Source organism: Mytilus galloprovincialis, chromosome 14 (assembly GCF_965363235.1).
Source record: "Mytilus galloprovincialis chromosome 14, xbMytGall1.hap1.1, whole genome shotgun sequence".
NCBI lineage: Eukaryota > Metazoa > Mollusca > Bivalvia > Mytilida > Mytilidae > Mytilus > Mytilus galloprovincialis.
Genome location: NC_134851.1, coordinates 2,701,160 through 2,773,248, shown reverse-complemented (window position 1 = coordinate 2,773,248; position 72,089 = coordinate 2,701,160). Strand labels below are relative to the sequence as shown.

The window sequence follows — 72,089 nt, the reverse complement described above, 5'->3', positions numbered from 1 at the left end:
AAGCCTTACAGTCGTAAAATATTTGGAGAACGATTTCGTATTCAAATTCAAAAATCAAAAAACGAAAATGCGGGTTTGCTGTTTTGAACACAATTAAGTATTCTCCATATTGAGTGTAGTCCTGACGGAAATCAACAGGATAAAATCTCTGCTTGAAAGTTCAACTTGTTACACTCATAGCAAACAAAAGACTTCATCTGAACAAAACCTTATATATGAGTGTGTATGGGGGATTACAGAATAGAGAATCATGGGTAAATAATATACAATAAAGAGTAAAATTGAGCAAAAATAAAATAAAAGAGAATGATGAGATGCTAAGATATAAAGGCAACAGTAGTATACCGCTGTTCGAAACTCATAAATCGATAGAGAGAAAAAAAAAATCCATGTTACAAACTTAAACTGAGGGAAACGCATTAAATATAATTGATTGATTGTTGGTTGCTTAACGTCCAGTGGCAAATATTTCATGCATATTCAGGACGAGAACAAGTTCACAATAAATACAATAGGTAGGTCTTGTCACAATAGAGGTCATTGGGGATGATGGTCGGGGAAATTTGGACTGCCACTGAAAAATGAGGGTATATTGGATAGGGACAGAAATTTTGCCTTGCAACAGGCCACCTACGGGCCCTTAAAGAGTTGTTGCAAAGGTTCTTAACGTACAAAGATCGTGGCAAGTCTCCCTTCTGACCGGACTTGACTGCGAACTTGATACATCCCGCACAGCCAAACGGACGCCCAACTTCGGCAAGCGTTTAACTGCCGGTCGGGAGAAGACCAAGTGACCATATTTCTATACCCCAGTCACCCTTGGGGTCATTAGATATAAGAGGAGAACAATGACAAAACATCAAAATGTAACACATATAGAAATGAACTAAGCATTAGACAAAATCCGATGAGAATAACAAATATAACATCAAAACTAAATACTTGCATTTGGGATAGAAAAATACCGTAACACGTCTTATAGTTATGTGAATTCAAACTCAAATATATTAAGAAGAAACAAACGACACAACAGAAATACAACGTTAAAATGTAACACACACAGACACGAACTATAATAGCAAAAGAGAATAAAGGGCAAAACGTATAAAGAATAGAGAAAATAATCATACACCATTAAAAAAAAAACAGTCAGACCCTCATATATTTCAGAATATTGATCAATTGGTGATTGATTCCTTGCAACGAACGTAAAACTTGTTTTTAATTATTGCACAAAAGATTAAGCATTGGACAGACTCTCAATATATGCTCGGAATCCACTTTTTGTCTGTCAAGAGATGTTTCTTATCTAATTGATTGCTTTTTATAATTTTTCCCATTGCCTGCAGTATTAATATTATAAATATTATTAGTGAAGTGCTCTTATACTTAAAAAATATCAATGTCATACAATATCTAAGGTCATAATGACTTATGGTTGTATCAGTCAATATGATATAGCACAAATCCAAATTCATTGCATTCTAAATTGTTTTACAGTCTCAGATTGCATACGTTAATGCACAATAAAAGTGTAATCAATATGTAGTAAATGGAAAATAATTTCTTTTATAAGGGGTTTATTGTGACTGCAATGGTTGCCATAATATCTCGATAGATTGACCTGAAAATAAGACTCAATAAATATACTGAGTGGAAACTATGTATTATTGAGAAAAGCTCACAAAATGATGCCCTGACTCTTTCCATTAGTTTGATGTGTTTTAGCGTTTTAATTTAGCCATTTGTTAAGGGACTTTCCGCTTGAATTTTCCTTCAGTTTGGTTTTATTTTTAAAAAAATGTTCTAAGAGAATCTAGACATCAATTATGACTAATGAAGCTAAATAGTAGGTGCGCTATAATATGCTGATATAATTAAGTTGATGTAAATGATAACCCCAAAACATCTTTCAGAGGATGAAAAATAAAGATGTAAAATGAGAAGATATCGTTTCAGTAAGATTATGTTCAAGTAAGAAAATAAATAAATAAAAAAACAGAAAAAAATACTTCGGCATGCGGCTCAAGAGAAGTTGTGGATACAAAATTATGATACTGAAAAAAATAAACAACGGATGGACGGACTTCTCGTAATCACTATATCCTTCATCTGCAAATAATTTTATAAAGCTAAAGTGCTAAGAATCATCTAGAACCTGCAGTCAGACTTAAGTCTTTACTCCTTGTTGGTTTCATAGACCTGAGCTCTGTCCTGTTTGGGCTTACATACTCAGCGTAACATTTGGTCTAACATACTCAACGTTACGTTTGGTCTGTATAAAAAAGAAGATGCGATATGATTGCCAATGAGACAACTCTCCACAAGAGACCAAAATGACACAGAAATAACAACTATAGGTCACCGTACGGCCTTCAACACAGCAAAGCCCATACTGCATAGTCAGCTATTAAAGGCCCCGAAATGACAATGTAAAACAATTCAAAAGAGAAAACTAACGGCCTTATTTATATATAAAAAGGAACGAAAAACAAAGATACTCAACTAACGGGAGGGATTGTACTTGATATTCATATGATGAAGACATAACCTTTCAATCAGTTTAATTGAGGCCTACAGCTGTTGTGTCAGAAACTGCTAGCAGTCCTTTGTGAATTAATGTATCATTGTCATTTTGTGTAGTTTCTTTTGTTACATATTCTGACATCGGATTCGGACTTCTTTTGAACTGAGTCTCACTGTGCATATTGTAGTGTGTTTGTTTTTTTCTACATTGGCTAGATGTAAAGGCGGAGGTTTGAGATCTCACAAAACATTTTTAGCCTTGCTTCATTTTTGCGCCTGTCCAAATTTATGAGTCTCTGGCCTTTGTTAGACTTGTATCATTTTTAATTTTAGTTTCTTGTGTATATTTCGGAGTTCAGTATGACGTCCACACTAACTGAACTAGTATACAATTTCGTTTAGGGGCAAGCTGAAGCACGCGTTCGGGTGCGGGAGTTTCTTGCTGCAATGAAAAACCATTGGTGGTCTTCGGCTGTTGTCTGCTCTTTGGTCGAGTTGTAGTCTCTTTGACACATTTACCATTTTTATTCCCAATTTTATCAAATACCCATATGCTACAAAGAAGATAACCAGCTTACGTGTTGAATACTTCTACTTTGACTTAAAGGTGAAGAACAGTAATACAGAAAATGTTCCTTTACTTTTGGAATTTGTCAATGCCCACAAAAATTACACGTCTTTTCGTATTTATGAGGATTATCCATACTAGTATCACGCAGAGATTTACTTTTGATAAGAAGGAAAACGTGTATTTTATTTTATTTTCAGTGGTTTTTATTTTATCGACATATCTATATTTATTTTCGTTGATTATTTTGTCTTGTTTTCTTGATTATGGACTCTCCTTTTTGAATTTTCCTCGGAGTTCAGTATTTTTGTGATTTTACTTTTTTCTATGATTTATATGTTGTCATAATGGGACCGTTTACATATATTCTGTATGGAGTTTGATCATTGTTGAAGGCTCTACGGTGACAACAAGTTACTAACATCTACGAAGGAATGGTCTTTGGTGAACAGTTTATCTATACCACTTTTTCATATTTATTATAATACATGTTTTGAAATTTCACCGCTTGGAACACCTGGTTTAACAGCTTCCTTCAATATCTATATCCACAAATATTTGAGTCTGATTGATGTAATGGGAACGCTATTTTTGCAAATTATTCATTTTGGTTTTCCTAATGACTCTTATGCTATGTACTCCTTCTAGCTGTTATGACTTTTTGTGAATTATAAATTTTTAATTGATCGTTTGCCTGAGCAACATGGAACTCATGTTCAAAATCTTTAATTTCCAGGGTATGATCTAACAGATGTTTTTGTCATTCCCTTTTGGTCAGAGTTTTGACTGTTTACATAAAGAGAATGTTTCAAATGTAAATAGCCATGAGAAAACTTTTCCGACAGTCACACTGCGCAGGACCTAATACATACAGTCATTGAATCTGGTTCCTTACTTGGAAGAAGAAGAAAATGAGTGTTGTTTTACATTCTTCAAATTTTAATTTTTGATAGTCACCTAATATCTAACATTTATTATTTGTATTTGTTTATATTTGTGCAACACCCCCACTTGTTAACTGTTTTTAGAATTCATTATGATGTTGTGTTGATGATTTCATTTGTAAAATAAACATCCACGTCCACTTGTATTTTTGTCCATCTGATGAGTTAAGCCTTTTTCAACTGATTTGTATAGTTCGTTCTTATGTTGCACTGTTAAACCACTGTCCCAGGTTAGGGGGAGGGTTGGGATTCCGCAACATGTTTAACCCCGCCACATTATTTATGTATGTGCCTGTCCCAAGTCAGGAGCCTGTAATTCAGTGGTTGTCGTTTGTTTATGTGTTACATATTTGTTTTTGGTTCATTTTTTTTTTGCATAAATAAGGCCGTTAGTTTTCTCGTTTGAATTGTTTTACATTGTCTTATCGGGGGGTTTTATAGCTGACTATGCGGTATGGGCTTTGCTCATTGTTGAAGGCCGTACGGTGACCTATAGTTGTTAATGTCTGTGTCATTTTGGTCTTTTGTGGATAGTTGTCTCATTGGCAATCATACTACATCTTCTTTTTTTATATTCATAAATGTACGAATTGATGGAAAATATGGATACTTTCAATGATTGTTAATTCATGTAAATGCAGAAAACAAATATGAAATACATCTGTGTATCCGTTAAAACAACACAAATTAAACAATAATGTTTTGTTAAGTTAAAATAAACACTCCTTACTAGTTTTGCAATATATTGCAACACAAATGTTTTTAGCTGATCAGGCAGAGTTTAAATTGATACATCAACCATTAAATAAGCCAATATAGTAACAAATAGATTAGAAAAGTCGATTGAAGACTTTTCTTGGAATCGGTGTAATCTTAATCTATTGTCTATTGTATTTAAGTTCGTATTGTATTTCCGTTTGGGATTAGTATACTAAGAATCAAGGTGTAGAACTATTTTGTATATCTGATATTCAGTTTCGTGCTTGGAAATTACTGCTGATCAAATAAGAACGTTCAAAATACAGTAACAACCATCTAAGCATCACCATTTCTGAATCTAATTTTTCTATTTTGGAAATAAAACAATGCTTTTTTATGTGTTTAACATATATTGTTTTTGAAATTACAGTTCCAGAATTGTTGATTGCTATCTTGTCAATTTCAGGAAACGAGTTCACAATGAACAAATGACAGCAACAGCAACAATAGAAATGAAAAAATCAAAAAACAAATCAAGAAATCATAAACCCGTAAATAGAAAATGTCTTTAGTTCCTATAAGGAAAGTATGAACAGTATTTTCTAAGAAACTTCCATAATATTAAGAAATTTACTGGAGTTCATTTGAAAAGGTATTTTACATCTAATACTTACACTGTGGCTAGCACATAACATTAAAAAAAGGAATCGTATTCTGTCATTCCTTCTTTGGTAGTCGCATTAATTTTTGCACCTTTTTGTCGTGTTTATCATTGTTTATATATTTTACTTGTAAGTTCTGATATGTAGTAGCATTTAAGAGGGCCCTCATGGGGTTTTTGATTATGTGATTACTTGGCCGTTTTTTTAATGATTATTTGATTATTAAGCCAAATATTTCATGATTATTTGATTACCTAGGACTGTATTTTTAGTTTATGATTATTTGATTACTAAAGATAAGCAAATATTTAATGATTATGTGATTATATTGGCAAAAAAATGGTGATTATGTGATTACTAGGACCCCCCCCCCCATGAGGGGCCTCATTTAAATGAATGCAAATAACACTTTATAAACTCTTGGTTTGAAGTGCTTTAAAGACAGCTGTTTCAAATAAAGCAAGAGTAGTATACCGCTGTTCGAAACTTATAAATCGATTGAGAAAAAAATAAATCCGGGTTACAAACTAAAAGTGAGGGAAACATTTCAAATATAAGAGGAGAACAACGACACAACAGAAACATGACATTAAAATGTTACACACACAGAAACGACCTATAATATTTCTGAATCAACAATGATTTTAAAAGTGATCTGATTGAAACAGTATACTTTGCAATATAAGTTTTCTAAATTTTAATTTTTAATCTTTCAGTTATTTAAATCAAATGTTATATATTTTAAAATATCTATTTATGAACACGTTTCATCCCATTCTACGTCCAACTTTAAACGATATATCATCGATATTTTAGTTTTTGTCTGTATCATAAGTGTCATTAATATTCACAATAGTTGGATAGGTACTTAGACACACTATGTCCATTACGGGAACATTGAGCAACTTCTATATTTGTTGAAATGGTATAGGAGAACATGTTTAAAATATGGAATTTGATATTGATTGTACGAAGTAGTTTGCTGTAAAAGAGAGATGAATGATACCAAAGGGACGGTCGAACTCATAAAAAAATTAAACTGACAACGTCATGGCTAAAAATAAATAAGGCAAACAGACAAACAATAGTACACATGACATAACATAGAAAACTAAAGAATAAGCAACACGAACCCAACCAAAAACTAGGGGTGATCTCAGATTGCTGTTAGTGAGCCTTATCAATAGCACTGATAAAAAACGCATATGATATTGAAACCTACTCAAATAGTTTTTGTCATTAAAACGACTAGGACAACTAGTCTGACTGTGGATTTGCTTCGCGGATGATGCATGCATAGCAAAAGACTCTCATCCAGTCGATACACTTAATTCAACATACTAGTATTTATAGGTAACGCGATAAACTCTGATGATTTTTTATTGTATCTTTTGTATTAATTTATGACTCTTTAACATCGGTACTGGTATGTCTAATTTATTATGTTTTAAATGGTTAAAATGACTATTTGAGAAAATGTGTAAAGCACATGCAAATAAAATAGAATACAGTTAGGCTTAAGATGTATAATATAATAGAAATGAACTGAATTTGCCAAAGAACCCCACAGTACAAAAAAAAAAAAAAAAAAACAAAACCCACATCAACCATCGACTCCCGACCCTTTCAAATATATGTTAACATCCAAAAAATGCAAAGACGAACTACAACAAACAACATCGATCAATATAAACTGAATTGACAATTTGATTGTGTTGAAGCAGTTTTACCTGCTACCAACCAATCCCTTTTGATTATAAAAAGAAAAACAAAGGATATGGGGAGGGGGGTATTCATCCACTACAAAAAATCAGTACATGCGCAAACCATTTCAGGTAAAGCAAGACGACCACTAATTATAGATAACACATGAAGAAAGCACATTGTTTTTGGACCCTGGTTTAAAAAAGAGGGGCGAAAGATATCAGAGAGACATTCAAACTCATAGATAGAAAATAAACTTATAACGACATGGCTAAATAAAACAGTTACAGACAAATCATAGTTCACACTATACAACATAGAACACTAAAGACTAATCAACATGAACCCCACAAAAACCATATATAAATGGCCATTAATAGAAGAGCTAACCTTTCAACAATACTTCTGTTCTGCTACAAAAGCTTAAAAACAACCCATATTCATCGATACGAAATTGAATTAAAGTGCATATGAAGTTTATCACTTCGAGGAAAACGTTGAATCCCACTTGCTTCCTATTAACCTAGTCTAACAACGAAGTTTCATATCTAACGTATTGGTATTGTCTGATACATTTCCGGCATCATGTGTTTATCCTAGAGAGTATAATAAATTATAAGAGATCTTCATAGCCGAGGAAATGTTTTACTCTGTTGTATCTATTTCTATGACATATGGTCGACTCTTTCCAACCACAGAATATGCACAGTGCTGCACTTTATAAAATTTTGAAATGCGACTAATAATGTTATGTGTAGACCGATCAAAGTTCATATTGTTTTTGTGGGTTTCGTGTTGCTTAGTCTTTAGTATTCTATGTTGTGTCTTCTATACTATTATTTGTCTGTTTGTCATAAGGAAATTGTGTATCAAATCAGGAATATGACAAAATCATTCCTATCGCTTGATGTGTTTGAGCTTTTGATGTTGCCGTTTGATAATGAATTTTCTGACTCGTATTTTCCTGTGATATTTTTTGGTATTTTACTTTTAACACTGTTAAGAATTTCTCTCTTGTTTAGATTCTTTCAGTTTTATTTCTTTTACCATAATTTTTATAAATCTACGAGATTTAAAATTTAGTTAATAACTTTCGTTTTATTAATAAAATACATGATACGCATTACATCATCGTGCGTGACCGATTGGATTGAATGAACAAAAAAAGTCTAACATTGCAGGCAAATGAGAAAAAATGCATGTCTTGTGTTTTCAAATGTAAAAGTGACTAAACAACCTTATTAAACATGTACACGTACACGTGTGATATATATATTAATGATTTATTTACACTTATTCAGACATTAATAGAAAGCATTGAAGCTTGCTCCCTTTACATACAACAATCCAGTACACTAATGTCAATGGATCAAGTTTTAAAGTATTATTCTAGTCATTCAAAGATTTACCACTTTGCCTTCTTACCTAGACAAGGTATGAAGGAAAATAAAATAAACTACCATTTGGTATGGCGTTTATTATCACTAAGCTAGTGTATGTGTTTGTTTGGGGCCAGCTGAAGAACGCCTCCGGGTGCGGGAATTACTCTCTGCATTGAACACCTATTGGTGACCTTCTGCTTGTCAGGTTGTTGCCTCTTTGACACATTCCCCATTTTATTTTTACCATGTATATCTGTAATTAAATAAAAAAAAAAAAATCCACCAAAGGACAAACACACATTATAGATAAACAAAGACCATTGACGAAACACCATACTTAAGAGAGACGAACAAATCCGTGATAAGGTACAATAAGGTAATCTGCACTCAAACATTCCTATGATCTCGACCAGTAGAACACCAAGGTACAAAAAAAGCACTAAAAGATCCAGTCGATTATTTCGTTAAACAGATAACATAATTGATAAATACCAACCTACGTACTATCAAATTGTTTTGGCATATACATGTACTAATAATAAACTGAAAGTACTAAATCTCCGTTATAAAATTGTAAAATTGTCGATGTACTTTAAATAGGTACCAAACAGGATATTTAATATATAATTAACAGTGCACGAATCAATGTCATACGCAATGTTCATAGTTAGTTAAGAAATGCACTTTTGAAAGTTATTGATATTGAGGTGAAAGTATTTTATCTTTTGAATGAATTTAGTTTCTGATACGGATGTATACACTGGCGTACTACCAAACCGCAATGTTAATAATAGTGCATGCAACAGTATCATGTACAATAGTTATCAAGGGTACCAGGATTATAATTTAATACGCCAGACGCGCGTTTCGTCTACATAAGACTCATCAGTGACGCTCAGATGTAAATAGTTATAAAGCCAAACACGTACAAAGTTGAAGAGCATTGAGGACCCAAAAATTCCAAAAATGTTGTGCCATGTCCATACTTAATTTTAACTATCTGTTATAATATATAAATGATTTTAATTATTGTATGTATATCTTTGATTTGGGTTTTGATTAAAATCCTTTTTGTTATTTGATCAAATGATTAATTAAGAACAATGCCCGACTGTGATCTTATAACTTGGTTAATAAAAACTTGGATCACATCTGATGTTCTGAATATGATCCCCAATTTACGGTATATCTTATATATTGTCATTGTAATAAAGTTATGTAGATTTATTGACTTTTTATAACTATAATTATGTGTCATGTCTGAGAAAGGATTAAGTGCAATAGTTGTAAAACATACCGTCTACGCATACGTCTACGCATTATTCAAATAATGTCATTAATCCTTTCGAAGTCGAAAATACTGTACGGTATATAAAAAGCAATTTCCTTATCTTTAAATCATCACATATATACATTTTAGACGAGTATCTTATTTAGCCAATAAACAATTGACATGACGAAGATGCCAATCTCAAATTTCTATAAAGAAAAACATACAAACAGCGAATAAGGGTAACAGCAAAATTCAATTTACGGAATGCTTGTAATACTGTTTCAGAAACTGTCTATGAAGAAATACCATAATACACTGAATAACCTGCTTAGCTGATCATTCAAAAGTGTGCACTACATTTTGAGGTTATTTAGGATAGATAGAAAAACAACATTACAGTCATTCTTTATAAATAAATTATTTATTCCATCCTTAATGACTGGATGATGAAAATAGTTGATGACGTCACGGTTACATGTCAAAATTCTGTGTATTAGAGTATATACAAGAAACTTACAGCCAAATAGAAGACGTGTTATTTACGAATAGCTGAATTCAATTAAATGTTTTAACTGCTTTCATTTTAAGATCAAAAGTTCAATATTGAAATTTATGTGCTATATATTTTTTCCATTAATAGTAAGTAAAATTCACTTCCCTCAATTATACATGTTAACGAGAGCCAAGAATATGCACAACTAATTGAAATATATTAATTTTGTGTTATGAATTATAAAAACATTTAGAAAAGGATATATTCATGTTATTACATAAAAAAGTAAAATACAAAAAAATACCGAACTGACAGTTTTCTACGGCATCTTTGAGATTGATGTTCCGTTCTGTAGTAAATTAAAACATTAAATTAACTAAAACATAAAAAGTAAGTGTAAAAACAAATTGAAAGATATATTTGCAGATGACTGATTATGCAAGATACGCTGGTAATGTGTGCAATGTCCTTTAATCCAAGATTGAAAATTAGTTTGTTTCATACGTCAAAATGGTGGATTTTAATGTTTACATTTTTTTCATCTGTTTATAAGCCGACAAGATTTTGTATCCAATCATTTATTAGCAATTTTATTATTGATCTTTAAAAATCATCCAATTACATTAACCGTTAGAAAGTGGCTACACGTTACCAGCCATCGTTACAAAGCAGCCATGTGTTTTGTGGGGATACCCCGGGAATGTTGTGTATTCAAAATTTACGGTAAAAAATCAATGTTATCTTCGTTATATTTCCATGCATACACAAGTCATTACAGAAAATGCATTCTTTATAGAACTTATAAGATAACCAGAATATTTAACTGTATGCTTTAGCAAAAATTCGTGATAATAAGGCTGATGGGTCGTTTTGAGACAAACATGTGAACCGTGGGATTGTTGATGTTTCTTTACCTTAATTGCACATTGTTGTTACTAAATACTTAGCAATTACCATTATCGTGTTGTACTTTCAAGAGTTATTTAATACACTTGCCTAAGAAATACGTCTAGGTAGGTCCAGGAACTTCCTTTACTAGGCCTTTAAAAAAATGAGGCTGTAATGAGGTTCACAAATTACCATATTTACATTACAGCATTTTTTTTTGCATGTGGTATATTTCACATTTACAATGTATGTACATACAGAAGAATATAGAGTAAATGAACATACATGGGTTTAATTCCCACCCTAAGTATTAATTTTATAATACTCATAGGTTGGAACAAATAAGGCAGCTTGCAATATTTATTGACCATAATGTATATATATAGTCATAATAGTGTCTAAAAATTAATGCTGATTGATGGGCCAAGTCCTCAACATCATTTTTTCTAAGTATACAGCAGCTCCTCTAAGGATTAGTAAGGGAATACTTTACATATAGTCCAGTGGATAAGTCCTGTCTTTTTGGTCTAAGTTATTTTCTGATTTATATTATTATTTCTTATATTCTTTTGTACATGTAATGAGACAAAAGCTAGCTAGTATTACTCTTTTTTCCTGATTTGCTTGAAAACAATGAATTTGAAATGTATTCATTGTTGATGTCTGTAAGGTGACGTATAATTTAACTACTAACAGACACTTGGACTCTTGTGGATAGTTTCTAGACTGTTATCTCATTGGCAATTATACCATATTTAAATTCAGTGTCCCCTTTATAACGTTTTGAGAAAAGAATTTTATGATAATATATTAATAGGTTGTAAAAATTTTGAAAAGGTAAAACAAAGTGCTAAATTTTATCGGCTTTTCATTCAAGAAAACCTATAGGTATTGAAAAGTGTTGCAATTTATATTAATAAAACTTTAACAATGATAAATGTTTTGAACTGAGCAAAATATCAGTAAAGTACAGATATTGTTTTATCTAAGATGTTGAGAATATTTGCCTGTTAATAATATATTTGATTGTTATGCCTTTAATTTTTCTACTATATATGGGGCTTTGATCTGGCTGTGGTTTAAAATCTTAGAATTGAGATGGTCATAGTCATATTAATATGACTTATCTCAAAACTATTGTGTCAATTATAAAAAATCATTGTAACAAATTACTTTGCTCTTTAATTGGAATAAAAATATCTTATCTTATCTCATCATACAACATATCTCTTTATTTTAGTTCTAACAGGTTAACTTAAGTATTCAAAGTAAGTGAGATGTTGACAAACTTAGTCATGACTGTAAATTAAGATAGTATCATGAGGTTTTAATTAAAGTAAATAACGCAATTAAATTGATTATCTCAATAAAAAGAATTTGCATTCTGATTTGATACAATGAGATTATTTCTGATATCAGAATAATTAAAATTTCATTGTTGTCCATTCTTCCAAAAATTTCTGAACATACTGTATTTAAGTCAGTTTTGTTTTTGTCAGATACTTCTATAACATGGGAAGTGACCAATCTCTTTGTTATACATTGTAGTATTCTCAGGTTTTTAATTTTGTAGTTTATGCATTTTAGATGAGGTAAATATGTATTTGGATTAAATTTGAAGTTGATTCAGTATATTTTATGACTTGATGCCACTCTTTAATTTCAACAAATCATTTTCAGACTTTATATACTGATCAGCTTTAATAGCTTATTATTCAATCAATAATCTAATTGAAAGGACTCAACAGCTGTTTGCATGACTTTTGAATTCAATTATAAGAAAAAAAGAAGTAAAGCTAATCTAGAAATAATACATATAATAGGAATTATGAAACTGCAAGATATAAGTTTGCAATACAGCTTTTTGTTCAGTTATCTTTGTGTTAATTTTTATGTTTTAAACCCAATTCTGGATCTTTGGATGTTCAGATTTTTTCTCTTTATTAAGGCGAGCAACATAACTTGTACATCTTACTCTACAGTTTCTTATCTCGGTATGGATCCAGACAATTTTAAACAGGGGTGGGGGAATTCTCAACCAAAAATAAAAGGGGGTAGGGTTCCAACTGTATGCTTCCATTCAAATGCATTAATCTTCTATAAAAAGAAGGGATTCCAATCCCCAGACAACTTGGCACCCCTACTGTATCTTAAAACAGGAATATATAACAAATATTATACACGTACTTCTGCTCACTGCAAATTGACTTGTTTTCACACAATGTTGATGTTCACAATTTTGAAGCATGCAATGACTACATCTACTTTTTACCATATTTTTATTTTAATGTTATGAAAAGTTTAATTCTATTGTAACACGATTCTGCTGACAAATAGCTGATAAACCCCTCTTGTATCCTTTTATTTACCAAATGGGTGTTTGAGAACTTACAATAAATCCAAGTTTCAGAGAAAAGTCAGATAAAATTATAATTTTCTTCTTTGGAAGTTTTCAAAATCCTGTAAGTACTTGACAAGTTTTCAAGTTTTCAAGTTTTTTATTTCTCAAAGACCCCAACAGGGGTATGTGAACAATAACATAATATAACAAAATAACAAAGTATTAAAGTAATCCAGTGGACATTATAATCATTCATTAACATATATACATTTATTTGAAAAAGTAATGCATGTAAAGGAAGACAGTAAACTTCAAATGGACATATGGTTGAAACAATAATAGTTTAATTAACGACAGCTAGTACAATTTTACAAAGTTTGCAATTTTAAGAACAACATTGTAAGAGTCAGAATTAAATAACTCATAAAATTTGTCAGTATTATGGTTGGTAATAAGATTACAAGGTAATCAAGATTTCCTTTCATTATTGAAAAAAGTACAATTAAATAAGTAATGATATTCATCCCCTAGTTGGTTTTTGTTACATATGTCACAAATTCTGTCATCACGTTCTATACCCCAAAAGCGACCCCTTTCAATTGGAGTCGATGATTTAGACATCTAAAATTGCATAAGGCTTTTTTTCAAATCATCTGGTAAATTAAGTAAATAATATTCTAAACCATGATTATATTTAAAAAGACATTTTTAATCATTCAAGATATTTTCAATATATGTTATCCACTTAGAATGGAATAAAATCTTTCGTATGCATATTAAACAACAATTTGTACAACATAGCAGATATCTTGTCTTGTTTATTACATATGAGCCTTTTCCACATACCTATCATTCTGCTCTTTATAAATATGTCAGTAGGATATCTACCTAGTTCTCCATATAAAATAAAATTGGGAGTAGATTTTTTAACACCAAGTATAGATGACAAACATGTCATTTTAAACCATTCCATGACTATTTTAATGTTAAAGCAGTAGAGGAACATGAAACATTGAAAAGTTATTCAAGAAAGTGTCGAAATATAACTTCAATCAATAATTTTTCTCGAATTTACTGTTGTTAACTTGCAGTATCCTAAGATGCATGTACCGAGTTCTCTCCCTTTGATCTCCGCTTCGGAACGAAAAAGCTGACACAATTGCGTATCCGGGGTTTTTGAGATCTGAAAGGGTCCAATAAGAGCCCCAAAAATGGTTTTACTTCATATTTTATACCCCTCAACACGTTACCATATCTATTTAAGGAATTATTAGGGATTTTCCGTGGACCTCCTCAAATTTTCAAAAAAAAGGTTTCACTTCACTTATGAATTTTTAACACTTGAACATCACTTTGTAATAATAATTATATAAAATGAGAAAGCTTAATCAATCTAAAATTGAACACTTTGATTTTTAATTGTACGAGTACAAATAAGACTATACCAGTCCAAAAACCACGAGGCATGCACACTAACCAAAATATCGTAAACTCTCACCTTTTATCACGTGACCAATGTCTTGACCTTAGAAGCCATTAAATCGTTTGCAGTCCAACTGTGACACGAAAATTCAGAACGAAGAGTCCCTAATCCACCATTTTCTACATTTGATAATGCCTGTACCAAGTCAGGAATATGACAGTTCTTGTCCATTCGTTTTTGATGCGTTTTGTTATTTGAAATTGCCATGTGATTATGGACTTTCCAAATTGATTTTCCTCTAAGTTTTTGAGATTTTACTTGTTATGGCAATACAAAAAGGACAAACACATCAAACGAATGAAAAAAATATGTCTATTATATTTTTGTCTGGCCAGTATCTCTGATTTCTTCTTTATTTCTTTTTATATCGTTATTACGCGGTTTAGGTTGCACTTTGTAAATACAGCTGTTTCTCAAAACACGCCTCTTTTGGGGAGTAATTGAATATTCATAGAAAATTCATTTTGTTTACATACTGGTTCCCAGTTATGCTCTCTGTGTTCCATATCGCAGAGACAGAACTTGGGAATGTTACCAGTAAATAAACACGTGCATATTGTTTACATTGAAATCTGTGGTAACCTTTCATTCGAGGTAGGGGTAGTTAAGAAAATTAGTGTAAGTTTAAACTCTGAGAAGTTCAGGGGATATAAACGTTGAAAATATGCCGCACAGCCCTATATTTTGACCTTTGAAAAAAATTGTGGTGCATATGAACTTTCAATTCTAGGATAAGATTTTTTTCAAAACTTCATAGTAAAAGTGGTACAGTTTTAGCCGTAAAAGGAGTTCCTATGGGAAATTGCATTGTCAATATTTACAGAAATGCAACCTTTAGATCTGTTCTATAAGTTATCTGTTTGGCTTTGAGCGTTCGTGATGAAGGTAAATCCCGAAAAGCGCTTCGGACGCACGAAATTATTAAACGTGTTGTTTTCAATTTTTTTATATTCAAAGAAGCTATCAACTAAGAGTGTCAAGTGATGAAGATGAAATCACTCCTTTGCAAACATTACAGACGCCATCATGAGTTGGCTGACTATTTCTAAATATCTGTTTGACAGATCACAATGAATATGTTTCTACTGTTTGGTTTGTATTACAATCTTAGTCCCCGAATGGGACCTACCAAACATTATACTAAGAGTTCTTTTTGAGTTAATAGGTCGATACATTATCGGTCAATAAACTCAAGATTGACACTTTGTATTTTATTCTAGACGCGCGTTTCCTCTACAAAAGACTCATCTGTTACAATCACATACAAACAGGTGTAAACCTAATTCAAATGGCTACCGTACATCAGACCACGAAATGATGTATAAAACGGATTTAAAAAAATTGAATATCAAATAACAGGTTTCATTTTTTGTTACCTTCTATGTGATCTGGTCTCTGGTTGAGAGTTATCTCATTGGCAATCGAATCTCCTTATTTTAAATTCATAGGTTAATAGCACATTATTTTATAGGATATCAAAATGGTTTTCGTACAATACATATATCATACTTCTTTTCCGCTTTAAAAGAGGGACGAAAGATACCAAAGGGACAGTCAAACTCATAAATCTAAAACTAACTGACAACGCCATTACTAAAAATGACAAAGACAAACAAACAACAGCACACATGACACAACATAGAAAACTAAAGAAAAAACAACACGAACCGTCTTGATTTGTATTGAAACCTTCAAGAGCTGTTAAATATGAACCCTGAATTTTAGATATTTTTAATTAATTTTTTGATCCACGCTAACTTTTGAAAATCATACCTTCTCTTCTTATTTGCATGTAGATAAAGATAGTGCGTTTAAATAAATGTATAGGTGATTAATACTGCACATATCGCCCCTCTTGTTTCTTCTTTACATAGAACCACTCATAATAGTGAATGTAACGGTAATGGCTAATGGGTTTTCGGAAGCAATTGTTCACCCGAGAGAGGATAAGAAATAAGAAGAAGGCGTCTTAGCTGATGAAATGGATATCTCTATTGTATTTATACTTTGACATACAGCCGAGTTTTAGAAATGAATTATTTTGCAACGAAATGTTGCCTTATTTGGAATATTGAAAATGTCTTTAAACAGAGAGCGTTTAAAAAGGTGATAATGAAATACGTGAACACAGGATTTCTGTTTTTGAAGATTTTTAGACTACGTACTGATGCCTCTAGTTTTTTTGTTTTTTTTTTAAAGTTGTCAACTTATGGTTAAGAACTGCACATTTATTTAGTAAAGACATTTTATTTCAAGAGTTCTAAATATAAGTGTGCCTAGACATGTTGGAAAGACAAATTAAAAACATGTACTACATTGTATATTTTGCTTTGGATTTAAATTAATACCCTTTTTTAATTGTGAAACTACCGTAAAATCATATTGCAATGATAATGACATTTGACCTATTGACTTAGAATATGCTGTTCCACTTTCTTACATTTGCCCACTTTATATCTAATTCTCCTAAATACATTACGGACAGTATATTTATGTACGACAGGCGTGTGATTTTCATATACGAAGTGGGCTAATTGTATTAACAACTGAGTAAGCAGTTCCGTTAGTATTTAAAGTCGTGCGTGCTCCAGAAAAGTTATAGATAACGGCAGAGACCATCCAACGAGTAGTACGTTTTTTGTGTATAGGAATATCAGTATAACAGTTCATGCATTATATATGTGGCGTTTATTTATCAATTTAGCGCTTATCTTGTTGAATGTATATTATTTGAATGAACTGATGTTATATGTAATCATTTAAGGTAAAAACTAATTCGGAAATTTGTCTTGTGTTTTATGTGTATAATAAATTTTGAGGATGGTCCCGATAATGGTGTTTGTCTAATTAATACAGACATAATTTCAATGCAAATATTTGACACGTAACGGTATACGTATTATTGTTTTGTGGTTGGTATTATGGAGACGCAAGAAAATTAAAATTTATTTTTAGTTAAAAAGAGTGAAATGAGAAAATAAAGTATAAAAAAAACACCATACACAATATGTACCATTTCATCCTATATACTGAATTGGTTAAATAAATCCTTATCAACATCTAGCAACTCAGCTTATTCAAGGAAAAGTTTTTTGTCTCACTAATTACCTGTTTACACTTCTGGGGTAAGCTACCTTCACGAGAAAATCACCAATTCATTTCTCAACACTTTTGTGTAGATATGAATAATAATTAGTATGGTTATAATTATAAATAACATAATTTTAATCTTGGTAATATGATGTTTTATTTATAATTGTGCTTGGGAATTAAACAATATGTAGACGTCCCAAACCTAATTGGTAATTTAGATACATTATCATTATGAAACTAAGGTTTCAACTCCCTCAGGCAAAGTTGGACTTAGATGAATTTGGTTATTTATTTTGGGTATTTTTGACATATAGCTCTTCAACGATTTTCGGTACTTTTTGCTTTGGGCGTTCCTGATAAAGCTAAATACAGAAATAGTTATCAAAGGTACCAGGATTATAATTTAATACGCCAGACGCGCGTTTCGTCTACATAAGACTCATCTGTGACGCTGAGATCAAAATAGTTGTAAAGCCAAACAAATACAAAGTTGAAGAGCATTGGGCACCGAAATTTCCTAAAGGTTGTGCCAATTACGTCTAAGGTAATCTATTTTTTTGGATAGGTAAATCCTTAGTTTTTCGAAAAATTCAAAAATTTTTGAAAGTTTTGTAACAGGAAATTTTTCAAAAAATTACCATATGATTGATATTCATGTCAACACCGAAGTGCTGACTACTAGGCTGGTGATACACTCGGGGACGAAACATCCACCAGCCGCGTTTCGTGTACATCAGACTCACCAGTGACGCTCAGATCACAAAAGTTAAACAGCCAAACAAGTGCAAAGTTGAAGAGCATTGAGGACCCAAAATTCCAAAAAGTTGTGTTAAATACTGCTTAGGTAATCTATTCCTGGAAAAACAAAATCCTTCGTTTTTCGGAAATTCAAAGTTTTGTAACAGGAAAATAAAAAAAAAATATCACATAATGGATATTCATGTCAACACCGAAATGATGACTACTTGGCTGGTGATACCTCGGGGACGAAACGTCTACCAGAAGTTCCTAATTACGGTTGGGAAAAAAATAAGGAAATTTTCCGATTTTTCCAGTATACTAATGAATTCAAAATTGTAACTTTTTTATTCAGACTTTTTTTAAATCACCAAATTTGCTCAGAAATCGACTTCCTTTTCCGGTCTTGTTTGCATGAGATTTTGAATAACATATACATTTTTCAGTCTAGTAAAATATAAAGCATCGACCCAGTTGTGTAAATAGTTTACTAAATCAAAGTTTTGTGACAGGAAATTTATAAAAATGACCATATAAAAGGCGAGTGAAAAAGAAATTAAATTTATGAAAACCTTTTTTAGATGATTCTTGTGTAACTAAAATTCATGAGAAAATCACCCTACCTCTTTCAAAGTTTATAATGCTCTGTTAAACTTTTTCAGTTGTCCCTCCTCCAAGAATTAGTTTATAGCTTGTAAGCATTTGAAATCAAAGTTAAGAAAATCATTTTAAATGATTCTAGTGTAATTCAAATTCACGAGCAATTCACCCTACCTCTTTCAAGGTTTATAATGCTTTGTTACAATTTTTCAATTGTCCCTCTTCCTAGAATGAGAGTATAACTTGTATGCATTTGAAATCAAATAAAAAAAAACATTTTAGAAGACTTTTGTGTAACATAAATTCACGAGAAACTCATCCTACCTATTTCAAAGGGTTTAATGCTTTGTTAAACTTTTCAATTGTCCCTCTTCCAATAATGAATAAATAACCTGTATGCATTTGAAAAAGTCATGACATTTTAATGTTGATTGCAACTCTATACCCAGGACACAATCAATGTAATATCTTAATTATTCACGAATGTAAAACCTATCATATTTCCTATTCTCTGCTGAATTGTCAATTTGGCGGGAAATGATTCTCTCTAGATTTTTCATATATTTAACATAGGCATTTTCTTAATTATTAGGAAATGTAAAACCTCTCATATTTCCTAGTCTCTGCTGAATTGTCAATTTGGCGGGAAATGATCCTCTCTAGATTTTTTATACATTTAACATAGACATTTTCTTAATTATTGAGAGATGTTAAACCTATCATATTTCATATTCTCTGCTGAATTGTCGTCAATTTTGCTGATTTCTGTCACGTTATTATCAATATTGAAACCAGTGAGCTTTAAACACAAAGAAAACCATAGACTAATTGTATGAAAAATCACATAGCATCTAATTAACAAGAGTCAGATATAGCGAACGTACCTAAACTGTTTTATTATTTAAGTGTTATCCACTGTGGGATGTATATAAAGCCACGCAAAGTAAATGTATTATATCGGAAATAAAATCCTGATATCTAACGCTAGCTTCTCTACTATCAGACAAAACTGTGCTAGGACAGGGAATCAATTGTTTTATGATAAAATAAAACTATCAGTATTTTTCTGTCAAGGTAAGAACGATTTTAAATATTTTAATTCAAAGACTACTTGTAATTGTATTGAGTTGATCATGTTCATGGATACCTTTAAAAAGTTCACTATTTTATTGAATACATTTTGTTAAAGTAAAGAGAATAATTGTCTTTGATAAAGCCAAACTATCAGTATTTCTCTGTTAGGTTTTTCCATAGGGAAATGTAAAATACTACAAGTAATGGTATTGAGTTGATAAATACCTTTGAAATTTTATAAATTTATCGAATACTAACAAAGGTTCTAGTTGAGAGAATTAATTGCCTTTTCTAAAGTAAAACTATCAGCATTTCTCTGTTAGGTTAGAATAATTCGTAACAGAAATTGAAAATGTAGGTAAGATAAGACGATCAATATTTAATTTGTAACGTTTTTGAATTGAAAAACGAAATTAAATGTCAAATTTGAAAATGAAACTTAAATGTTCAAAGACATCGATCTCTATTGTTTTATTAAAAAATAAAAGACAAATAGTTGAAAGCTGATTGTCTGATTAGAAAACATCAGGGAAATTAAAGGTTTGACTTCATGTTTTTTCTTGTGAGAAAAACATGAAAGGCTTATGAGTTATTATTAATTAATACACCATTGCAGTATGCAACCATAAAATAACAAAATAACCAAAATACCGCAATCCGAGTAAAATTCAAAACGGGGACATCCGTAGTCAAATGGCAAAATCCAGCGCTCAAACACATCAAACGAATTGATAACAACTGTTATATTCCTGGCTTGATACAGGCATTTTCTAATGAGGAAAATGAAAGATTAAACCTGATTTTATAGCTAATTTTAATTGTTAATTTAAAACATTACCTAAAAATCCTTCGTGACCTTGAAGACTCCATTAGGTCAATGTGTCGTCATATCAAGGTCAATAAAACTCATAAGATAGATTAATAGCTGCACCACCAAAGGTCCAATTATATTCTTTATTAAGAAATATGATTAAAGGGTTATCGTTATCGTTAATTATCAATCGCATCAAGAAACAACATGTATAATACGCATAAGGTCAATTATCCACTGGTAACAATCGTAAAAAGAAATACTGCTTACATGAAATATTCCACGATGAAAGCTTAGTAAATATGTTAGCAGCTGGATGTAAATTAGATTGAACTTTGCGTATAGTCAATCTTTTCTGCATCCACGTCTCATGTATAGATCAGGATACAACTGAAAATTGTTACTGACAAATTGTTATGATGAAAACAAATATATAATACATTTAAAAAAAAAATATCTTTTGTTTTAATAAAAATAAACATGCAATTACATAGAGAATATCACATGGCGTTTTCAATATCGCATCCGTATCAACCAGAGACACCAATATAATCCCAAGAGCTCTGCTTGAGGGATTATATTGGTTGAGGGTTGATACGGTGTGTAATATTGAAAAAGCCATATCATATACACTTTATTATATACATATACCTCAAATAGATGTTTTTTATGTGACATGACGTCATACAGATAAGGAGGTTTGAAATGACGTCATACAGATTATAGGTTTGACATGACGTCATACAGATTAGGGCCTTTAAAAAGCCTTTGCAACAGTGACTGCAATCGATGACGTGACGTCATACAGGTTAAAGGTGTGATAAAGCTTTTGCAAACGTGCTGATATCGATATCATCACGGGTGGTTGATACAGCACGCTTGCCAATGATTGTATTACAAATACAATTTATCTGTATTCACTACTAAGTATGTAATAAATTTTAATATATTCTATTGTTAAAGCAATAAAACAGCTTATTACATTGGTTGCAATGAACTACATTGATTTCCCAGTTAAATAAAAACCGATAATTTCACATGTGAAATAAACGTGGTTTTTTTCACTCTCTGACGTCATGCAACAATAAGCGTTGTCAAGACGTCGACAACAGGAGAATCAAAACAAATTGTGAATGCGTCAGAAAAAAGATATAGTTCTATACATGTTTTACATTAATTTCTTTTAAAAAAGCCATTTGCCAATGTAATAAAAAGAAAAACTAATTAAAGAATTCAAATATCGAAAAATATTCAACTCGTGACCGAACAACACTGATAATTAACGCATGCACTACGCGCATTCGTGAATTAATGTGTTGTTCGGTCACTCGTTGAATATGTTTCTCTATTTGAATTCTTCGATTAGTTATTCTATAATAATTAGGATGTATACAACCCAAGTACAAATCATATTATAATTTTAACGGATTAAAGTACTAAATGTATATATTAAATAATCTATCATATGGTTGAAATAGTCGGTGCGTTTGTTTAGTTTCAGTTCCTTCCTTTACATAGTCGAACATTTGATTTTGTCAAGTTCATATTTTGTAATTTACCTTATAGTTCGGCATATTTTTTACTACGTTTTTTAAAGAGGGAACTTTTATCGTATGTATTTCAAGGATGTCTGTCATTTATTGAAAATATATAAAAAAAAGAATTTCGGCTCATTAACCTCCTAACTAAAGTCACACTTCGAACGTTGTTAAGAGGAATTCAAAACCTTGATTTGGTATTTCCTTCGGAAACAAGTGTTATACAAAAAGAAGATGTAGTATGATTGCCAATGAGACAACTCTCCACAAGAGACCAAAATGACAAAGAAATAAACAACTGTAGGTCAACGTACCGCCTTTAACAATGAACAATAAATATACCGCATAGTCAGCAATTTTGAATAGTATTGTTTACTTTTCAAGAACAACAAAAAGAAGAACTTCAATGCGGTGAGACTGTATGCCTTTTCTAATGATTAACATTTTTTGTGTGTATAAAGCAAAATTTGCGACTTTGATATCTCAACATTACCGGCTTTAATTTATTGAAAAAAATATGATCAATGTTTTCGTAATCATGAACCAATACAAATTGGCATCAAGAGGGATAGTTTGATGAATTCTACAAATATGACAATAATCATATTATTGAACGCTGATTTCATCAAATAAACGACCTAGTCTTTTACATTTTATCCTGTTGTAATCCGGAAGTGACGTTTTCTCGTTAGATTCCAATTAGATTGACGAATATTTGATTTATCGGCATCATGTTTCTCTGTTATGGACAAAAATGAATTAGATTTGCAAACAAAAAACTTTCTCCTATGGCATTCAAATGACGTAAATCAGATAAGAAATGTATTTCACATTTATCTTCATAAAAACACAACAATATACAAACAGTACTGTGTGGTTATTTCCAAGTAAAGAAAATTTCTATACGATCTATTATAATTTGAATATATTGGTGTATATTGAATTGTTGTTTAAATCCATGATTTATAATATGATCCTGCGTTAGTTTGAGTATACCGTAAGATGTAATGATTGTATGTCCAACTTTTGTGTTTATGTTATTTCAAAACATTAATCATATCTGTATATCGAAGATACAAATACCATTATAATGTCTGTTATATCCCAATAGTGTCGTAAAAGTAGCAAGCTATAACACCAGGTTCAATCCACAATTTTCTACATAACAAAATACCTGTACCAAGTCAGGAATATGACAGTTGTTATCCATTCGTTTGATCTATTTGAGCTTTTGATTTTGTCATTTGATTGGAGATTGTCCGTTTTGAATTTTCCTCAGAGTTTTTATTTTTGGGATTTTCCTTTTTTGCAAGTGTCCATCTATGCTAGTTCAATAACTTTGACAATCTTGTATTGACAAAAAGGAGGGGGACAGTTCAGACAGTGAATTTTAAAGTGGATTGAAATTAAATGATTGTATTGCTTGATTTCGACTTTAAGCGGAGATTACTTAGAATATTACAATATATATAAGAATCTACAGGAAATGTTTCAATTTATGCTATACAAAGAAAATAAAACGCAAAGGGGACCTATGTTTACATCTTGAGTATCATTTCAAGATTATGATGTACTAGAAAACATCTACGACGATTTACGTGCAAGAAAATATAATAAGATTTATGTACAAACAACGCATTTTTCTAGAAAAACTAGTTTTTTGTATACGTGAATTTAGAAAAAAAGAAGCTAAACTTATCGAGATTATTTCAAATCACTTTTAAGGAGGATGTGTTTTTCAATAGGCTATTGGCATTCCAATAGCAACGAATTGTGCCCCTCTTTTCTGACTTGTTTCTTTATTATTATGAGGCTGACTTCATACAGGAACTTCCAAGGAAGAAAGATAAGAAGTTAGCAATATCCTTTAACTCTACTTTCCGCTATAAAGATCATGTTCTTTAACTAAATAATTCAAAATTTGGTGACTATGTCGAACGCATCTATCCCATTGAACTAGAGATTAAGGATACAACAGATACAGTTAAGTCGGCCTCATATCTTGACTAACATCCAGACATTGACAATGGGGGTCGATTGAAAACAAAACTTCACGACAAAAGAGATGATTTCAGCTTTCCAATTGTGAACTTTCCATTTCTAAGTAACAACATTTCACCTACAAACGGTGTTTATATCTCCCAATTGATACGATATTCCCGTGCTTGCATTTCCTATCATGATTTTCTAGGTTGTTATTCACAAGGAAGCTATTGGATCAAGAGTTCCAAATGGTTAAGTTGAAATCATCTCTTCGTAAATTTTACGGATGCCATCACGAGTTGGGTGACCGTTATTGAATAACCGTTTCACAAATGATATCGGATATGTTCCTTACGTCGTAACTACAATCCCCTTCCCTTTCATAAATGTGACCTAACAAATAAGACTATTTACTGGATTTGTTATCTCATTAGCAACACGACGGGTGCCACATGCCGATCAGGATCTGTTTACCCTTCCGGAGCACCTGAGATCACCAATAGTTTTTGGTGGGGTTCGTGCTGTTTATTCTTTAGTTTTATATGTTGTGTCATGTGTACTATTGTTTGTCTGTTTGTCCTTTTCATTTTTAGCCATGGTGTAATCAGTTTATTTTCGATTTATGAGTTTGACTGTCCCTCTGGTATCTGTCGTCCCTCTTTTACGTCAAATGAATTAATATATGTTTACTTAGTAGAATGAACTAACCTTGTTGCCTACTTTTCTTTCCTGTAAATACGACCTTGAAAGTATTTATTCTTTTTCCATTTATTTCCATGATTAAACGTTTTTATACTAGACAACGGAAAATGATGAAGAAGATTCATTACAGTTATAAAACGGTCACAACGGTTCTTTATAGCACGTAATAAAATAATGGTAAAGAGATAATTTCTGTTAAACTTACATAGATGCTGTTATGATTGGATTCCATTCTACGTCGATCCGACTTATTGAATTTCTTGCAAAGTGTATAATGTAAAATCTCCAAAGACTTAAAATTACTAAAAAGGGCAATATATAGAGGCTCATCGTTAAAACAACTTCAAATAGAGGAAAGAAAGATACCAGAGGGACAGTCAAACTCATAAATTGAAAAAAAATTGACAACGACATTGCTAAAAATAAACAGACAAACAGACAAATAACAGTACAGAAGACACAACATAGAAAACTAAAGCAACACGAACCCACCAAAAACTGGGGGCGATGTCAAGTGCTCTGAATTATCAATATCAAAACAGCATTATTACCGTTTTCCAAAGCTATATGATTAGCCATTTTCGGCAAGTTGTTAATAACCAATCTTATTGTGTGTTTTTTTATCTTCAATAATAAAGCATAAATTACCATAATTGATGGGTTGTCTAGGGTAATTCTTAAAACGTTTTATTAATAACCAAAATAGAACAATGATACCAAAACAAAAAATTAAGTCTGTCGGTGTTTTTCCCTACTTCATGTAATGCCACATTGTCCGCTGAGGTTTTTTCAAATGATCCAAACATAGAGTCGAAATATTTAACACTTATCAAAGGTACTAGGATTATAATTTAGTTCGCCAGACGCGCGTTTCGTCGAAATAAGACTCATCAATGACGCTAATATCAAAATAGTTATAAAGCCAAACAAGAACAATGTAGAAGAGCACTGAGGATCCAAAAATCTATATAGAGTTGTGCCAAAAACGGCTCAGGTAGTCTGGAATAAGAAAATCCTAATCATAAATTTATAAAAAATAACTAAAAAAAGTAATGTAAATCGTAGTAAAGGTATGTCAGAAGGTACGTTATGTTAACATACAACGTGATGTAAAAATCGTATCATCTAATCGAATATAAATTAGATAGGGATATCATGGCTCATCTTTTGTGACACGTGACCATAAAATCAGAAATGTTTTTGTAAGGACATTGATGCGTATATGATACTAAACATTTGTTCAACATGAAAGTTTAAGTATTGAAACGACATAATTCGATTTTCATATAAAAGGAATGCGGAACTACTTATTTAATCGTATTTAACAAAAACATTTGAGTCTCTGTTATATCACCTGCCTTTAGAAGGATGTCGTCTGCTTTTTAAAGGCGTTTATCTAAAGATGATTGCGTTGTTTTCTCTGAAAAATAACCCTTCTTGTAAAACAAATTAAGTGTTATAATGGTGAATACTGGTAAAAAAGTTAGTTGTTTAAAAAAATGATTGAACCACAGTTTGAATCAGATATAACATCTCTTTAGAACTCACAGAAAAATATGGCATTTACTGTTGTAAAGAAACGTTCTGCCATAAAACTAATTTATAGTACACACGCAAAAGTCTGTTTAAACTATTTATATGTTTTCGGGAAGAAATGACAGAATCTGTTATCTAATAGACCGATCCAAAATGATATAGAGAAGACTGATTAAAAATAATCCAGAATAAAAACTGTAAAAATCTCATATTTTTATATTTCTTTGGAATATACATTTTTCCCCCTTATTCTTTTGCAAATACCAGTGTCTATAAACCGGATGTCTGTTGCAAATTGCACAAACCAATCGCAATATCTCTGTGAATGAGTTCTTAGTTATAACTTATGAAATTAGTTCTATTGTAGAACAGCATCTGCCAGAAACTGTTTTAAGTTAGGATTTCGGTAGAACTATTCCTGATTTCGTTCTGTTGACTGTTCTCTTCACATGAAATGTGTGAAATTCATGTTCAATCAACCATTTTCTACATTAGGAAATGTCTATACCAAGTCAGGAGTATGACAGGTGTTTTCAATTCGTTTGTTTTGTTTGCGTTTTTGAAGTTGCCATTTGATAATATTCCTTAAATTCGGTATTTGAAATAAAAGCTAATCCGAAATTAAAACAAATGAATGAAGTAGTTACCTTAATTTCAATTGCACTAATGTAACGTTTTAGAGTTTCATTTCTTATACACAGTTTGACTTTAAAATCAGAATCTGTTAATTGTGGTGTACGTGTTTCGTGGCCTCACTTCTCCATATCATGATTACCTCATCCTTTGCTTTGGAAAACAGGAAATACCTGTCTAAAAGAAGAAAACTTGTATTTAGACATTCAATTTGCTGATTTACAAGAAACGACATCCGTCGTTGCTATTAAGATATTTCAAATTGAAATTGTTTTAATATAAACGGAAATGGAATTCCTCATTGATATTACATTTAAACTACGCATTTATATTTTTTACACCGTTTTGAATGAATAGAAAAGTTTGATTTCTCATTCAATAGATATAGGAAGATGTGGTATGAGTGCCAATGAGACAACTCTCCATCCAAATAACAATTTATAAAGTAAACCATTACTGAAGCATGGTATGCAGTTTATTTTCGAGCATCTATGACTTTGAATGTCCCTCTGGTAACGTTCGCCCTTCTTTTAGGCACAGTTGGAGATCAAAAGGTAATATAATATCATTAGTAATTAACACTCAAAAAGTTATTTTCTTCTGATAAGGTATTAAAAGAGGAACGAAAATACCAACGGGACTGTCAAAATCATAAATCGAAAATAAACTGACAACGCCATGGCTAAAAATTAGAAAGACAAACAGACAAACAATAGTACACATGACGCAACACATAAAACTAAAAAATAAGCAACACAAACCCTACCAAAAACTAGGGGTGATGTCATGTGCCGGAAGGGTAAGCAGTCAAATAATTGAATGACAAAATAAAATATACAATAACTCATGTTCAGTCAGCCAGTCATAATTCATAGCGGTGAATTCAGTACAATTCAGTTCATGTGAGTGCAGTTTGTTTAATACGAGCTATTCAGTCTATTTTCACACTTTCAGTAGTTTTCAATCGCATTTTCTATGCAATTAAATCCAGTGTTGTCAAAATGAACTACAGGCTACACTGCAAGAATGGTCGGAACATTAGTGAATTTACAATACGATAATGTCACTTAACAAGACTGGATTTTTTTAGGTTCAGACGTTTCATGATCAGATGATGTTAAGAGTAAACTACCCGAATAAAACTTCAATTCGTTTTCTAACATCTGATTGTTTTTGTTTTATAACCATCGAAATGTAACCTAATATATTTGAAATACTATTTTAATTCTTCGGATGCAATGGGCGAAAACAGGTTCTAAACACATCTCGTATATAGATAAAGGAAGATGTTGTATGAGTGCCAACGATACAACTCTCCATCCAAATAACAATTTATAACAGTAAACCATTATATGCCAAGGTATGGCCTATATAACGGAAAGTATGCAAAATTAAAGTTATGGAGAAAGTACATACATAATATCACTGTGATTAAATAGCAGGAAGACGGAAATGTTAACATGTAGTATGACGTAGAAAATGTTTTATCTTATGAAATAACAAACTGATAAAAACAATATACAATAAAATTGAGAAAGATAATGGGTAATGGGTCTTAGCGACAACAACCCGACCATAGAGCAGACAACAGCCGAAGGCCACCAATGGGTCTTCAATGACGCGAGAAACTTCCGCACCCGAAGGTGTCCTTCAGCCGGCCCCTGAACAAATATGTATACTAGTTCAGTGATAATGGACGTCATACTAAACCCCAAATTATACACCAGAAAACATGTATCGAATTATTTTTTTATGACTCGTATTTGAGTGGTAACACTTTGTTAACTCTTTGTACTCGTATGGGTACTTGTATAAGAAAAGTTTGACTCTTAAAGCTATAAATCTTTAATAAGCTTGTTTTACCTTAAAGTTTGCACTTTTCTTAAACAGAAAAAAATGTACGTTTTGTTAAGCACTTTAATTTGACCTTCATGAATGAGGTCAGCTGTCATTAAAAAAAATATCGTATGATTTTCACATCGATACATGTAACGAAGAAAGATTCCTGTCTGTGTGCCTGTCCCAAGTCAGTAGCCTGTAATTCAGTGGTTGTCGTTTGTTTATGTGTTCCATATTTGTTTTTCGTTCATTTTTGTACATGAATAAGGCCGTTAGTTTTCTCGTTTGAATTGTTTTACATTGTCATTTCGAGGCTTTTTATAGCTGCCTATGTGGTATGGGCTTTGCTCATTGTTGAAGGCCGTACGGTGACCTACAGTTGTTAATTTCTGTGTCATTTTGGTCTCTTGTGGAGAGTTGTCTCATTGGCAATTAAATCACCTCTTCTTTTTTTTATATCTAAGGATTTTGTTTTCATAAAGTAACTAGCTAAGACTAAGATTACGATCTTTTAAATAAGGGGAGATCAACATATAAACTACAACAGCAAAATTATAGAATAGGGTATAATTAAGAAGACAGCTATTGTTATACTTTGATAAAATATAATTTATATCGTGACATTTTTAAAATTTAAGAAAAATGTTTAAAATTGTTAACAAGAATCCGGTTGTGCCAAGTTATACATGTTATATAGCGTTAGGATTTCACAAGAAAAACTTCAAAATGTATATGTGATCTAAAGAAGACACAAAGGTGCAACAAAAAACATTTCGGAACTCTAAGGAAAATAAAAAAACGGAAAGTCCCTAATAAAACGTCAAAAATATAGAGCTCTTATGAATAACTGAATAATGGAATGTGAATTTAAAAATTTATCTTTTCATATCTTTTTTATAATATATACCAAAATACAAAGTATTATTTAACTAAAACATTGGTTTAGTTTATGTTGCCCAGTATTAAGCTGTCTGTGTTGTGTATGATGAAACTGTTTGTTTTTGTGTCGTTTTTTTCTTTTCAATGGCGAAATTAGTATGTCTCCGATGTGCGAATTTGAATATTCATATGGTCCTTTCAACTCTTTCTCACATTGATAGACTTATAGATCTATGATATCAGGATGCTTCAATTCGATATTCTGTTTTTTTTTTATATTATGACTTTAAACTAGCTATCACCGCTATACAGCCTTTTGCACTGAAAACACGATGTAAAATAATAAAAACTAGCTCTCGTCGTTATACAGCCTTTTGCGCTCAGGCGCGTAAAGAAAACGCCAATCTTGCAATAATATTATGATTTATTGTACTGCTTGAATATAACGACTTCAAAGTTCTCAAGTAGCAACGTTAAGGCCATAATGTGTAGAATTAAAATATTGACTTCAACTGATTGCATTAGGTATAACTTATATTATTACTTTTTATTACATTATTCTCGACATATCTATAAAAAGACAAAGAAATTTGTCTCTATTTTTTTTACTGAACATTCTTTATTATGATCAAAACTGTGGTCATACATTTTTTTATGTACAAAATAAAACAAAAGTTGACAACTCAAAATGTCACAAAGAAATTTGAACCGATGCACTAATCGATGAAGAAATATCAGAACAGCTACCGTATTTTCTGTGAATAACAACAGTATGACGTAGAAAGTACTTACAAAGGCAGTTCGGGGCCTTTTAAAACTGACTATGCGATATTAGCGTTGCTCATTGTTGAAGGCCGTACGGTGACATATACTTGTTAATTTCTGTATCCTTTTGGTCTCTTGTGGAGAGTTGTCTCATTGGAAATCATACCACACCTTCTTTTTTATAGACAATACGAAAACGTATTCATCAAAATTACAATACACGATTTTTTTAATGTTTGGATTGTATGCGAGGGCAGGCGAGGGAGAGGCTTCATTTTATGTGAGGACAGGCGAGGGATAGGCTGGATTCTACATCATTCAATACGTGACGATAATCACACAGTTTCAATCAATGTCAATCACAGTTTACCAATTATGTAACACAAATGTTGTTTCTAACTATATTGATGAATTTCTATGATTTCTAGAAAATATCAATATCTCCAACGCGAAGCCTTTGTTGTGTAAAGTAGATAAAATGCGTTGTGTATAGATCGTGTTTATTCTAACGTCTAGCCATTGCTATATAAGTAACGTCATAATTACATAAGTCAAGTAGCAACGTTAACATGTAAATATTCGCGCTAAATTCCCGACATTCTCGGGGCCGGCAAAAGTTAAAATATAAAATTATTAATCACTTTAAATGTCAATCGAATAGATATTACTGAAAACTAAATAATTAATTGTCTTTCTAAAACAAATTCAAATAATTCACTTATTAATTTTTCACTTTTAACGAAGTCTATCACTTTTGGGTAGTCCATTTCTTGATGTTCTCTCGAGCTCGGACAGATGCCTCTCGTTTTGGTAGAACTCTTGTCAATCTCTCTGTTGAATTCGAAGTATCATCATTTTTGTCATCTAAATTGTTAATGTTTGTTCGGATTTCGAGCGGGTACAGTTTTACTATAGGACGTGAAGTACGTTCTGCACTAGTTCGTATTATAGCTGCTCGTGTAAAACCATCGTTTCCGGTGATCAATTCATCAACAACGGCAATGTTCCATCGGTTTTTCAGTAATTTATCATCTTGGACTTGCACTACATCTCCAACTTGAATAGTTTGTAAATTGTTTCCTGTTTGGCGATGAAACTCTCTTAGCGTCGTTATATACTCGGATTTCCAACCGGTTCCAAAAATGCTCCATTAAACTCAACTGTTTATTCAAATGTTTATGCAGTTCTTGTTTTCCACTATTCACGGCAATGTACTCAATATTCGGTTGTGGATACGGCGTTAAAGTTATTCTTCTTCCGTACAGTAAGTGTGACGGAGTTAACGGCTCCTCGTCTTCAATAGCCGGTGATACGTAGGTCAATGGTCTATCATTAATTTCTGAATATTTTCTTAGTAAATGTGGTTCACGACTTAGTCTTCTAATTGTGCTTTCTGTCCTTGTTTTAGCGATCATGATGTTTGAAGGTAAGTCCGGATGATCCAGTTTCCATGGCAACTTGGCAGAATAACGTTCGTTTTCAAATTTGATACAGTCTTGTTGATAAGTCTTTACAAAACTCTCCTCATCGTCCTGTTGTGGTAAACGTAATCCTAACGATTCTAGATTCCAGAATTTTTCGATCTCGCTTTCCTCTGCATGGTGTGAAGTAACATTCAAAAGAACTGATGAAGTTAATGATTTCTTTCCGTTTCTTATTACGGGTCCAGATAACAAGTAACCAATTTTTGATGCTACGGCTGTAGGTCCATTCCCTCTAATCACGTGATCTTGAACTATATCCCAATAATAATCGGCTCCTATCAAAAGTGAAATTTCAAAGCTATCAGCGTCATTTGCAGGATGTGCGAGCTTTAAATCTTTCAAGTATGGCAAATTGCGTGTAAGGTATTTCATCTGGTTTTGAAGTGGGACTGCAATATCTGGAACAATCAATGCATTAATGTTTACAATCTCACCTTTGTCAGTTTGTAGTTGAACGGTTGCTGTATCGAAATGGCGTATATTCTTTTCCTTGTCTCCAAAAGCTGACAGTTCAATTGTGTCCCTTCCGCTTGGTCTTATCTGTAATTTTTCGGCTATGCTCTGAGTGATGAATGAACGCTGGGCACCTTCGTCAAATAATATACTAGCTTCTGTGATCTGTTTCCCGTATGATATTGGTGCAATAGCTGTTTTCAATAAAACGCTTGTGTGTTGTGAGGTATACATTACTGCGGTTTCTGGTTCTACTGTTTTTACCAAGCTTACAACGGTTGATTTCTCCTTGCTGTCCTGTCCTTTTACATCTGTAGCTTGTTCCCCGCAAATACTGGTGTGATGTTTCTTGTTACATTTCTTACATCGGTTACGCGATTTACACTCGGAAACACCGTGGTTTCCTAGACAGTTGAAACATTTTTTCTTTTGCTTTACGATGTTCAGTCTTTCATTCACGTCAGAAATTGTCGTGCAATCTCCCGGAAAATGTACACCAGTGCAGTAGATGCATGGACGTTTTTTGTCATTGAAAGGTGGATTATTCGTATTGAAATTTCGCTGTGTTTTATTACGAGCTTCGGTCAGAAATGTTGCGGTAGTATGTAAACCTTCGCGGTCGGTAAATTGTCCCGCTTCAAGAATTCTCACTTCTTTTGTGATGGCTTTTCTGAGGTTGTTTAGAGTTATATGATCGCATGGAGCGGAAGTTATCAACATTGGTTGGCTGTACATTAATTTCAGTTTCATTGCTGCGTATAACATTGGCATTGGTAAGCGATGAATTTGTGGGGTAAGATGGAGTAAAACTGTTTGCATTTGGATCTAGAGACGTTGATGCTACATTTTGAGAAATAGAATCAGAATGTGTAATTTTTCTAATTTTTCGAAGTTTGGACTCTAAATTAAACATATACTCATCAGACTCTTGAATTTCCTCTGCTACATCCTCCTCCGACGTTAAATCCAGTATCTTTTCATTCAAATCCACGATAGTCCTCTGTTTCTGTTCAATTGCATCCGAAATTAATTTCACATCGTCTTTGTCTAAGTCCGAATTATTTTCAATCTCATCGAATTTCTTGAATAACTTTGTAACTTGCCCTCTGTGTCCTCTACGTATTGCTTTTAACTTCGATTCCATTGTTTCCGACAGTCACGGCACCATAAATGTTGTGTAAAGTAGATAAAATGCGTTGTGTATAGATCGTGTTTATTCTAACGTCTAGCCATTGCTATATAAGTAACGTCATAATTACATAAGTCAAGTAGCAACGTTAACATGTAAATATTCGCGCTAAATTCCCGACAGCCTTGTTTAACAGTTTAATTACTGATATTACAAAAAAAAATGCGAATTAGGAACCACTTCCGTGTGTTATTGTTTATTATAACATCATGTGTTCTATGGTCCTTTCGTTATATTTATTTACTTTATTCTATACAAGTGTTTGATATTTTGATTGACTTATTGCATGGACCATCCCTGATTCATCTATGATCTATCCCTTCATCCATAGAAATATCAAAATTGATTAAACCCTTACTGGTCAACTGTATACAGTATACAATATTTTTCACACCTTATTCTATTGTCGAATAACATTTGTTGATCTCTTTTAATTTTGTTCAGTTTTCTTTTCTAAATGTTTGGTTGCTATTCGGGTAAAAATAGATAGATTCCAATTAAGAGACACATCAAATTTTGAAATTGTATATGTTAAAAAAGAGGGGCGAAAGATACAAAAGGGAGAGTCAAACTCATAAATCGAAATAAACTGACAACGCTATGGCTAAAAATGAAAAAGTCAAACAGACAAACAATAGAACACATGACCCAACATAGAAAACTAAAGAATAAACAACACGAACCCCACCAAAACTACGGGTGATCTTAGGTGCTCCGGAAGGGTAAGCAGATCCTGCTTCACATGCGGCACCCGTGCAAATGCTATGACTAGTGTATTTTCTTTTTTACAAATTAAGAATTTTTACTATATTCCAAATGATATTGTAAAGGATATAACTACGTTTACGATAAAATGGATATAAAATTGGTGACAGGAAAGATACTGTTAGCACCTGGAATCAATCCCAGGTTTTAGTTAGGCTGCTGCTCAATCTTACCCATTCGGTGTAGTTGATAGAAATATTGCAGTTTTTTTTACATAGTCAGTTTCTATGTATGTTGTCGTTTTTGTAGCAATTGAGTGCTTCCGTTGTTCCGTTTTGCTTCCTCTTTTAATTGATGTGTTCCCTTCGGTTTTGTGACTCGGATTTGTTTCAGTTAAATCGATTTAAGGATGTTCGCTGCTCAGTTTCAAAATAAATAACTTTTCATAAAACTAGTATGTATTGATTGGGAATAAATTGAGGAATCAAAATAGCAAAAACAATATAGGGGTCCATGTGCTTGTTTTCGAGATATTAGCCATTGGAATTTTGGCGGGAAAATGTTCTGTCTTGATATTTCGTAGCTTTATCATTGACCAGTTAAGTTCTCAAATACTATTAAAAAATAAATAAAATTTTATAACACTTTTACAAATGACTTTTAATTATACATGTAAAAGGTTTATAAAAAGAAAAATGGGGGTTCATGAGGAATTTTTTTTTAAGGCATTCAAATGGATAAAACCAGAGGATTCCTAAAATCTGACAAAAATTCCAAAAACATGACAAGCAGACATCCTTAAGACTATTTAGTATTAAACAGCGATATATTAGTATTACCTTTATTGATTATATTTCAAAACCAAAATGTTAATTGTGATTTCGTTTTTTTTTTTATTTTGTCCGTTTAAAAAAAATCCCCACATTTTGTTTGTCAACAGTTTAAATTTAGATTAAGTATTGAAAATTCGACATCACACTACATATTTGTTATGTAAACACAGTTTGAGCATGAGAAAGGACTGCAATAGTTTTACTGTCTATTCGAAATAACCGCAAAAATGCAGTGCACTCTTTTAAATAAAACGCTTCGCGTGTTATTTAGTATGATATTTCTTTATAGACAAAAACAATATTACAGCCATTCATTAGTAAATTGTAAGACGTCATATCGGCCGTATATCCTAAATTATGAAATAAATTAACTAGTTATTCGTAAATCTGATTTAATGTCATGAGAAATCGGTACCATGCTGGTTTTCTGTTCGACTGAAGAGAGTGATTTGAAGTATTAACATTTTGATATTAAAAAACCTATTTATATTTATATATTTACATGTATAAATATAGAATAAATATTATTCTATCTTTTGCGTAATTCGTTGTGTTCCACTCATCGAAGCAAAATATATGAAATGTTTTACTAACTATAATGGTTTATTTTTACTTTAAAAAAATAAATGTGGTCTTTGCTTTATAAAATCAAAACCAGTGTTTATTTTGGAGGAGTGAACATAAATTTAAAGCGATATTTATCAGCATATACCTGCCAACATAACTGCAATTCTAGGAGTAAGCATTCACAAACTGATTTAAAAATTGATAAACTTCAAATCTGACCAGTTTCTTGCTTAACAAATGTGCAATAAAATAAAGGATCGACAGTATGCATGAATATTATGGATGTCAAACAAAGCACATTCAAATATACATATTATGTATGAACTATGTGGAACTGTATAAATATAACAGTCAAATACTCTAAACAGATAAATAAAACATGTCAGTTCGATAATCACTTTTTAGTTAACGGAAACGATGTCGTTATATAATGGACTTTCAATATTGAACGTTTTGAGGCCATTAAAACTATTGTCTGTATTAAATACGAAAAGAAAAATGAAGACAAAACAAAATACAATACGGATATTGTCAAAGTGAAGTATGAATAATTATAAATTCAATTTTAAGTGCCCTTTTGTTAAGGTTTTATTGCAAACATTTTAAACATGATTTCCTCATCTTCATTACACACTATCTGAGTATTAAATATGTATATGAAATAAAGTAGATGAATATATATTACTAACATAAAACATTGTTTGCATCATATTTCATCCTATTCAAAAACATACTTTACGAACGGTTTAAAAAAGGTGTGTTATTTTATGTCCAACCTAATAGAGGGGCATTATGTTTTCTTATCTGTGCGGTCGTTCCTTCGTTCCTTCGTTTGTTCGTTCGTTCGTTCGTTCGTCTGTCTGTTCGTCCGTCTTTCTCGCTTCAGGTTAAAGTTTTTGGTCAAGGTAGTTTTTGATGAAGTTGAAGTCCAATAAAAATTAAAACTTAGTATACATTTTACCTTTGATATGATCTTTCTAATTGTAATGCCAAATTAGAGTTTTGATCCCAATTTCACGATCCATTGAACATAGAAAATGGTAGTGCGAGTTGGGCATCCGTGTACTATGGACACATTCTTGTTCTATATAGTGATAATGAAAAAAACATTGGCCGAAAGTCACGCAATGAATTTGGTATTTTGAGTTTTGATTTCAAACACTAAACTCATACATGCTACTGATCACAGTTTCGTTATAATATATCACATACGATAAATTGAGTCAATCTATTTTCCGATCAGGTTTGGTCAAGGGGCTTATTTATTATTCATTTTTTCATTGTCAACATCATTTTAGAAAATCACGGCATAAAATCCTCTTTATCTTTTTATAGGAAAAGTATATTTCTATATATTCAAGAATCAATAATATCAACCTGATCAAAATCAAAATCAGAATCAAAACAACAAAAACCCTTTACTTAGTATTTCATTGGTGATTCGCAGGTCTGAATGAAGCAACTAAAACTTATAATTGCACATATCTATATCTTTGATTCCCATTTGACTGATATTAGATTACTAACACATTGTTCTCTTATGAACGATCCGATAATCAAGTTATCAGAATCATATTGTAGACATAATTATGGAGGCCTGAAAGAAAACTCGTAGTACAACTGAACTAAATAACAAAAACCTCCAAATCACTATATAATTATAAGTTAACAAATAATGAACTATATTATCGAATATGAATAATGAAAAATACTGGATTTATTCAAGGAAAGATGTACTTAATAATAAAATTGAAAATACTTAACTTGCCATTTGTGAAAACCCGAGAAGACAAAAAATAGGGCTTGTGAATTAAGATTACCTTCCAATCAATTCGAGATGGTGACCATGAATTAAGGTGTAAGACCTATACAATGTCGATTTCAGTGTTTTCATATTGAAGCAGTTTATGTGTAAAGATATATTACACTCATTTGGTGTGATGTTAAAGAACATAGTATAATCCTGCTGATTGATTGAGGTCGTACAATTCTCTATAGTCTTTATGTGTAAAACCATGATTGAGTACTATAAAGAAAATTTCGCAATACAATTCATTGCATATAGAGAAATAACCGTCACTGTAAGTTAACCAATCAAATCATATAGAGAAATAACCGTCACTGTAAGTTAACCAATCAAATCATATAGAGAAATAACCGTCACTGTAAGTTAACCAATCATTTTTCACCTTTTGGTTTTATCTCTGTGCAATTTTTAGTTATCGTGTAACTTCAAGTTTCCAAAATATTCTATAGAAACCCTAAATTAAAAAAAATATAGTGCTTTGAAATACGCAAGATATATGTTTATAACCCAGAAATGTTTTACTGCACTGAAATAAAATTGTCAAATTCAAGGAATACTTTTTATCGACCTATCTTCGTATACAACCGGATGTGATAAACTATGATTTTGTGGTATTACACCTTTACATCATCGTCCTTTTTTGATGAAGGAGAAATGTCGTATTGACAATCATATCGGACTTCTTTTTTTCTTAATGTTTGTTGGAAAGCTATATAAATGGAAGGATATGGTGTATATTTAAGTAAAGTCTTACATGTAACCACTTTGTATGAGTAATTACGACGATTTAATTTCAGTTCATTCATGGCATTTTTTCCAAATTAGGATTTGCTGTATTTTACTTATTTGAAGAAACTAATGTATATTTTATCAAAACAGTATGAGTTTTGATAATCGTTAACGTCCAAACCTTATGGTGTAAGTCTTCATATATTTTAGTCTTTTAGACTTTTTGGTAGATGCCACATTAATTGACATTGGTATTCATAAAACGTCTCGTAATTTCTTATTGTTTATTTCTTTCTGTGATGATCGATACAATCAAGTTGATGACTATTACATAATTCTGTTCTATCATCATGTGAGCATGTCTATGAGATAACGTGACGGTTCCTTGTTAATCTCTTCAATTGCCTTTTAATGGATGATTTTTATTATGTCATCGGACGAAAACATCATTCTACACATGCTATGCTTAATTGATGGTAGACTTCTTATCAGAACATGTTTTCTATGTTGTGATGTTATTCTATTGTTTCAGAAAAAGGGAGAAGGTTTGGTACCATTAAAACGTTTAATCCCGCTGCAAATGTTTGCACCTGTCCTAAGTCAGGAATCTGATGTACAGTAGTTGTTGTTTGTTAATGTAATTTATACGTGTTTCTCTTTTTTCTTTTTTTAAATAGATTAGTCCGTTGGTTTTCCCGTATGAATAGTTTTACACTAGTAATTTTAGGGCCCTTTCTCGCTTTTTGTTCGGTGTGAACCAAGACTCCGTGTTGAAGGCCGTACATTGACCTATAATGGTTTACTTTTATAAATTGTTATTTGGATGGAGAGTTGTCTTGTTGGCACTCACACCACATCTTCCTATATCTATGATAATCCTGGCTGTAACTATATTGAGCACGTCAATACAATTATGGATGATTTTATTTTGTCATCGAACGAAAACATCATTCTACACATGCTATGCCTAGTTCGTGGTAGACTTCTTATCAGAACATGATAATCCTGGCTGTAACTATATTGATGACGCCGAACTTTAAACACATTTATCATATACTTAGTAGTATATTGTACGTGTAATACGGTAACGCCAATCTTGTTGTATCAGCCATTCGTGATGATATAGATAGTACAGTTGCAAAGGCTTTATAATACTATTAACTTGTGTAACGGAACGTCATCGATATCAGTCACGGTTACTAAGACTTTATCATATGTTTAGTAGTGAATACAGTAGTTTTGCATATTTGATAAATAGCCTGCTATTAAATCCATATCGCGCAACTTTGATGCGCACCCTTTATTGCATACCCTTGATCACATCACACCCTTATTTTTTTTTTTACACAAGTCAGTTGTTTTTTTGTTGCTTAAGAAAATCTTTCCTTAAAATAGGTCCAATAGAACAGTCATTCGGGTGTGACGTCATTGTTTTGTATGTGACGTCACAAACGTCAAGTTTTCATATTTTTTGGCACACTAAATGGAACTATAAAAAATACAAAACACACAAAAAGATACAATAATAAACAAAATATTTTTAAAACAACAGCATGCAAATTGTAACGTAACCTAGGTGCTTCGGATTAGTAATTAAGCAGTTCTTTTAAGGCCTTTGAAACAAGACAAAAGTAGAACTGAAGGTAATACAGTGCTATGGATCAGAAAACAGTTCATATAATATAATACTCTTCTGTTGAAATAAATGATAAAGCGTATAAAACATGACAAAATCCGTATCAGTATCACCCTCGACCAATATCATCCCTCGGGCCTAAAGGCCCTTGGGCTGATATTGGTGTCTCGGGATGATACGACATATGATACGGATTTTGCCATGTATTAATTTCTATTTATCAAACCCCTAATTTGTATAGCGTCAGATCACATAAAACATCTACTTGAGGTATATACTATATATATGATATTGCTTATTAAATATCCTACACCGTATCAACCCTCGACAAATATAATCCCTACAGCTGGTCTCTTGGGATTATATTGGTGTGTTGGGTTGATGTGAAATTGAAAAAAAAAACAACAAAAAACACATGATATTCTCCATATAAAAGATTAAGCAACTGCAGAATTAAATTTAGATTTATATCAATACTTTTCAATTAAGAAAATATGAGCATGATGCACAAGACTAGAAAGATAAGGAATGTGATGAAATGCAAGTGATCATGTTACCAATAAATTAGAAAAAACAACAAACAGAATAACACTGGTGTTAGTTTGATAGACACAATGTATATATGTCTCTGTGTAGTTTTGTTTAAAGTTTTAATCCTCTGATGGCTTTGTATCCTGTTATTTGTTTTGATTCCATTGAAGTTTTTTCCTGGTATTCATATAACCTAAAAAAAACCAATATGTTTTACCTTGAATGTCAACTACTCAACACCGACATATTTAAGTTTCGTTTGTTGTAGTAATTTGTTTGAAACTGTTCTAACTCTGCGATGAATACAAGACGTGATATAAAAAAATGTATTAAAAACACATATTCATCAATTTCCTTCCTCCCTAAAAGATGGTCGTAATATATAGCTTTCATGATAACAATTCTCGATATACGCATTTAGTTTAAGATATATTAGCAGATCGGGTAGTTCAGGTAAATCATTCTGAATTAAGAATCGTGGCGGAGTGTAAGATAATACTTTCCTCTCAATTAACAGAAATGTTTTAGATGTAATACCACCAAACCATAGTCCGGTTGCATACAAAAATATCCCTTTGAATTTACCATTGCAGGTAATTAATCTTATATTTCATTGCAGTAAAACATTTCTGGGTCATAATCAAATATCTTGCATATTTTAAACGACTTTTATTTTTTATTTGGGATTTCTATAGAATATTTCGGAACTTGAGGTTACATGGTTACTGAAGCTTATACACATGTTAAAGGGGTTAATTTCCAGTGATGGTTATTGTGTTATTCGCAATGAAATGTTATGTGAAATTTTCTATAGTACTGAACAGGATAAAACTTAACTCATGCCAAGTATTTCTTTTTTTGAAAAAGATAAATTCTACAGATTTTGTTTTTGAAAAGTGCAAATTTAACTTAGACTGATAGGGGTAAATCAATGGTGGAGTTACACCTTAATACCTGTCAAGTTTTTTGGATCGCACATAGCCAATGGCCATTCCTGTAAAATCCTCTACAGAAAAAAAAGCTTTCCTTGTAGCAAGGTAAGTTTGGGGACAGGAAAATATACATGTTGTGTACTACAAAACATTCAGACAGTCCTCCGTCATTAATAGATCGTTGGCTGACTTAGAGTGCATTTCTTTCTAAGCTAAATTTTATAAACGTTGTGTGGCGTTTGTTATTGTTTTCTGAACGCTACAAAAGTGGAAACAAATACATCAGTTAATCAGTGTTTATCGACCCTATTCGAACTTTCAATAATGCATGCACATGGTGTTGGTAAACAGACTTTTTACAAACGTAGAAACAAATACATCGTTTAATCAGGGTGGTGTTAGAAACAAATGTAACGTTTGTTCTAACAAACGATGAATGACAAACTGTAGACGCATTTTTAGCGAGTGCATATGTTGTCAAAGTTTATGTAAATTTTGCAAACGTATATTAAGAATAAATGATAAAAACATGTGCGGGCTTAGCCGTTTGCATCGTTTGTGTTAGAATGAAACGCATCCTTTATGAATCGCTTAAATGTTTTATTATTTTCCTGGGTGTTTATCAATTTATTTCTTTATTGAAGCAAGAAGTAGTATTGATTTCATGTTTTCTTTCGCGTAACTCCGTAAAGAAAGTGTGTGAAATCAAAGGTGCGTGACACTAGTTTAAGCATTATGTATTTAGTATATTACAGTAAGGCTGCTATGGATTCATTTATATTTGTTGGTACCAATTTCCGTAGATTGAGTAAAAGTCGCATTTCGTGGATATTTGATTTCGTGGTTTTTCAAAAGTCTGTTAAATTTCAATCCAAAATTGTTCAATTCATTGGACATTTGAATGCGTGGTTCCAAGGTTACAACGAAATTCACAACAATTGGTATACACCGAGTGATAATGAATACAGAGTATATATGTGCGCTAAAAAATACAGACTTGGGGTTTAATCAAAACTTACCAAATGGTGAAGTTGAAATCATCCCTTTGTAAATTTTACGGACGCCATCACGAGTTGGTTGACCGTTATTGAATAACCGTTTCACAAATGATATCGGATATGTTCCTTACGTTGTAACCACAATCCCCTTCCCTTTCATGAATGTGACCTACCGAATAAGACTATTTACCGGTTTTGTTATCACATAAGCAACACGACGGGTGCCACATGTGGAGCAGGATCTGGTTACCCTTCCGGAGCACCTGATATCACCCCTAGTTTTTTGGTGGGGTTCGCGTTGTTTATTCTTTAGTTTTCTATATTGTGTCATGTGTGCTGTTGTTTATTTGTCTTTTTCATTTTTAGCCATGGCGTTGTCAGTTTGTGTTAGACTTATGAGTTTGACTGTCCCTCTGGTATCTTTCGTCTCTCTTTTACTTTTAAGAGCATTGAAATCATACAAAAACATTTATAATATTGCCCTAACAGTCGCTGTGTTGAAGACCCATTGGTGGCCTTCTATTGTTTTCTGATATTTGTCTCTTTCACACATTCCGCATTTCCATTCTCAAGTTAAAACTCATTATTCAACTCTGAAACAATACAATTTTTATGAGAACAACAGGATACATTTACATATGTCCCAAAACCACAATTAATTATCCCGCTTTTCGTTGTCCACGAATATATATAGTTCCCTTTAATTATAAGGGTATGGATGTGTATTGGCTAAATTTGAAAAATACAGCAGAGCAATATTTCTGAATGTTGAATATATTTCTGGACTAGAACTGTTTAAACATAAAAAAATTGACAAATAGATTCGGTGCATTTTTTTAATGAAACAAAACGTTATAAAGATGTAATATAGAAATTTAATTGTGGGCTGTAGTTGACAGGAAGAAGTTTATGAATGCGGATATACTGTAAGACAAGTTAATGTACTGATTACGTTTACTAGTGTATAATCGATGCGTACATTTAATGGTGTATGGATGAGTGAAAACGCAATTACACGATTCAAAGGGAAAGTACCGCATGTGCATATTGATTTAAATCGAATTAAATATTTCAATAGAAGAACACACTTCAGGTACAAAATCGCGTTTAATCAAAACTCTTTTGGAACTTGGGTTGATAATTTAATTGTCCTTTAAATGATAAAGTTGATACTGTATATTAATCAGTGTAATACGGGGGAAACCCTGTATCGTACTTGAATGACGTACATCTGTAAGAGTTTCCTCTATATGATTATTTGCTACTTTGCAGTGGTTTCTGTTGTCAAATATATTATATTTCAGTATATAAGTACAAAACGTGATGTAAGTTAAATGATTGCCTCCCCGAGGAATACTTTACAGTTTTTCAATTAAATATACCAAAGAAAAATCAGATAAGGACATTTTAATTCTAGAATGGCAACATCCTTATACTTTAACATGTATGTATATGTACAAAGTACTAGTATTCTTATAAAATGTAATGCTTGTTTTATTTTCAGTCCTGTGTTTGGATTCGAAGGACAATCATTAATATGAAGTTTTAAATGAGTGTTCCCGGATCGCGAGATTTTAGAAAAGAGTGAACAGTGATTTTTGTGTGTATTAGTATTTTCTCATCACCTTTAAAGTACATGTAAGTTATAACGCTCTTTACTGTGTGTTTATTAGCTATTTACGCAATTGCGTCTACTTCACATCTCATTTTATCAATTAGAAATGTGGTTCGGTCTATTTGTGGATTTAACGCAATTGTATAAATGTACTATGCGAATCTATATACTAAAATAATGTAAATTGTATTCAAGAACACGAAATGCGAAGCATGTATTTACTAGTTTTAACTTTAAGACTGGCCAAATGTTTGTTATATCTTATCCAATTTATCGTGTTGTTTATTCTTTAGTTTTCTATGTTGTGTCATGTGTACTATTGCTTGTCTGTTTGTCCTTTTCATTTTTAGCCATGGCGTTGTCAGTTTATTTTAAATTTATGAGTTTGACTGTCCCTTTGGTATCGTTTGTACCTCTTTTATGCTAAGCAATGATTAAAAAAAAAAATAGATTTGAATTTGGCACTTCAACCCACACACATTGACTGCTCCGAAATACCACAGTAGTGCTGAAAGCGGCATCAAACATCAGCCAATCAAAACCGTTTCAGATCAATACTTAAAAGAGGGACGAAATATACCAGAGGGACAGTCAAACTCATAAATCGAAAACAAATTGACAACGCCGTGGCTAAAAATGTAAATGACAAACAGATAAACAATAGTACACATGACACAACATAGAAATCTAAAGAAAAACAACACGAGCCCCTCCAAAAACTAGGGGTGATCTCAGGTGCTCCGGACGGGTAAGCAGATCCTGCTCCATATGTGGCACCCGTCGTGTTGCTTATAAGATAACAAATCCGGAAAATAGTCTAATTCGGTAGGTCACATTTATGAAAGGGAAGGAAATTGTAGTTACGACATTAGTAACATATCCGATATTATTTGTAAAACGGTTATTCCATAACGGTCAACCAACTCGTGATGGCGTCCGTCAAATTTACGAAGAGATGATTTCAACTTCACCATTTGGAACTCTTGATTTTATATCTTCCTTGTGAGCAACAAGCCTCTATCAAGAAAATCGTGAAAGGAAATGATAGGAAAGAAAACATTCTTTCAACTAACCTAGGTTACTTTATCAAAGTACAACATTGCGTTTTGACTTTTGAATTGATAATGACATTTAGAAGTAAATTGTATCAATGCATTTCAAGACTTCATATGAAAAGAATAGAAATACTCTCGTTTCTTTAAAGGTTAGAATATACATGAATGAAATGGTTGTTATAGATGTACTATAAATTGCATGGATTTCTCATACGAATGGTCTCTCTCTTTAAATCTCTGTTATTGAGTTTGTGTCAATAATTTAAAACCAAATTAACATTTTCATGTTTTATTACACACAAGAGAAAAGTTTGATGATGCAGTTACATCTAATAAAAACATACCAGTGTCAATTTGTTATGATGTATATGTAAGCTTTTAAACGATTAGTACCCTATTTACTGTCTTATATGTCAGGATTCTATTTTAATCTTTGTTTAGTGCCAGGATTGGTAATATGTTAACGTCACTGAGGTAAAGCGTGGGAGATTCTTTCAATCGTTTTATTAAGTTTCATAAAAGGTATTACTTGATGTGATTGAAATTCTACTTTTGGCCAAATTGTGGGGAAATATGTGACATCTTTCTCCCCCTTTTTGCAATATTTAATAACAATAAAATGCGGATTGTTGCCGTAGATACACCCCAAAAATATTATATTTTACCATTTTATATACTGGATATGAAATTAATGCAAGATTCTGATTACAAACCTATGCACATATACGACATAAACAGTAAGCTTAATATTGCGAGAAAGCAATGAAAAGGGGATGGTAAATTTAATGAGGGAATACTTTAATATTTTTTCTTAACTGTTTATTGCTACCTAAAACAATTCATTGCAATCAAAATTCACAAATAAATGCAACAGTAGTATACCGCTGTTCGAAAGTCATAAATCTTTTGAGAAAAACAAATCCGGGTAACAAACAAAAACCAATAGGAACACATCAATTTAAGAAAAAAAATATAGGATTACAGAAGTAGAAAATAAAAAAAAAACAAAAAACAAAAAACAAAAACAAACGCCGACACCTATTTAAGAGAACTATTCATTTGATAACAACTGTCATAATCCTGACTCAGCACAAAAATTTAAAAATAATGAAATGGGGGTTGAACCTGATGTAATGGCAGGCCAAACCTCCCATTTTATGACAATGTTAAAATATCGGTAAAACAATACGAGACTGAAAGACAGCACAAACAGACGCAAGAACATTCATTACAGTGAAACTCAATAATTAATATAATAGTCGACACATAGATATAGTGGTGTGAGTGCCAATGAGACAACTCTCCATCCAAAATAACAATTCAAAAGGGTAAACCATTATAGGCCAATGTACAGCCTTCAACACGGAGTCTTGGCTCACACCGAACAACAAGCTATAAAGGGACCCAAAATTACTAGTGTAAAACCATTCAGACGAGAAAACCAGATACAGCATAGAAACCGAAGAACAACAACGAACATATTCCATTAAAGATAAACACTACATTATATGAAGAAAAAGTGACGCGCTTACGTAACTAACATTTTTACTAATTTCGAAATTTATACAAATAATTAATTAATGATAAGATAGCTGTACCCCTAATTGTAGTGGCGCATGATAATATATAAATATATATAGGGATGGGTAATTGATCGGTGTAGAATTTGAAAAGGCAACATACAACAATGTACAAAGATTATTATGAAATAGATAAAACTGAGGTTAGTGTTTAAAAAATGTCTTGCTTAATCTGATTACATATTCTACACGTATGTATGAAAACGTTAGTGTTTTAAAAGATATGACTGACTTTATTACCAATCTGATAAACCAAACTTACAAAATTTACGTGTAGAAAAACAGACAAAACAGGTCAAAAGAAGGAGTGACTGTCTGTAAAACTTTGAACTTTCGAAATACTACTGCTTTTCTACCTCATATATAGATTACGTTAGCTGTACTTTGCAAATCTTTTAGGAATTTTTATTCCTCAATTCTTTTCAACTTCGTCTTTTGATTTGTCATTATATTTTTTTTGTTTGTTAAATCGAGCGTTACTGATGAGTCTTTATTGAACGAAAAACACATCTCGCGCAAATCTATGATGAGTATATTTACAATGTTACATTGTCCTAACAATACAGATCAATGGATTTACAGAGAATAGCAAGAGAATCCGACATAAGCCATAACTTTGTAGGGAACATATTATCACAATGGTATGAACAAAAATACGAAACTCCAATGTTAATTAAAAGGAAGTCTATTATTTCAAAATTTAACGTAAGACTATATCAGCCAATTATAGCAAATTATTTTCAACCTTAGTAGAGATTAACTATTTATGATATTACTGATAGCAAACGATGTGAACCTATGTAATAAGTGATTGCTTACATACCAGACGATACAAATACATTAGCCAATCAACTGCCATTTGAATCAGATAGTTCCTGTCTAATCACCAATCGTGACAATTGTAAATTACACTTCCAGGAAGGTAGATAGTTTTCCTATCATCAATGTTAAAGTGCACGAATGGAATATCGACAAATATGAGTTAAGCAGCTGTCATTAATTTAAATTCTTATTTTTCATCTGATTTATCATCCTCTGCAACATGGTGTCTTTCAAGGAATTAAAAGTTACGTCAACAATGTTTTTTCTCGTATTAATATAAAATCACGAGGGAATGTAAACACTGAAAGATTTTGAAATTAAAAGGATAACACGAATTGCATAAGCAAAGATGCAGTAAGTACACTGTTCAATTTATTGACAAATTTTATATTCCGGGTTGATTGAGAGTTTAATATACAGTAATGAAATTTTATTATTTATTGTTCAAGACTGCATATTCACCCTTTCCCGCGCCGTCGAAACCATTTTTAACGTCATTGATATATGCATCTTGCACAAAAGTTTACTTACATATGGTAATAAATTGATTGATAACTGAAATGGACTTAGAATTTTTTCTCCCGAGGGTATCAATAGCCAGTAGTCAGCACTTCTGTGTCGACATGAATTATCATTTATACGATACCTTTACTTTAAGTGTTTTATTTGATTTGTATCTATTTTGGTTTGTAACCCGGTTTGTTTTATCTTAATCGATTTATGACTTTTGAACACCGATATAATACTGTTGACTTTGACATTAAATCACTCTCAAAAAATATAGTTTGGTGATATACGTATAACAAGCATATAAACTAACCAAAATTATCGTATTTGATTGCAAAAGATGATATTTAATTAGATACTGATAAGAAACAGTACCATAAGTATGACAAATATATAGTTAGAGCATAGATATGTATGAGTACAAATGAGTTTGATGTGTTTCCCTCAGTTTGTTTTGGTTTTGGTTTTGTTTTTTTGATAGATTTGGATCTGGTTTTTTTTTCTCAATCGGTTTATGAATTTCGAACAGCAATATACTACTGTCGCCTTTATTTATTAATTTTATGATTTATGATTTATGATTTGGTGTACATACGCATGTTTTTTTTAGTTCAAATTGTAAAATACTTTAAAAAATGCAGTATATATTTGACACCGGATGAGCGTGTATGTGACTATTCATAACTCGAATCATTGTATTGATACAGTTATGAGTGTTAACAATTAACGGAAGTAGGCAATATAATTTGTATAAAACTTTAATCCTGGCAAATATTAAAGTTATGATTGACCACGTCTACTAACTTATGATTGACCACTTCTAACGAGCGTTTGTCTACAAAAGACCAAGCAGCGACGCTTGAAATTATAACGTTTAGAGGCCAAAAAGACATTCCATTTTCTGTATATTGAAGAAATATTTTAGGTAGCGACATGAAGTTTAGAAAAACAGAAGTCGCTCAGTCTCCACGTAAAACGGATTTTCGAATATTAGATCACGCGTTCTTGTCAGTGATTAGATAATGATTTCAATGGCCTTTTTAAACTCTCTGTAATAGTAGGTAAAGAGTGGTGTGGACTAATCATCAAAGGACATCCATGACAGGTTTTTTAACTTTACATTTTTAAACGTCCCATTTCTCAGCAGTATCATTTCATCTGCTCCATCACATGGTGTTATTTAAAACGTTACGCGCATGTATATTCACACCATGGCGACTTCAACTATAGGAGAGTGCTATCTACACAGTAACTGCTCCAACAGAATACACTTACCCTGTCGAGGCACAAGGTAAAGCTGCTGTCCATGATCATGCATTTCCATCAGTTCGTGTTGGTTTGTTACCCTGATCTGCATCCTCTTTTTCGATTTACTGTCGCCCTAATTTCGTACTCTGTGGAAGTGTACTATTATTTTTCATATATCTAATATAACGTTGTGACAACGTTCAATGTAGCTTGTTTCAAAGGGGCATTTACTATCAAATTCATGTTCACCGATTTGATTCACATTTTCATATTTAAAACTTAACATACTATACTGTATATCCAAATTGCAAAAGGTCTAATTTGCAATTAAACAATATGCAATGCATGGACTCAATTTTCAATAAATTGCCCTGCACTTAAAGTCATAAGAAACCTCAAATTAAAAAAAAATATGCATATGTTTTTTATAACTAAATGGATAGTTTTCATTATACAACTTATGTACATATACTTTTTTCTTGGGAAGATTCTTTAATTTGTCCACATTTAGAAGAAGTTTACATATTTTTAATTGCTTCCTTCCAGGAAGCAATTCGCCGACATATTTTCTGTATGTATAGTGACCTGAGCGTAACCCTCTTCGTTAAATGTATGTGTATCTTCTCGTATGTGTTAATTTAACTGTATTCAGTTGTGACGCCTACTAATTTGATGAAATGATTTTAGTGACAAATAGTTAGCACATCATTAAGAAAAATCAGAAATTTTATTCTGCTTTAAATTAACGGAAGGACCCTTTCACAAATAAAACAGGAAATACATTTTCGATTTGATATCTTCAATTACATTTCAATGACATAAGGAGTATTTGTTCTATCAAGTTTCAATTACTTTTCAATGACACAGGGAGTATTTGTTATATTACGTGATGTCAACTTTATGTTAACATTTGACTAGACATCTATGTAAACACTTCATTGTAAAATTGTTTGTTAAGACCATTGATCAATATTATACCACGTTAGATGAAAAACACACCTTTAAAATATAACCGGAACCAACTCATTCATAAAAGTGATTTATAACATGTAAATTTATAAATGTAAGAATTAATAAGTGAAACTTTGAAATGGCTTATTCTTTTATTATATAAAATTGTATTATGTTTTTACTAGAGGTTAACTCGAAGTCAGTGTTTATTGTCGAGTTAAAAGTGCCGTTTTAAAATATTCATTTGCGAGATGTAAAAACAAAATCAGTAGTTGGATTTATATTGGTACATTATACAGGTAAGATTTCTAAACTTTTGCTCATTGTTGAAGGTCATACCGTGATTTATTTCTCATTTGGTCTTTGGTGAAGAGTTGGTTCATTGGCAATATTACTACACATTATTTTGTATGTATGCTGTAAACTATCACCCAAACCATAATTAAAACGTAACAAAAAACGCAAAACTCATGAGAGACACCACTAAGACTAATTACATAATTAATTACGCAGTGGCGGATCCAGATTTTTTCATACCCGCTAACTGACCTCAAAAGGGGGGGGGGGCTCCAGGCATGCTTTAGTGATTGTCTATATAATCAACCAAATGTGTCCCACGAAAGGGTGCAGACCCCCAGGGCCCCCTGGTTCCGCCTATGCAAAGGCAGCTCCTCGTTTTTAGAAAAGAGGGACGAAAGATACCAAAGGAACAGTCAAACTCATAAATCGAAAATAAACTGACAACGCCATGGCTAAACTGAAAAGACAAACAGACAAATAATAGTACGCAAGAAACAACATAGAACACATAGCACAGGAAACTAAATCGTAGATAATACAAAATTCCACATTGGGGAGAGGAGAGTGGTAGGATGTTTTGGTTGTTATGGGTAATCCTGAAACTGTAATTATAATAATGTTCCATTTGCTTTAGAAAAAAGAAAATATCGTTACTTATTCACAACACAACTTTGAATTCAACGCGATGTTTAGCTATCAATTGAATCAGGTTTAATCTATCATTTTCTACATGTGGAAATGTCTGAATCAAGTCAGGAATATGACAGTTGTTTTCCATTCATTTGAAGTGTTTGGGCTTTTTAATATTGTCATTCGATATTTTTGTTATTTTACTTTTATATAGACCTATTGCGTAGGCTACTACTATTGAAGACTATCTAGTGCAATGTATATGTTTTAAACTTATTATGTCGGTAAGATATTAACTAGTTGAAATATATCACAAGCCTGCTTTTTATAGTTCGTTCTTATGTTGTACTGTTATACCACTGTCCCAGGTTAGGGGAGGATTGGGATCCCGCTAACATGTTTAACCCCGCCACATTATTTAGGTATGTGCCTTTTCCAAGTCAGGAGCCTGTAATTCAGTGGTTGTCGTTTGTTTATGTGTGACATATTTGTTTTTCGTTCATTTTTTTTATTTAAATAAGGCCGTTAGTTTTCTCGTTTGAATTGTTTTACATTGTCATATCGGGGCCTTTTATAGCCGACTATGCGGTATGGGCTTTGCTCATTGTTGGAGGCCGTACGGTGACCTATAGTTGTTAATGTCTGTGTCATTTTGGTCTCTTGTGGACAGTTGTCTCATTGGCAATCATACCACATCTTCTTTTTTTATTTTTAATATTTGTGCACCTTTACTGCACTTTACCAAATAGTCTATGAACGAGTATAGCAATAACAATTGTTCGTCGTACCATTGAACTTTATGTTTAAAGTGACTTAAAGACCCAAAGGGTCGGGTGTTCTAATTATTGTTTTTATATCCCACTGTATTATACAATATTTTGTGAAAAACACATGTCACTATAATAAATAATTTACTACAGACAATGTTTAGAATTTAAGGCAATGTAAGAATTTAAATTATTATCTGTTTGACTAAACATTGCAGACCTGGGGGATGAAACCACATGTTTTTAAAAGATTTTTTATGATCAAAAGTAAACAGCTCAATAATTCATGACAAATTCAAAGGCAGAATACCAATCTACACAATCCAAAGAAGTATTGTGTAAGCAACAAGACCCCATTAATTTAGAGGAACTCATCTTAGTTTCATCAACTTAAACAAATATCGGTCCAGACTTTGAACTGTTGCTGAATTTAGCTGGCATATCAAAAAATGATTTATTGTGTAGTTGGTCAGTTTAGTTTTGTTCAGGTAAACACTATTTTCAATTTTTGTGTGGTTACATGTACTTTAAATAATTATAACTTCGTAATAAAAAAACTTGTTATGGTAAATCAAAATTATTTTATAACAATGGTCAATGATTTTGTTCTATTTTTCAGATGAATTGACCCATGAGCCCATGTGATACAAAATGTTGATAAATATCACAGAAATATTGCCTCAGACCTTAGAAAACACATCAGAAGATCCCAAAGAGGTCAAGGACAACTCGAATCCTTTGTCGTATGCGGGTATTATTATTGTACCAGTGATTCTAATTGCTGTGGTAGGAAATGCATTGACAATTTGTAGCTTTATAAGAGATAAAGGATTACACAAAACCTGCAATGTGTACATTTTAAATCTAGCGATAGCCGATTTATTAATTGGAGCTGTTACTATGCCAATATATCTAACATATACCTTTGGAAATAACGTTTGGATATTCGGATACCACTTTTGTAAGGTTTTTCTATTATTCGATATGGCTACAGTAGAGATAACAGCCATTTTGATGATTTTGATAAGTTACGACCGCCTGTCATTGCTCAGACATTGGTCAACATATTACAAAATGCATTCGCCTCAAAAGGCATATATAAAATGTGGTCTAGCATGGATTTTTGTTTTTGTTTTAAATGGTCCTGCAACAATAGGATGGGATATATGGACCGGCAATTCTACAGATCCAAACGACTGCGAAGCACAATTTTATGATAATGTTGTATACATATCAATTATGACAACTGTACAGTTTGTGATACCCCTTACAGTTCTCATAATTATTCACATATTGATAGTTTATGAAATAAGAAAACTAATACAAACCCGGGAACAGCTTATCTCGACGCATTCTGGTAGTATAGGATCTTCAGATTCTGTTGTGTGTTTGGAATTAAAGCCTGATAGTGTCATGACAAAACTACACAGAAGATCAACTGATATACACAAAGAAAATACTAAAAAAAGGAATGGAACAAAAGCTGCAAAGTCGCTTGCGATATTAACAATAGCATTTATAGTTTTATGGGCTCCTTATGGCATTGTCATAGTCTTTCAGTCTATTTGCCCTACATGTATATGCGTTATATTGCTTGAATCGTGTACATGGGTATTATGGTTTAAATCTGCACTTAATCCATTCCTTTATGCTTATAACAGCAACCGTTTCAGAGAAAATTTTAAATACTTTCTTTGTTGTCGAAGACGTCCTGGCTACAGAGCTAGTTATTCTTTCAACAGTTAAATATCATTTTACATTGTATTTTTATATGGATATTGAATTTATCATATCCAGTCTTGAATAAAATATTTTTGGAAGATATTTGTGCAAATTTATCTTGTCATTTAAAATCTCGGTGACCGAGTGGTTTATGTGGTCCAACTACTATATAAAAAAGAAGATGTGGTATGATTGCCAATGAGACAAGAGACCAACATGACACAGACATTAACAACTAAAGGTCACCGTACGGCCTTCAACAATGAGCAAAGCCCATACCGCATAGTCCGCTATAAAAGGCCCCGATAAGATCTATGCTGATATTACTATAACACATGTGTTATAGTAATCTCAGTACTATGTCACCATCATGTTAAGGATGTTCGCTCCTCAGGTTTATGATTTTTTGCCAGATAATTTTATTCGAAATCCTCTAATTTTATCCATGTAATGCTAATAAAAAAAAAAAAAAAATTGCCCACTAACCCCTACTTTTCTTTCCATAACTTGATTACATATAGTTTAAAATGTCATCTTTGAAAATTTCATAAAATCCTTGTTATTTTTCATCGTTTTAGAAAGAAAAAAGGTGCGAATGTTAAATGTATGAATTATTTCCGGCCAATTTTTCAATGACTTATATCTCAAAAACAAGCACACGGACCCTTCAATTTTTTCTGCTCTTTTAGTTTCTTTATTTATATACTATCAGTTTATAACAGTCTTTACATAAGCTTGTTATTTTGAAACAGAGTAGAGAATATCCTTAACACTGAGGTTGTGAGTTTGAATTCCGCACGTTTCAGGTTCGCTCGGCTCCAATCTTTAAATAATCGACTATAATTGTCAGCTTTCCTAATGATAGTCAGTGCTTATCTCCCTGCACTAGCGTACAGTGTACTTTCATTTCGAGACTGTTTATAGCTGACTATGCGGTATGGGCTTTGCTCATTATTGAAGGCCGTACGGTGACCTAAAGTTGTTAATTTTGTGTCATTTTGGTCTCATTGGCAATCATACCATATCTTCTTTTTTTATAAAAACTATTTTTTCTACATATACGATCAAATTAATCTGTATACGCAACTGGACATCACTTCAGTCGAATGTTAACACATAATTTCCTACAAATGGTTGTGTTGTCCTGGTCGGCTGCTGACAAAATTCTACATCAAAGCTGTTTGACGTCAAAATCGTGTAATGGAATGTTTATGTGAATTTGTATGTGTATTTAAGACCATCCAGAAAGGCATACATACGAACAATCAGTGCACTGTATACAACCTAAACATTTTAACTTTGTCTGTGAAAGAGGGACAAAAGATACCAGAGGGTGATCCAAACTTATAGATCTAAAATAAACTGACGACGCCATGGCTAAAAAAGAAAAAGCCAAACAGACAAATAATAGTACACAAGACACAACAGGGAACTCTTAAAACAAAGCAACAGGAACCCCACCAAAAACTGGGGTGATATCAGGTGCTCCGGACAGGTCTTGCTCTGTGAAAGAGTGGCAACAGATACCAGAGGGTGATCCAAACTTATAAATCGAAAATAAACTGACGACGCCATGGCTAAAAAAGAAAAAGCCAAACAGATAAATAATAGTACACAAGACACAACAGGGAACTCTTAAAACAAAGCAACAGGAACCCCACCAAAAACTGGGGTTGATATCAGGTGCTCCAGACAGGTTCTGTTCCACAATGTTGCACACATCGTGCTGCTCATGTTAACTGCAGTTTAACTGAAACAAAACAAATTTAACTCATAGTTATGGCCCTAAAAATCAAATACTTTAATTGCGATAACATTGTGAAAATTAAATAGATCATATGTTAAGTAATAAATTCCATTTCTTTCAACAATTGCGTTATAAGAAGAGTCTATTCTAAGTCATATATTCTTGTAGGCGAATTATGTTAGATTTTTTTTTGCATAATTTGGCAACATTTATGCCACTTTCCAGAAAAAAAAACCCAGAGTGCATGGCGCTTCACATCACCCTCTTATATCTTTGCTGAGATCGTCTTTACACAACGTATCATGTGAATGATGCCAATACATAGACACTCGCTATTATGTGGATGACACAAGCCGAGAACTGATAGCCTACAGCATTAACACACATGCGTTTGATAAGATGTTTATAATATCAAACCAAACTTACCAATCTACTTTAGCTTTTAAAAGATAGAATTGTTATAAATGAAATCTGATCAATCAATTACAAGAAATGTTTTTATCGAAAAGGTAAACATCATGATCGATCAACTGACATCGTGCATGACTTATTACCTTATATAAACCTCGAGATATACCGGTGTCCTATAGCTATTGTCCCCCATGCCAATTTCCAGGGGGAGATGGATCGATCCAAACCCCAACCCCCAGTAGCAGGAAATGCTAATGTTTTCCTCTTGTAATAAAACGTCGGCGACATCAGTTAATTATTTGTATTTCACAAATACAGATAGTAACTTCTTCTGATTAGTTTAGCGGTACCAAACCTTCATCGTACTAATATAGGTGCACTCTACACCAATCTTAATTTAATAAATTAATCAATCGTAATAATATACATTACGTATCAGATGATGTTTATATATACTAGTACTAAGTATACACATGAAGTACATTATGATGTGGTGTTCACAGCCGTTCTCATTTGTGAACCATCGGTAGATTTAGACGATCAGACGAAACAACACAACAAAACGCAATTTCCAACGGGTAAACATGTCAACAGACTGGTAAACATGTGAACAGGCTGGTGGACTATAGACACAATTTGATAGATCTATATACCAACTGGTAGACAGACTGGTGGACACATACACAGACTAGTGTAAACAGTCTCATTGGCAATAATACCACATCTTTTTGTATATATATATATATAAAGACTAATGGACATGAAGGCATACTGGTGGACACCTAAACAGACGTTACTGGGAAACATGTAGACAAATTAGTGTACACGGAGACAGACTGGTGGACATGTCCACAGAATAGTATTGACACAAACAGGGACTGGTGTTTAAGATAAGATCAGATAAATATTTCCATTGATTTTCTGGGGGGGGGGGGGGGGGGGGGGCTATGGTTTTTTTTGGAAAAAAAAGTTTGTTTCCAGTTTTTGGAGAAAAAAATAATTTGTTTTTGATTCTGAGAAAAAAAAATTGTTTGTTTCACCCTCAGCTGCCACTATATGTAATGCTAAAATTGAAAGAAAAAAATTGTTTTCGACTTGTCGCGAAAAAAAATAGATTGTTTTTCGCCGCAGGCGAAAAAAAAAAAAGATTTGTCCAGAAAAAAAAACCATAGCCCCCCCCCCAGAAAATCAAATGGTTGCTGCCTTAGTACATAGATGTTTACATTTAACAATTGCAATATAGAAAATAGACAGTTTATGTAGTTAGACTTAAGACAGTAGACACATAGACGGACTAGTGGATACATAAAAAGACTGGTGAAGAAAAGAAAAACTATTGGACACATAGACAGACGGAAAACATGCAGACAGACTTGTTTAAATGTAAATGGACAACAACAAAAAATCAGCATTTTTTTTTAATTCTTATACTGTTGGGTGATGTTTTCAGACCTATATACATAGTGAAATTTATACTGTGGGGAAAAGATTGGCATAGGGGAAAAGTTAAATAAAATTGAGAATGGAAATGGGGAATATGTCATAGACACAACAAACCGACCATAGAGCAAACAACAGCCGAATGCCACTGGTGGGTCTTCAATGCAGCGAGAAACTCCAGCACGCAGAGGCGTCCTTCAGCTGGAAAATAACAAATATGTATACTAGTTCAGCGATAATGGACGTCATACTATAAACTCCGAATTATATACAAGAAACCTAAATTAAAAATTTGTAAGGGTTCGGCGGAACCAAGTGTCTCGCCTTCTTTTGCGGTTAATCGTAGGCTCAACACAAATGAGGTAAAACAAATAATTAAAATATTCCACTCTATACTATCTTTTGATTGTAAGAAGCTTCTGTCCATACGTTTGTTCAAAAACCAGGATAGTTTATGAAACTAATAAATGTTTTAAAAACTTTAACTGCAGACTGTATGGTGATGTTTACTGGAAGAATAACTAAGTCCATTTATAAGTAAAATACGGATAAACAGGTACACAATTTAAACAAAATTTCCTTCTAGATACTAACTTTTGATCATAAACAAGCTTCTGTCCAAGTTTGGTTAAAATCTAGGATAGTTTAAGAAAGTTATTAAAATTTTAAAAACTTTAACCACAGAGCGAATGTTATGTAACATTTTTGTAGCTGGCAGAAAAAACTAAGTCCAGTTATAAGTAAAATACGGAAAAAATGGAATTCATTTTTACCAAATTAACTTCTGGATACTATCTTATGATCATAAACAAGCTTCTGTCTAAGTTTGGTACAAACCCAAGATAGTTTACGAAAGTTATTAAAATCTTAAAACTTTAACCACAGAGTGAATGTAATGTTACATGACAAAAAAACTAAGTCGATAATTAAGTAAAATACGGGAAAAAAGAGGATTTTTTTTTTCAAAATTTACTTCTGGATACTATCTTATGATCATAAACAAGCTTCTGTTATAGTTTGATCGAAATCCAGGATTGTTTAAGAAAGTTATTAAAATCTTTAAAACTTTAACCACAGAGTGAATGTTATGTTACATGACAGAAAAACTAAGTCGATTATTAAGTAAAATACGGGAAAAAAGAGGATTTTTTTCAAAATTTACTTCTGGATACTATCTTATGATCATAAACAAGGTTCTGTTCAAGTTTGGTCGAAATCCAGGATAGTTTAAGAAAGTTATTAAAATCTTTAGAATTAAACCACAGAGTGAATGTTATGTTACATGACAGAAAAACTAAGTCGATTTATAAGTAAAATACGGGGGAAAAAAAAGGATTTTTTTTCAAAATTTACTTCTAGATACTATTTTATGATCATAAACAAACTTCTGTCCGAGTTTGGTCGCAATCCAGGATAGTTAAAGAAAGTTATAAAAATTTCAAAAACTTTAACCACATAGTGTATATTTGTGGACGACGCCGCCGCCGACGCCGACGGAATGTAGGATCGCTATGTCTCGCTTTTTCGACAAAAGTCGAAGGCTCGACAAAAATGATTCAAGACTAACAAAGGTCAGAGGCTCCTGATTGGGACAGATGCAAACATGCGTCTGGGTTAAACATGTTTATGGTATCTCAACCCTCCCCTATCCCTCTAACCAATGTAGACAAAAAAACAAACACATTACAGTACGCACAGTATAATTCGGTTTAAGAGAAGTCCGAGTCCGATGTCAGAATAGGAAAAAAAAAAAGAAAGAAAATAAACAAAATGACAATGATACATAAATAACAAAAGATTACTATCAGTTACTGACATGCCAGCTCCAGACCTCAATAAAACTGATAGAAAGATTATGTCTTCATAATATGAATATCAGGCACAATCCCTCCTGTTAGGGGTTAAGTATCATACTATCATAAAATATACGAAAAGAACATAACCTGTGTCATGCCAACAACTGGTTTTAGAATAAATGTGTTTAATTCCGATTGCTTAGAACGTCCAGTAACAAATATTTCATGCATGTTCAGGACGAAATAGATTTTGATTTTGCGATTTGATAAAGGACTTTCAGTTTTGAATTTTCCTAAAGGTCTTTATGTTTGTTTTTTTATGGTTAGGTATATGGTTCGGTAATTAGTGTAGTTTCTTTTAAGTTTTGTTATGTAGACTGCTATGTTAGTCTTGTATGTTTTTTTTTTAGTTTTAGTTCATTTATATGTATTAGAGTTTAGCATGACGTCCATTTTCACTGAACTTAGATATAGGAAGATGCGGTGTGAGTGCCAATGAGACAACTCTCCATCCAAATAACAATTTAAAAAAAGTAAACCATTATAGGTCAATGTACGGCCTTCAACACGGAGCATTTGTGTAAATTTGTATTTAGGGGCTAGCTGATGAATAGAAATATGGTCCTCTTCTGACTTGCAGTAAAAAACTTGTAAAAGTAGGGCGTCCGTTTTGCTCCGCGGGATGTACAAGTACGTAGCCACGTCTGGTCAGTAAACAGAGTGCCTCGGTCTTTTGCACATTAAGAAAGAGAAGCCTTGAAACAACTCTTTCTGTGGTCTGTACATGTATGTGGCCTAATGCAAGAATAAATTTCTTACCAGTTCCAATATAAACTCATTTTCAAGTAGCAGTCTAACTTTGCCGACCCTCATTCGAACAACCTCCATAACACGAACTACTTATTGCATATATTGGTCACTCTTTCTCGTCCTCAATATTCATTAAATATTTGCTACTGGACGTTTACCTACCAACAATTAATCATTTACCTCTTATACAAATAAATACTCCAAAAATGACAAAGTTCAACTTTCTCCCAAAAGAGAAAAAATCATTAAATACTAGAACACACCCGTGATATCGCGGGTCCGTGACTGAATTAAAGTATATAACTGCGTAAGCCTTAATTTAGTATTGGTATTGTCATCTGATAAAGTCATACCGATTATAAGATACACAGTTTTCTCTGCTTTCAAATATTTCTGTTTGAACCCGTCGACCTTGAACTTATCAATTATTGATAACATTAATTATTTGGAAACAAAAAGGTCCTAGAATGGAGAATTTCAAGTTAAACAACAGCATTGTCCTATATAAGTTGTAAATAGAGTTGAATTCTTTGATTCGCTGTTTTACATCATGCCCGCTAACAAATTGAGAACTGTACCCTTACGCCTTATTTTAAGTCCAGATTTTTAGTATTCGTTTTGTTATCTTGAAAGTCTTACTGATTAAAATACTACAAAAGGGAACAATTTGACAATGATTCAATTTAGTAGTGTCAACCCTGTGATTATGACCCGTGTATATAGCAAAATCCTAAATACACCGTTTGGTGGTGCGCTTGTCAGATGTGGAACGTACAGAATCCTAAATACATCGTTTGGTGGTGTGCCTGTCAGATGCGGAACGTACAGAAAAGGTAATAGGTAACAGGGGAATATACTATTGGTAACAGGTGAATATACTATTGGTATGGTATCGGATTCGACCCGGAACTTGTTAATTATTGACAATATTAATTATGTGGAAAACAAAAGGGTACGGAGAGGTGAAATTTTTAATCAACAATATTGTCCTGTATTAGCTATTATATATAAAGTTGAATTCTTTGATTTGTCGTTATTACTCCATGACGGCTGACAAATTGGACCTCGTTATTTTAGTATTATAGACAAAAACCCTGACCACATACACACCTTCAATATATGTAGAAACAGCCAGCAAAGTGAGATCTTTCTGGCGTTTAAACTGTAGGAAGAGTTATCCGGATGGGACAGACGGACGGACAGGGGTTTAACAACCCCCCCCCCCCCCCCCCAAAAAAAAAAAAAAAAAAAAAAATTCAGTTGCGGGACATAATGAAGGGACAATCGGGAATAAACCTTCCTTACATACATATTGTAAGGTTAAATTATTAGCAATAGAGATATTTATCTTACGAATGGGAGATAATTAAATATGAATCACGTTTCAAAGCAACCTACAAGAAGTGAGTGCACAGAGAAAAACTTTCCGTGGTCTTTTTTGTAATTGACAAATAATTTATGGTACACGAACATGTAATGTTATTAGGAGGTTCTTAGCAATCTAAATATTAACAATTATTGTTTATGACTAATTGGTACTTCGTTCGGTTTGCATATTGACCCATTTTAAAGTATCCGACACAGTAATATATTAATTTTGCCTAGCCTCGTGATATCAACGCAAATTCAAGTGCACTGGGAAAAACACACGGTGTGTTCACATTTTCACTTGGCCGGACAACAATTAATGTATTGAAAGAACAAACATGTTTTGGAAACAGTTTTTTTTTGTATAAGATAAGATAAGATAAGAATTTTATTAATCTAATCAAGAACCCATAAAGGGCATCATTTTACAACACAATATGATTGGAAAAAGCAAAACAGAAAACTAATACCATACTATAACGTTATGGACAGGATCAGAGCCCAACACAACATGTGTTTTATATAACTACAATGTATTATATTAAATGTCATAACAATAAAATATTATATTATTTCATATATTTTGTTTACATCTGGATCTTATTTCTAAACCTTTAATAATGTAATTTCCTAGGCACATGAGAGTTGGTAAATGCTTATTTGTGAACAGCCAGAAATATTTCTTATCATTAGGTAGTTCTTTAAAATTAGTACAAAAAGTGATAACTTTATCAAATAATAATTTCCTCTGTATAAGTATGTTACTGTGGAAAAATTCAATCCATTTATCAGTATTATACGGAGATTCAAAATAAATGAAAAATAGAGACATTAGCTCCTTCCAAACCTTTTTATACAGTCTGACAAAGAAATTGACGTGAAACCAACAATAACCCTACACTGTACATGATCTTTATCTTTCAATAATTGTTAAAACACGAAGCATGATCAATTCACCAGTAAAATACAAAAATGAAAATAAATCTTTTCGGTTTGAATTAAAGAACTATTTGTTTTTTATGTTACATTCACATGTAATTCGAATTCGATTCGCATTAGTATCAACAAAAACAAATTTCAAATGCAAATTTGTTAATGCGAATTAGCCAAATCTAATCAATTCGGATTAGCCAATTCTAATCAATTCGAAATAAAAAGGAAGAGTGTGTGAACGTGATTAGCGAATTCGATTCGAATTCAATTCGAATGAAATGTATGTGTGATCTTGGCATTATTTAAACTACACAGGATTTCAAACAGAATTGTCTCTCTTGCACCAGATTGTTAAAAAATAATAATAAAAAAATCAACATTTAATCATTAGTCTGGGAAATTTACCTGACGATATCTGGATATGGGTATTTAGTCGGATCTTAACACGTACTTGTGATTTGTTTAAAACCGGTTTTAACGAAGAAATGTCGAAATGTTCAGAACTTAATTAAATCTGTTTTTGGGTAAGATGGTGCAAGCATACGATATTTATTGCGTCTTACACTTTGAGAAGCGAATAATCTTTAGCTACTTTATTTAAATATTGTGTAAAAACGTTAATTATGAGCTATGAAAGTCAAGTGACTCAAGCATTTTACTGAGGAAGTTTTAAAAAAATGCAAAAAAATATTTTAACAGTGGGTTAGATTTCATTAGTCTTTACTATCTATAGATTAACAACTTTTGGTTATATTTATAATTTAGAATCACCATTGAAGGTGGAACGCGATTGCACAGTTAATTAATTATATTGATGTGTCATTTGTATACAAGAGTGACATTACGTTGTATTATGTGCCAATTCGAAAAAGTTATGCGAGTATTGTCTCCCTTTAACAGGTTCATTATTTTATAATTAAGTTTAGGTTTCTGATATAAATTTGAATAGTTACAAAATGTATCAATTCAATATATCTCAGTTTTTGTTATTGGTGTATCAAAAACATTGATGTACGAATATAATTTCATAAATTTGAAACGTTTAAAATGATTACATACCAATATAAAGAACCGTTCATCATTTTTGAAAAAAGACTATGATTAAAATTCGTTTTATATATATTCCCTTCATGATAGATTGATTGGGAAATAAACCTAATGGTAATCACAGAGAGGGACTAGCAAGCAATTTGTAATTGTAGCTTATTTAGCGTTAAAACAACTTTCCGCTATAAACAGATGTTACTTTATACAAATATAAGGACCTTGTTAGCTAAATCTACAAATTTTATTAGATTTTTATGAATTTTTATTACAATAGATTAATATGCTAAAATTTAGTGAAATATAAGTTATAAAATAACTTAACTCATTTAATAAAGTAGTATTTGACGATACGTTTGCTCCTTTGTGTACCCTACTTAATTGTGTTCGCATGGATACAGATTTTCAGAAATTTAACAAATAATGTGTAGAACTTCACATATTTTTCCCCTCACCTTGCTAAATGGTCAACGGTGCATTTACCATCACCTTGCTTCCATTTTCGTTGTCCGTTCATTGCAACTTTTTAGGCTAACCTAAACCGAAAGTAGGAATGAGATTTCTGGTGACTTGGTTTTCGTTGTCGGAGTTCAGTATTTTTGTGTTTTTACTTTTTATCGTCGTCCGTAAAATCATATTCATCTTATGTACGTCTAAGGTAAGTATAGACCATTCAGATATATATAATTAGATTGTGTTTATCTATTTCAATAAAAGATAGTAAGGTGTGACATAAACTATGTGTTTATCATAAATCATATAATATATTATAAATTAAGAAATTAAGGGAGTTCGCTTCTCAGTTTCAAAATCATTAGCTTGTCAAAACACTAGTATATATTGACAGGGGATTAATAAAGGGAATCATATTAAAGAGCAAAACAAATATAAAGGTCAATGCGCTTGTTTTCGAGATATAAGCCATTGAAAGTTTGGCGGGAAAATGTTCTCTCTTGACTTTTCATAGTTTTGTCATTGACAAGCTAAATTAAGTTCTCAAAAACTATTTAATAGTAATTAAAATTTTATAAGATTTTCACAGATGGCTAATCATTATACATGTAAAAGATTTATGAAAAGAAAAAATGGGGGTCAATGGGCACTGTTTTTAAGGCATTCAAATGAATAAAACCAGAGGATTCCGAAAATCTTACGAAAATTCCACAAGCGAACATCCTTAATATATATTTTTTTTCGAATGACTATAATTGTGTTTGAGATCAATATTTTTACAAATCATCCAATCATATAAGATATGGGTATATTTATCATCTTTACGACATCTTTAACCATTGAATGTGAAAAATTGTTAAAATCTCACAAACTTTTTGTATTTATTAAGCCCCTAATATCCCATCTCCTAAAAATTAAACTTCCAGGATGTTTGTAAATATGTATTTAAACCCAACTTTATCAGAATCGTCATTGGAATATCTATTTAAAACACATGTTGTATTGTCCCGCCTTCATGGCTCTTATTGCTTAAAGTAGAGCTTAGGGGTTAACATGTCCGCTTTGTCTATTATATTGAAAACCGCTAATGATTGAGAAACATTAAATATAATGCAAATCTATTCAGAGATATATCGTCCTGTCTGTTTACATCAGCACTGTCAGTCGAATTCTGATAGAGCAAGTACCCTTAGTTGAAGTCTTATAATATATGACTTTGGAGTTTCATATCATTTAACATTTTTATCGGATATTTCTATTTTACTATCAATGTCGAAGTCATTTTCGGAGATTCAATTTTCTCGTAGCAAAAATTTAAATTAATAATCCACTGCAAAAAAAAAAAAAAAAAAAATAAAACTATTAGGAGCAACCTAAATATGAATGAAAATAATTTTTAACCGCATTTATTGTTTAAAATTATATGCTACTAATCCATCCCTTTTATCCTCAGTTGACAAACATTTTCTTCTCGCCATTTTACTTCAAATGCGCCATCTATACATGTGTCGATTCTTAATTTTAAGGAATTCGCAAATGAAACGAATTTGACGGTGATAATTAGAGTCAGTTTTGTACAACGTAGGAAAACACGACCAATTACTGTAATCTAGACAACATAGTGTTAGTTATATTTTTATTAAAAAATGGTGGTGCAAGGCTGCGAATGGGCGTTACAGAATAGAGAATAATCGGCAAAACACATAAAAAATAGAGAAAAGTGTGTTCTAAAAATTTCTAAAAAATGTGCAAAAAAAAAAAAAAAAAAAAAAAAAATGTTAAAGGGTAAAAAGTTTTCAACTGAAAAGAACAATGTCCAAAATACAGTTATAAGGAAGCTATTAAACCAAGAGTTCCAAATGGTGAAGTTGAAATCATCCCTTCGTAAATTTTACGGACGCCATCGCGAGTTGGTTGACCGTTATGGAATAACTGTTTCACAAATGATATCGGATATGTTCCTTACGTCGTGACTACAATCCCCTTCCCTTTCATGAATGTGACCTACCGAATTAGACTATTTACCGGATTTGTTATCACATAAGCAACACGACGGGTGCCACATGTGGAGCAGGATCTGCTTACCCTTCCGGAGCACCTGAGATCACCCCTAGTTTTTTGGGGGTTCGTGTTGTTTATTCTTTGGTTTACTATGTTGTGTCATGTGTGCTGTTTTTTGTTTGTCTTTTTCATTTTTAGCCATGGCGTTGTCAGTTTGTTTTAGATTTATGAGTTTGACTATCCCTTTGGTATCTTTCGTCCCTCTTTTATAATGTATCTAAAGATTAGTAAAAACATATTTATCAACATAAATTATTCATTATTCATTAAGCGAGTCAGTTTATACCCAATAATTGTTGTGAGCAATTCCCACCTCGTTATTAATAAGGCGTGAAATCTATGTCGTTGCAATTCCACAACAGTACTGTGGCAGTGGATGAGGCGATACAGATTTTCAAATACGTGTTCACATAACGGGGGTGATTAAATCAATTATTCTTCACAAAACGTTCTCTAGACTAAATTTTATTAGTTGTTAAGCATCAACAGAAATCCAGTGCTATATTTGAGAGAGGATGAGGCAATAAATGTCTTTCGAAATACGAGTTCACATAACGGGAGTGAGCGAGCCAATTTTCATTCACCAAATCATCTTAGGTCAGTTGTTTTCAAAGCATCAGCAGAAATTAATTCCCAGATGTGCGAGCGGGTGAGGCGAACCATGAACTTCAAAATACGAGTTCATCCGACTTTCTTGACAAGGACATGTTTTAGTACACTCTGCACGACATTAACAGGAAGGACACTGACAGTGCTGCAAATCACATCCTCCGCATTTCCTTGAATCTGTTGTGTCTTCTTTGAAGATATCTATACGGTCAATAAATTTACAATCTGACGTCTGATACAAGTGCTGGTGTTAATGATATCGATTATACACCTCTTCCATCCTTAGCGCATCTGCCAGATTGTTATATGAGCCCGAACTTCAAAAGACTGATCAGGACGTCAAGCGCATAGAGAAGATCCTCCGCAGGCGAACCAAGAACGGGATTAATGAGGTATTTGTGAAGTGGAAGGGTTATCCTAAGAATTTTAACTCATGGGTCCCGCAATCAGATCTACAATAATCCTCAACGACCTTTCCGGTTGGTTGAGACGCATTTTGACTTGTCGACTTTACCATTTTCTACAGCCATCAGCTTTTTTTTTAAGTTCTTTGCTCGATGATTCAAAGTCCCTTTCTAGTCACTTGATGGTCATCTGAATATGGTTGTACACCGATTCTAGCTCGTCGAGATCTTTCATACTATCTTTTAACTGTCGAGTCACCCACCGTTTTGTCACAACATCCGAGCTGTCCTTGGGATGTCCTAGGCTAGTAATACGATTGTCGTTCATATCCAAATCCTGCAGCATTCGCCAAAAGGATGTGCGCTTTCTTGCATGAGACCCAAACTTATCCATTTATTTATAGAGTGAGAAGATTGTATTTTCCAGCGATTTTCCAGTCACCAACACTTTTAACACGAATAGGCAAAAGTGACCACACACCACAGAGCCTCGCTGCTGTAATTCATCGGTGCTATATCGAATAGCAGGCTGTAAGTAGTTTACCATCTCGTCAGGCGGTGGCAATCCATAAGAGTCAAAGTAATACTTTACCAGACCACCTTTATACCAGCAAGTCCACGTTCGAGGACCTTCTCAGCTATCGTGATTCAAGATTCCACATTCGATGCGGCGCGGGCTGGATGGTAGGGTATCTCGCATGAACACCTCTCTGAAACTTGGGATTCCTAGGGCTGTGACGGCTCTCTCCAATTCCTTATTTGACAGGGGCTTGTGTGGGAGGAGGATGCCGTGCATGTGTATGCTACTCATTTATTTAGGTATGGGCATTCGCACCAGTCAAGGACTGTCAAGTGCAAAAAAGGAGAGATGGACATTCGCACCCGTCAGAGCCTGTCAAGTGCAGAAGAGAAGAGATGGGCATCCGCACCCGTCAGAGCCTGCTAACTGCAGAGGGGTTGTGACAGGGAGGGTCCCACCTCAGTTGCAGGCGTCAGCGATTCGATAGTGTCCATGAACAAGGATGCTAATGCTGTCTGGTAGGATGTGGCGCTTGGTATCCTTGGCAGAAAGGGCGACCTTGTTGATCTCCTGAGTGTAGATCTGGTGGAGGTGGCTGCGAATACTATGCATGGACTCGTAGACCTCCTGCTGCGTGTCGATGCATCTCTAGTAGTCGTCGAAGGTAATGTTGCGCTTGATGGTGGTCTTTGTGACTCCTTTGGCTCTCTTGGTGGCGGCGCCGTCATCCATCTTGTAGGCGTACAGCTTCGGCCGGAGTCCCACGAAGTCGGTCATGCTCTTGCCGCCGCACTCGCGTTTGAACATGCCGATGATCTTATTATTTGCGCCGACCGGAATTCCGGAGGGGGGTCGGCTGGATAAATCGACGTGTCGAATTTCTCCTGGACGTGGGGAGCGATATCCTTGTAGAAATCCTCGGTTCGGATCTCGTAGGCCAAGCTGTCGGTGTCGGTGAAGAGCAGCCGGGCGTCGTCGCCATACATCTTCCGCACGAATCCGTAGTGGAAGTCATACATTAGGATCTTCGAAATATCCAGGATTCATGCTCCCAGGTTGACGGGCTTATCGAACTTGAGCTTCGTCTTCTTCACATGGACGGCTGCCAGGTTCTCGGTGAAGACGACCCGACGATCGAAGTTGGGCTTGGCCACGAGCTTCAGCGCCTGCTTCTCGTTGGTGACCAGCCGGACATCGACCCTCTTGCGGATATTTTCCATGGTCTTGCCAAAGACCGAATTATTCATGAGCTTGAAGAAATCTTTCTCGGCGTCGGACTTAGCCACGGCTCTGAGCTCGGTGTTTTTGTCGATGTACGGCTCGAGCCATGGGGATTGGTTGAACCCGATGATGCGGTAGAACTTCTTCAACACCACCCCTGGCAGATATAGTACTTGAGGTTACGAAATGTGAAGGGTATATGTGATGAACTTCATTGGGTGATTTTTATCTTTTATTAATTGTTTGCTTATTGTTCATAAATTGTAATTCATGTAAGGCAGCTCACTGTCTTATTTTCATGGTTTATAAAGGTATGTATAAATTGCACCCTGATTGGCACCCCACTCATTGATTTACGCGCCAGGTAAAAATCATGTGACAAGTAGCACATGGTTTTTCATACAGGTAAAGTGGTTAGACAGAGCACACCTAGATTTTGATGTGAACAGAAGTTTTGTCTGCGGCAGTTCTTATATGATATCTCAGAATTGTCAATTCAGGACATGGAGTTTCACAGGACAATATAATGAATTTGCTCAGGGGTTGGTCCATGCAGTTTTAATGCTCAGTTTTTGAGTGGCAACGTTTAAATGATCAGACAACGTGCGTCCCATTTATTGACACAGATCTTCCCAAATACCAGTGATGAGATTTAGTTTAACGTATCGTACACCGGCCAATAAATATATGTTATGTAGCAGAAATTACGTATTTGCGTTTATAGAAGTTGTGGTTTATTCACCGGAAGTTGGTGTTAGTTTTACCGGAAGTCCGTGTTTGATTTACCGGAAGTGGCATATCAATATAGAAGCTATGCAATTAGTGAAATATATTTTATAAGTGAATATATAGTGAGCCATACATCTTATTGATGTTACAAGTGTATATAAGTCAATATTAAATAGTGAAAAGTTTGATCAAGTAAAAGTTTAGAATAATTCAATCTGAAAGTATTTGTTGTTCGTTCCAAGCGACCTCCTAGATCTTGACCGCAAACAGAGTGTATGGTAGCAGATGTAATGATACATTTTTCTGATTAGTTTCAATTTATACTTACTAACATTTCAGTTGTTTATTTTTGTTTATTTGTATTCATTTGCATGTTATAATTATGTTTAGGTTTGTTTGATTTTGTTTATTCTTGTTTTAGTAAAATATTATTTTTTACTTGTGTTTCTATGAATGCTGGCCAACTGACAATCCGATTATCCTACGTCTACGGCTCGAGCCATGGGGATTAGTTGAACCCGATGATGCGGTAGAACTTCTTCAACACCACCCCTGGCAGATATAGTACTTGAGGTTACGAAATGTGAAGGGTATATTTTTCACGTTTGCCTGGATGAGGCACCAGTTTACGCACCCCATCGATCTCCATGGTCTCCGGCGCCAAAGGGTAGTCGTTATGATCATCGTGGAGGTGATGGGGGTACTCAAGGTACATTCCACTATAGATCCATGATCGTCGGGAAAGGTAAAGACGGTCTCAATCTTTTCCGATTCCAACCATTCGAAACATTCTGTAGGTAAAGGTTGCGCCATGGCCCACTCGTACAAATTATTCGCGTCTTGATAAGTCAGATACTTGGTGGGTTGTGCTTAATCGTAATCGCTCATATACGGATTGTTAGCCTTACCAAGTCGATGGGAAGTCATGGTCACACCTTCCCTAGTCGCATTTTCGAACAGCAACAGTATACCCGGATCTGAGAGGAGTTCCATTTGAACCCAAGTTAATTTTAGCACCGCGTCGTAAGCTTGCCCTGGAGATGTGAAGTAGTTTGCAGGGTCGAGCTTGTAGTGTCTGATGCACATATCCCTGAAATCTTCGAAAACATATTCCAATATTGCTACGTCGCTCTCCAGGTAAAGATTGAATGTGATAGTCCTGCATCGTCCGACAGCTGAATTTCTCAAAGGCCTGCTGCGCGTGCTCGTACTCCTCATTGCTAATGTACGTGCCATAGAGTCTGCTGAAAAATTCCTCCTTAGGCGGTAGCTGCGTTTCCTCCAGCTTGGCGGGCCCATCCATATATTTTTCCTTGGTAAGATTCCCTGCCAAGGCTTCGAAAGAGCTAAGCATGAATCGCATGGAGTCGACGAACCTCATCTCAAGGTCTCCCACCTTCTTGGAGAAGCTGATGTACTTCTCGTCAGTGTTGGGGATGCAAGTAATCTTCACTTCCCCTAATCCTAATTCCTTCACGAAAAGGTGGGCGTCGTACCCACTCAGGTTGTGGAAGACAATTGCGGCACGTATTTGGGAAGCTGAAAGTCAAGATTGCACTGGTTGTGTGCGGCGCCGCGATACCTACCCGTGAGGTGATCGTGATCCCGTACCTTATCCTCACCCAATGCGCCATCGCAAATGTGGCAGAGTGTGCTCGCCGCGAAGCTCTCCTTATCCTCGTCCGTCATCGTCATGGGTTTGTTGTCCCGATAAATTGTGTCGATCTCCCCAACTTCCTTTTCCATGCAATCCATGAATTTCTTGGCCTCATCCTCCCCACAGTAGACGACTGATTCCTTGTAGTCGCCTTGTGCATATTTCACACGGTAGCAAACACCTTATGGTCGATGTAGCTGGTATGCCTTCGTGTAGGCTCGTGATGGGTCGGGTTGGCAGGTATCCATCTTTCCCGTAAAGCACTCGAAATCCGCGTAGATGATGAATGGAACCCTCATCTGACGCCTGTGATGTTGGAAACTGATTAAGGATCCTTCTTCCGGCATCGCGATTCTGACCGCATCCTTCTTGTCGCAGTACTCCATATGATCGTCGAGGATGTCCTGCCTGGAAAAGTGGCACAGGCATCTGCGGCAAAAAAAAAGAGCTCGTGCTCGTGCTTCGTCACTTGTGAGCTCAAGAGTCGTGACAAGCTCTTGATCCAGCAATAATGCTGCTTGCTATAGCTGGTTAGGAAAAGGAGATCTACGTGCTGTGCTCTTGGATATCCTTAGGGGATATATCTGGAGGTCCTATTTCCCATCCTCACCCTTCTTCAAATCATCAAGACGTTAATGTTGAGGTCTGAATTCCGCCTCTCGAATTTATCG

At 33.2% G+C, this 72,089-nt stretch overlaps 1 protein-coding gene across 7 annotated transcripts; it reads left to right on the top strand.

The window, feature by feature from the left end:
- Nucleotides 1-20,312: 20,312 nt before the first annotated feature.
- Nucleotides 20,313-54,317, top strand: LOC143058268 (histamine H4 receptor-like). Of its 7 annotated transcripts, none has more exons than XM_076231739.1 (3): nt 20,314-20,468; nt 44,523-44,656; nt 53,113-54,317. In XM_076231739.1, the coding sequence occupies exon 3, from the start codon at nt 53,145-53,147 to the stop codon at nt 54,237-54,239; it is 1,095 nt and encodes a 364-aa protein (XP_076087854.1). In that variant the 5' UTR covers nt 20,314-20,468; nt 44,523-44,656; nt 53,113-53,144; the 3' UTR covers nt 54,240-54,317. The 7 variants fall into 7 exon arrangements, with proteins under 7 accessions (XP_076087857.1, XP_076087854.1, XP_076087853.1 ...); XM_076231738.1 differs by lacking the exon at nt 20,314-20,468 and adding an exon at nt 43,964-44,111; XM_076231742.1 differs by lacking the exon at nt 44,523-44,656 and having other exon boundaries at nt 20,313-20,468.
- Nucleotides 54,318-72,089: the final 17,772 nt, after the last annotated feature.

Coding starts and splice junctions, on each gene's coding strand:
- LOC143058268 (XM_076231742.1), top strand. CDS start 53,145: ATGTTGATAAATATCACAGAAATATTGCCTCAGACCTTAGAAAACACA.